Source organism: Hypomesus transpacificus, chromosome 20 (assembly GCF_021917145.1).
Source record: "Hypomesus transpacificus isolate Combined female chromosome 20, fHypTra1, whole genome shotgun sequence".
NCBI lineage: Eukaryota > Metazoa > Chordata > Actinopteri > Osmeriformes > Osmeridae > Hypomesus > Hypomesus transpacificus.
The window spans coordinates 1,158,535-1,230,623 of NC_061079.1; the positions used below are offsets into that span (position 1 = coordinate 1,158,535).

Consider the following 72,089-nt stretch of genomic DNA (forward strand, 5'->3'; position numbering starts at 1 on the left):
TACCCACCCCCACACACTGTCTCCAGCCTCTCCCAGTCGGCCTCACCCTCCCCTAAAACCCCCCCGCCAGCCTCACCCTCTGGACTTTACACCCCGAAAGAGGCTTTCATCTTCTGGCTACCTCAGCTGTGGAAGACCACCAGCCTGGGAAGACTGTGTTTGGAGCCAGAACCCATGCAGCTGATGCATGCTCAGCAGCATGGCGAGCTTAGGTCAGGAACGGTTCTGTTGTTTTTCAGGAAGTGTGGGTGATGAATAGTTCATGTTTTTTCAGAAGCACTGTAAGAAGCTAGGATACGAGTCTTGTCGACCACTGGGACATAGCTTTAGTTGGTGTGGAGACAGATTGGGTTTGGAATTTAACCTCAGAAAGAGTTTTTGTGGATGTATCTATACATGTACGGAATCCCCTTGTGCTCACTCACGTATAAAAACACACGTAACCCACACCTGATTTATTGAGCTTTAGAAGCGATGTCCTCTCAGTTTCTCACTTCATAAGTTGGTGTTTTATTTCTGGTTGAAAGCAGTATTGAATCTTGAATCATGTTCAACGTCCATGTAGAGTCTTTCAATTGCCATACTAATGTAATGAATGGCATTGGTGAGCTGTAGCTTGACTGACAGAACGTGGAGGCGTTCGAACTGAGAGAGGAACTGAGGAAACGAGAGGACAAGTTCCAACCTCTTCTACTAGAACAGTCTTGGAAACTCGCTGGTGCCAAATAAAAGCTGCTTCTGGGTTCTTGCCTCTCAGATCTACTTCTAATTAGATGTCCTCATCATTTCACCTGGCTTCCTTTAGGAAAAATCAGGCTTTGAAAATACCCTTTAAAGGTTTACACCCGATCTGGGCACAGATATACACCCAGTCAGAGTCACACTCATCATTCCATCTCTTCTCTCTGAGTTTGCGGCTCTCTCTCTCCTCTCTCGCTCTCTGTATCTGAGCTCCTTCTCATGCTATCTCTATCTCTCCCTCTCTCTATGGTCTCTCTCTCTCCTCTCTCGCTCTCTGTATCTGAGTTCCTTCTCATGCTATCTCTATCTCTCCTTCTCTCTATGGTCTCTCTCTCTCGCCTTCATATTACTAGTCCGGTCCTCTGCTTAATATTTCATCCTCTGATATAATATTTCCTGCCGTTAAAGCTAGGAATGAAATGGTAAAGGCTGAAAGGCCGGCGTGTGCGTGAGTGCTGGTGAATCCCCTCTCCTCCTGTGAGCTGAGACACACAGACAGCAGGGTGATTGGCTCATATGACCGGCAAGGGCAAGAACTGTCATTAGCCCAAAGTCTCGAAAGAAAACTCTGGGGTGATTTCAATTATCCTGCCCTGCAGCAGAGCCTGACGGCATGGGATGACGAATTAAAATAAAGAACTTTTCTTTTGTTTTACAGGCAGGCAGGATGGCAGTCAAAGGGATAATGTCTGAGACTGAAGCCTTGTGTCCACTCTTGATCTCGTTCACTGAGAGCAAAAGGAGAGCAAGAGGGGAGAGAATGACAATTAAGGGTTTGAAATCGAGAGTGGAGAGGAGGCGGAGGGGAGGAGGAGAAAGGGAAGAGAGGTGGGAATGAGAGAGAGAGAGGTGGGAATGAGAGAGAGAGGTGGGAATGAGAGAGAGAGGAGGAGGAGAGAGAGGGGAAGGGGGAGAGATGAGAGAGGAGAGATAGGAGAGGTGAGGATGAGAGAGAGAAGAGATAGGAGAGAGAGAGAGGTGGGGAGGAGAGGGGTGGGGAGGAGAGAGAGAGACAGAGAGTAAATGGTTGAGGACAGGGGAGGAGGACTAAGTGCTGCCATCGACAGCTTCTTATAGTTTCTTTTGAACTTGAAATTTGGAGTCACATTTGGACTACGAGAGAGGCAATTAACTTGTCGTTAACGTAATTACAGTAGACTGGAATAGTTACCACTCCAAAACGACTACATTATACTGAGCTACATTTAAATGGCCGACTTAATCTGAAGAAGAATGTCATGGTTGGAAAAATCCTAATATCATTTGTACAGTATATGGGTTTGCATAGACTTTCTCCAGAAAGTAAGATAGTGGAGTAAAACTGAGTTGTTTCACCTTCTGATCAGGTGTACATCACCTGGAGAAAGAGTCAGAAATCCATTAACACTTGAGCATCACATTAACCACACAGCTAGTTTGGAAGATACTAAATTATGTTTTAATTTTTTTTTTCCCAGTTTAGTTCACATCATTGTGAGTTATTCTCCACAGACTTCAAGTAGTGAAGTGGTTGTCTCACCACGCTAGTCTTAGTTTGAACAACGGACAGCTGTCAAAGTTGTGTGCAGGGAAATCCTTGTTAGAGGGTTTGTAGAGGTTTGGTGGTCGTAGGAATCTTCTTTATTTTGTGTGTTTTTTTTTCCCACAAACTCCCGTCAGGTTTTTAAAATATGTTATTTTGCATATGTCAAATAAGAATTCATACCATCTCTTTAGTTTTCCTTCTCTGAACCTTTTATTTGCATTTTCCACAGATGTTTCCTTTTACAGATGATGAAAAATCCCTTTCCTGTGCTTGGCTCTCAGCTTGTCAAACAGACACACACCTGTTTATCACAAAAGCCACATCTCAACATCTTACTGGGCGACAGCTGTCACCACGCTGGTGATCTCTCTCTCTGTGTCTCTCTCTCTGTGTGTCTCTCTCTCTCTCTCTCTCTCTGTGTCTCTCTCTCTCTGTGTCTCTCTCTCTCTCTCTGTGTGTCTCTCTCTCTCTCTCTCTCTCTCTCTGTGTCTCTCTCTCTGTGTGTCTCTCTCTCTCTCTCTCTCTCTCTGTGTCTCTCTCTCTCTCTCTCTCTCTCTCTCTCTCTCTCTCTCTCTCTCTCTGTCTCTCTCTCTCTGTCTCTCTCTCTCTCTCTCTCTCTCTCTCTCTCTCTCTGTGTCTCTCTGTCTCTCTCTCTCTCTGTCTCCCTGTCACCACGCTGGCAGAGTTGAAGTGTGAGAAGCACCAGGGTTAGGCGCGCGGGGGGAGGGGGGGGGGGGGTTAGACACCTGAGGAACTCCAGTTAGCTCACTGCTGGGAGAGTGATGGGAGCTTCCATCATCTCATCTCACCCAGCCTTTCAGCAGTCCTAAGAGCACACCCCTGCTGCTCTGTGTGGGCCACCTCTCTCTCTGCTCTCTCTCTGCTCTCTCTCTCTCTGTGTCTTTCTCTCTCTGTCTCTCTCTCTGTCTCTCTCTGCTCTCTCTCTCTCTCTGTCTCTCTCTCTCTCTCCCTGTCTTTCTCTCTCTCTCTCTCTGTCTTTCTCTCTCTGTCTCTCTCTCTGTCTTTCTCTCTCTGCTTGCTCTCTCTCTCTGTCTTTCTCTCTCTGTCACTCTCTCTGTCTGTCTCTCTCTGTCTGTCTTTCTTTCTCTCTCTGTCTCTCTCTCTGCTCTCTCTCTCTCTCTGTCTTTCTATCTCTCTGCTCGCTATCTTTCTGTCTCTTTCTGTCTTTCTCTCTCTCTGCTCTCTTTCTCTCTCTGTCTTTCTCTCTCTCTGCTCTCTCTCTCTCTGTCTCTCTCTCTCTCCCTCTCTCTCTGTTTCTCCTTCCCTTCTTTCCCTTTCTTTCTCATCCCCCTCTCCCTCCGCCCACCTCACATCGATGGAGCACCCTTCGTCTCCGTCCAGTTCTGTTCTATTTGCTTTTATTGACATGAAATGCCATGTTGCTAAAATATTGTTATTAAATGGAACAATAAGGAGAGACGAAAAAAAAAGAAATCAATAACAACACCCTCTCCCTCCCTCCCCACTACAAATGTACCTCCGCCCCCTTCATTTGTGTGAGTGTGGTGAAGAATAACCACCTTCATTATGCCACAGCCCGCGGTCTGGGTTGGGTTTTGGGATCGTAAGTCATCATTGGGGAAAAAGGTTGTTAGTGTTCCTCTCGTCTGGCCTTGCCGATACTAGGTGAGCCAGGGAACCCACAACCAGGGATGGGCGCCGCCCAGGAAGCGCAAACAAACCGCCCCCTCGTGTCTCGGCCAATCAGTGAGTCGCAAGGAGCGAAGCCCACCGCGGCAGACGTTTATGGCCTTTTTTTAGCCGACTCACCTTCGATGACCATTTGTAGGGCGCCGCGTTGGAACACCATGCTAGGTCACCTCGGAAACGCCTTCTTCAGAGACACGCGGCTGCGTTCAAATGCGTTTACTCTCTAATCACGGTAATTCCTTGGTAACAACGCTGCGCCAATATGTTTCTGTGTGTTCCTTTCTTTCTCACGATTTAAACGGAGCGTTATCCAACCTTTTGCACGTGGGCGCAAAATATTGAACCACGGAGAAAAGGCAATCTCTGAAGGATGTTTGTTGAAGAACAGTTGATTGCTTCGAGTCCTTCAGAGAGACATGTCTCAGAGCCGTTTTCTTCCTGCGTATGTGGAGACTTCTGGTCTGAAAAGCTGAATGTTTGCAATTGTCTCCCACAGGCAAGTCCACAGTAGAGAACGCTTTCTATAAGATGTTCACCGTGACGAGCAGACTGACCTTCGCCGTGTCCAGGGAGGATGATGGGGTTCCGGTGGTGTGTATCGTGGATCATCCGGCCGTGAAAGATTTCCAGGCCCAGAAGTACCTGGAGGTGCAGTGTAAGTACCGTCGTCTCATGAAGAGAAAACACTTTCAAAACAAATTCATTAGCTTGAAAAGAAAGCAATTTCTGTTCCTGGAGGATATTTCCCCCATTCACTTAGAAGAACCTGTACTGGTTTTAGCTAAATTCGTAGAGGTTCGAACATCTTAATACAGACATAACTTTAGACATCTTAGTAGATCCAAGCTGACTCTTTCTAGACTCTATGCCTCGGGTAAAACAACAGTGATCCCGTTGTGGCTTGCTGCCCAGGTGAAGGATCGATGTTTGATAGCTGAGCGCATGGGCTGGTGTAAGAGACTTCCCTGCGCAACAGAAAACATTGCGGGGATATTAAAGAAGCCAGTAATATTGATGGGGCAAGCAAGGCAAGCAGTTCCACCTCAGCGCTCTGCTGGTTCTCCCTCAGGGGCACGAGTTCAGCTGCCCCGAGGCCTGATGAACAGTCCCTGGTCGGAAGGCTGGCGAGACTTGGCAAGATAATAAAGCTAATAATTCTGTTATCATAACGGTAATGGCTGTCTCTCGTACCAAATGCCTTTCCCTCCCTCCCATACGAGGAGAGGAGGGGCTTTGAATTGTCGGAAGCCGTTGCTTTCATCAAAAGCCACACACACACTAAAGCACAACATGTACAAAACACTCACAACATGCAACACACACACGCTAACCACCGTTGTCCTTGACACCGTGGATGAGAAGACCGGAGAAGAGCACCACTGATGTTGTGGAGCTCTGCAGTTGAAGCCAAGCCCAACAGCCGGGCAAAACTGTTTGTGCCTGTCCGACTGCGACGAGGTTAAGCTGTAGGGTTGAAAAAGCTTTGATGAATCTTGTGTTTAGTATTGTTCCAGTTTTGTAGCTTAAGCATCGACGTTGGCTCTGTCGGGGGAGAGAGCTACCTAACGTAGTTCTTCTGATGTGCTAGTTTTTGGAACAGTTCCCGTATTTGCATCATCATGCATCATCAGGTGTTCCGTACTACCGAAGGGGAGAGATTAATATCTCTCAAAGGAGCTCTAAAGGACACTAAAGGACAAGTCTTTTAATCTGGCGCGCCAGTGAATTTAGCAAGGTCAGGCTAGTTAATCATGTTATTGAACACCCTGTTCCAGGACCAATACCAAGGCTATCTTGACTACCGTAGCCGTTGCTGCCTAGGCTCAATGCTGCGAACATTCTGTACAGGAGCAATAAAAGCAGTAGTGAGTATCATAATGTTGATAACTATCGTATTAGCATAACACGCGGTGCTACATAATGGGTGGTACATTTCCCTTTGGTCCCTATCAACCCAACCTCTGTTGCCCAGGCCTTTACTGTTATTTTCCTTAATGAAAGGAAAATAACCCGGAGCTCACTCTTTACTCTCTCTCTCTCTCTCTCTCTCGTCCTCCTTCTTCCACCTCTGTTCTCTCCGTCCCCGTGCTCTCATTAGCAGGGTCTACAACACAGAGGTTCCTCTTTCTTGTGCGTGCGGCGGATCCTCCGTGTGTGAGCCGGGGCAGACGAGGAGAGCACGGGGGGGCCTTATTAGTGTTTACTCGCTAGACGGAACCGTCAAAGGCAAAGACCCGAAAATGATTTACGGTCTTTTATGCTTGGACGTTTCCCTAACCGACCTGAACGCCTTCATGGCTGCCTTACATAAAGCGTCTTACAGACGGATCCACATCAAGACGAGGCTTGTTAGCCAGCAAAGTTTGTTTTTCTTATATTTCCTTGAACTTATATGCATAAATGCAACAAGGATTGCTGTTTATTTTATTTATTTCATTCTGGAAATGTGTTAATTTAGCTCAGGTAACCTGCGAAAGAATCCCTTTAACAGTGTCATCTTAAAACAACGAAAATAACGTCAAATAAACATTTCTCTAGAGCCCCCTTTAACATTCCCACCACCGTGAGACCGGTCTGTCAAATCATGCTGAAGTTCTAAGAAAATAAACCTGGCCACAAACCACACCACAATCCCTCTGACAAAGACAAGATGTCACAAGCATGCTCATTTCACGCCGAATGTTGTAAACGTCTGTGAGAAATCCACTCACCGGCTTGGCTGGTGTAGCGTTTCCTTCAGGGCCTGGCAGAGAGGAGTGCTGTTCTCCCAGGCTGTCCATCACGCCAGGACACCGCCAGCGCTTCAGCCTGTCTGCTCTGTCCAGACTTCCTGTGGTGTCCGGTCATTTTAATGGATGAGCCAAAGGTTGATGCTGACATACTGTAAAGGTCAGGGCTGGTGCTTGACCAGAGCGATGGATTCTTGACAAACTCCCTGCTCCTGTTGGGAATGTGGCTAACTGGATGAAGGGATTGTAGCGTGATCCACTTCTAGCGAGCGCTGGATCGCTGTGGGTGAAGCGAACAGCTCTGGCTGCATTTTCTTTTGTATGTTTCGACAGTTAAAATTTCATTTGAACCTTTTTGTGTGCGTAAAATGATTGCTGACTTGGTAATTTAACCTAAGTTTGTAAACTATCTAACTACTGACTTCCAGTCAACTGTGCAAACGTTAAGCCGAAGTGTGTTATAAGTTTTATGGGAAGTGATTTTGAAGCTCACCCAAGCTGTAGGTAAGAAATTACCCCTCACATGAATCTTCTACTCCGATTGACCTTCCGACTGTTCTCATATTTATTTAACTTACAACTTCAATCCTCCAAATGCTGCATAGCTAAGGAGCACCTCTGTGATTAATGTAGTATCAGAAGATTTTGGACTAGTTTTGAGGTTGTAGACAAGGTCCTCGATGAAATTTATGATATATTTATTTTCTTGTGGTATCAGAAGTTCAACTTGATTTAAAAGTCTGTCAATACCACCCAGGGGGGGTGAATTCAAAACCAGGTTGGGACTTAAATAACCACATAGAAACACTCTTATTTTTGTGTTAATTTAACTTAACTAAAGAGCACAAGAATACTGCCTTGAGCCAAAACAGTTTTGATTGTAGTTTGAGTTTGTGTGTGTGGGCAAACATCAATTATTTGTTGTTTTGTCGTAAACAACCTTATATCAGAAGTTGGATTGATTCCCAGTCCTTCTCTATCTCCACAGACAAGCCGGAGGTGAAGATTGTGGTGGAGTTTCCAACAGGACTCACCAGGGAAGGAGAGAATCTGGAGTTGACATGCCAGGCCAAAGGAAAACCACAGTAAGACTCTCTCACACACACACTCTCCCACACCACACACACGCACGACACTCTCACACACAACACAGACATGCACACACACCACACTAACATTCACACACAACACACACACTCTCACACACACAACACACACATACTTTCCACTTTTGAGACACCTGTTTTAGGCAATTATCCACCCACCGTAGAAAGTAAAACCAGGAACCCCAGTCCCTCACGTGTGCACATGCACACGCAGTCACAGGTCCACTCATGTGTGTGTGTGTGTGTGTGTGTGGGTGACTATTTATAACTACAGTTCCTTTTTACATTTATTTTTCATCCTGCGACCGAAGGGGGAACTTGTCTTGGCACGTTTCTGCAGCGTGTCATTAGCATGTTCAGAGTGCAGCTCGGTGATGCTATGGAATGCTGATGCTGTGGCGTGAAACCTCACTAAGTAGGAAGATCAGGCCTGGATCTTTAGATAGGGACGACCGTGATGGTGGTTAGGACTTTACCAGTGAACAAAATCCCTGTGATTTTACTTTCAAGCGTCTTCTCTTCATAAGGCATGTTTTATTTGAACAAAAACTTAAAACCTTTCCCCACTGATAGACCCTAGCGCCTTGCAGAAGTATTCACACGCTTTTAAATCATTCACTTAGTAGTTAGGAGCGGAAATGGATTCAGATGAATTCTTGTGGAGACGCGTTGAAATGCAAAGTAATGATTGACTGGAGGAGAGACAGACAGCTAAGAAAGATCTAAGAGTCGGCTCACTCTGAAGGGGCACACTCTGATTTCATTGTAGATGTAGTTATGGATTTTAATACTTGACAATGTGAATGGGATATTTATGCACTACCCTACCCCTTTTCTTGAAATTATTATAATAGTATTATACCATTATTATAATTTTTTGTTAAAAAGAATCTTCCAAATGGAGCATTGTGAGTAGACGGGTAGGACAAATCTATTTAACACATGACCGTAAGGTTGAAAAAGGTGAACTGTTTGAAAGAGAAGTACTTTTTGAAAAGCACTGTATTCAATTGCCATTCTCCAACAGCACCTTCAAAAACCGCCCCCCCCCCGAACCCTCACACACACACACATTCCTTCTCGCCACAAACTACACACACACCAGCTTGCCAAGCACCCTCACGTGTTCACACACACATCAACCCTTCACAGATCCCTCTCACACAACCCTCCTTTCTCCCTTTCCTCCTGTTTCTACACTCAGTAGGGAGACAAGCTTTCACCCTTATTCATTTAATAAAGATGAAAATACAATCAATACAGTGAGCAGAGAATTGGAAGTCATTTTCATTAGAGCTTGTGTGAGTTCTGTAGTCATTACTGGCAGACAGTGAGGCACTGGTGCAGTGTGTGGACATTTGTATTCCATCCACTCCTCCCTCCTCTCCCCTTCTTCTCCTCTCTCCCCCTTATCTCTCTCTCCCTTTCTCTTCCCCCCCCCCCCCCTCTCGCACTCACTCACTCACCTCCCCCTTATCTCCCTGTCTCTCTGTCTCTTTGTGTTTCTCTCTCTCTCTCCCTCTCGTGTGCTTTCCCCTCATCTCATCTTCAAGTAACCATTTTTTTTCTGGGTCATTTCTCTCCCTCCATCTTGGGAGCGTGCTCGTGTGTGCTTAACCTCAGATCGGACTCAGATGTTTGTCCCTGTGTGGGCCTCTCCAACCTCCCCGTTGGTTTTGTTATTTTGTTTGTCTTTTTTTCCACCCCTCCACAAAGGCGGAAGATCAACTGTTACCCAGCTCAAACTGCTCTTTTGTTTTTTAAGGCTTCATCGCTTTTCCCCCCCGACCCTCTGTTTCATTCCCTTCCCCCCGCGTGGCTACAGCCCTCTTTCCCCCAAGTCTTTTCAAACGGAGGGGAAACACGTTAAAGCACCAGCACACAAACCCAACAAGGGAAGCTCTGCCGTTGGCCCGGGGGAAACGGCGTCGGCGCTAGCGCGGCCATTGAAAGCCAGGCGAGCAGAACCGAGTTAAGAGGCGCTTTGTTTTGGTTTATTTTCTTTTTTCCCTCCACTTCCTCTCAGTGGCTCCTTAAGAGCTCACGCTCGCAGACACGGGATCTACGGGGAAGGACGAGACAAAGGCTGTTAGAGAAGGAAAGGTCAGAGGGCCAGCGGCAGTGAAAAGAAGCACGCACACACACACACAGATACTCACACACACACAGATACACGTACAGATACGCCAAGGTTTGGTTTCCATCCCTGAGCATCATTTCAGAAGCACAGAGAGACAGAACGTGGCAGAGAGCGTTGGGCTCCACGTGTGACCCCCCTGTCCTCCCGTCCTCTCCCCCAGACCCCAGAAGGTGACCTGGGTCAAGGTGGAGGATGACGTGCCCACCCACGCCGTCATCACGGGAACAGACCTGTTCATTGAAAACCTCAACAAGTCCTACAACGGCACCTATCGCTGTGTGGCGTCCAACTCTGTGGGAGAGTCCTACGACGACTACGTCCTCTATGTCTACGGTACGTACCTGCTGTACACCTCTCTCTCTGTCCCCCTCTCTCTCCCCCTCTCTCTCTCCCCCCCCCCCCCCCTCTCTCTCTCTCTCTCTCCCCCTCTCGCTTTCTGTCTCTCTCTCCCCCTCTCTCTCTCCCCCCCTCCCTCTCCCCCTTTCTCTTTCTCTCTCTCTCTCTCTCTCTCTCTCTCTCTCTGTCCCCCTCTCTCTCCCCCCCTTCTCTCTCTCTCTCCCCCTCTCTCTCTCTATTCCTCTTGCTCTCCCTCTCTCTCTCTCCCTCTCCCTCTCCTTCCCCCTCTCCCTCTCTCCCCCCCTTCTCTCTCTCTCTCCCCCTCTCTCTCTCTATTCCTCTTGCTCTCCCTCTCTCTCTCTCCCTCTCCCTCTCTTCCCCCCTCTCTCTCTCTCCCCCTCTTTCCCTCCCTGTTTCCCCTTTTTCGGGGGTCTCCCCCCCACCTCTTTTCTATCTCCCTTTTAATGGATTTGCCTTTTTGCTTCCAGTGCCTATTCTCCCTCTCTCTCTCTCTAGTTCTCTCTCTAGTTCTCTCTCTAGTTCTCTCTCTCTCTCTCTCTAGTTCTCTCTCTAGTTCTCTCTCTAGTTCTCTCTCTCTCTCTCTCTAGTTCTCTCTCTAGTTCTCTCTCTAGTTCTCTCTCTCTCTCTCTCTAGTTCTCTCTCTAGTTCTCTCTCTAGTTCTCTCTCTCTCTCTCTCTAGTTCTCTCTCTAGTTCTCTCTCTAGTTCTCTCTCTCTCTCTCTCTAGTTCTCTCTCTAGTTCTCTCTCTAGTTCTCTCTCTCTCTCTCTCTCTCTCTCTAGTTCTCTCTCTAGTTCTCTCTCTAGTTCTCTCTCTCTCTCTCTCTAGTTCTCTCTCTAGTTCTCTCTCTAGTTCTCTCTCTCTCTCTCTCTAGTTCTCTCTCTAGTTCTCTCTCTAGTTCTCTCTCTCTCTCTCTCTCTCTCTAGTTCTCTCTCTAGTTCTCTCTCTAGTTCTCTCTCTCTCTCTCTCTAGTTCTCTCTCTCTCTCTCTCTAGTTCTCTCTCTAGTTCTCTCTCTAGTTCTCTCTCTAGTTCTCTCTCTCTCTCTCTCTAGTTCTCTCCCCACTAATCCCCTTCCCCCCCAGGGTTATCTGGACATGGTTCGATACCATTGATTTCAATGACATTTCCTCCCCTGCAGGGCATTACTGTTTAATCTAGACATTTTCCTCTCCGGAATTATCCTCGCTCATATCGCTTACTGAGCCTAAGCTTGTAGGAGAATTATTTGTTGCCATATTCAGAGGGGCCTTAATGTACTGAGAGGGGCTCTTTCATATGAAAATAAGGACTGTAAGCCTTGTGGTCGCCGACGTTGCTTTGTGGATGTTATTTATCAGCGGAGGGTGAAACGCTGGTGCTCATGTCAGCCCAATGAACGGCAGGTTAAAGGAGTGACAATGTGTTTTTGCGAGGGCGTAGATTCTTGTTTTTCTTCAAACACTTTCCAATGACATCAAAATAAAACAACTTATAATTTCTTGGGATGATCTTAAGTTTGAACTAAGAGATGGCAGGTGTTGAGGGCTTTGGTTACACAGAATTCAAATGAACAAATTGACAAAAGCCACAGTTTACTCTGTAGAGGCGTTCTATTGAATGCTTCAATATCAGCCTCTTCTTCTACCTCTCCCTCCTCTCCCTCCTTCTCCTCTTCTCCCTCCTCCTCCTTCTCCCTCCCCCCTCCTCCTCCTCCTCCTTTCCCTCCCCGTCCTCCTCCTCCTCCTTTCCCTCCCCCTCCTTCTCCTCTTCTCCCTCCTCCTCCTTCTCCCTCCCCCTCCTCCTCCTCCTCCTCCTCCCCCTCCTCCTCCTCCTCCTCCTTTCCCTCCCCCTCCCCCTCCCCCTCCTCCTCCCCCTCCTCCTCCTCCTCCTCCTCCTCCTCCTCCTCCTCCTCCTCCTCCTCCTCCCCCTCCTCCTCCTCCTCCTCCTCCTCCTCCTCCTCCTCCTCCTTTCCCTCCCCCTCCTCCTCCTCCTCCCCCTCCTCCCCCTCCTCCTCCTCCTCCTCCCCCTCCTTCTCCTCCTCCTCCTCCTCCTCCTCCTCCTCCTCCTCCTCCTTCCTTTCTTCTACACACAGCGTGACAGATGTGTTATGTTCAGCACGTGAGCACAGTTCCCTCCAGTACTCCCCCCATGTCTTTGAAGGCTCCCCTACGCTCTCTGTTGTAACTGTAATCCAGCAGCAAATCATGTCCCACATTAGACTTGCTAATGCCGCCGTCGAGTCTGGACAGCAGGCCAGAGCGGCCCACGCCTAATCTAGTGTCTTTTACCTCTGGGACACACACACACACAGAGAGGCACACACTGACGAAGAAACACACACTTTACCTAAGCATGAGCTTTTAGCAGACCCCCCCCCCCCCCCCTCCTATTCCCTACACACACACACACACACACACACACACACACACACACAGGCTTTCAGCTCCGAAGACAGGCAGTGGTGACATCTACGTGTTCTGCACTGTTATAATTATTCTCCTTCAAATTAACGCTCTGACATCTTATTACAAACGCAGAAGCTTTGACATATCCGGGAACATCCGTTAGAGCTACACACCATCTCACACACACTCACACATTCATAAATAGTGCCTGTGTCATTCTTAAAATGTGTGCCACTTTCTCGTACAAAGGTACTGCAGATGAAATGACAAGAACTGTCAAGTGACAAAAGTTACAGCTTCAAATGGGATTTTTAGCTTTCCAACCTAACTCGTATATTTCGATGTACTACAGCATCTGCTCGTAATATTGCTCCTGTGTACTCGGAGATCATGTAATAAAAGCAGACTCCTGGATCGTCCCTGTAAACGGTGTTCACTCGGAGTGTTATCTTTGCTGATGGGGGAACCTCACTGCGAAGGTACAGTGGTTAAACCAGGAGGAAATTACAATAGAAAATCCATTTAGGTTATTATCATTTGACCAAGCAGACCAGCAGCTCAGATATCCTCCAGGTTGGAGGAGTCTTAAAGAAAAAGAAAACCCACGTACTCCAGATTTCATTCTCCTCTCCTCCTCCTCCATCATTTATATTGAGCCCACCCACAATTTCCCATCTAAACCCATTACGGGCCAACATATAGTACCTCGGGGCTGTGCCTGAACAAAAGAGTCCTGAGGACCCCCCTCGGTGGACAGCAGAACAGCTGTAGAAGGCAGGTTCCATGCCTCCTAATACGTTTGTTTCCTGAGTATTGTGAGGCTAAGTGATGGAGGGAGCAGCCAGGCCGGCTGACACTAACCTGGTTAAGAGAGGACGGATGGGGTTCGCCTCTCCCCGCTCTCCCCGCTCTCCCAGCCAGGATGAGGAAACGTCAGGGCCTTCCAACCCTGCAGTCGTAGGAGATTTACCACACAGTGCTTTAACCCGTTTACAACCCGGCTGCTAACCTAATAACGGAGGCCTCCCTCACTCCTTCACCGGTCTCTGCGCTTATTGCGGCGCGCTTGTTTGGGCTGGCCTGTCGCGGCAGCTTCTCCCGCCGCTCAGTAACACACCTCCTCCACGCTCCACGCCGTGTCTTTAAGGAGGCAGACTTGATATCTTGTCCCGTCTGTTCCCTCTGCATGCCTTGTTGATTCCACCAGAAGACGGGCCTCATCGGCGTGACGACACGGTCGACGTGACGACACAGCGGTGTAGGGGGGGGGGGGGGGGGGTGTTACCTCTGTGCGATGATTGGATGCCCGCGTAGCTTCGACGACCCGGAAATGAAAACACAGCGTACACACACACTGGTTGAATGAAGCGTTCGCTCTGAGAAGTGAGGTGTGTGTGGGGGCTGTGTTTGTCCCTTAGACATATGTTTACTATCCGGGCGGTGTGGTGTCCTGTTGCAGCCTGAAGCGCCCCCCCTCCCCTCCTCCCATCACGGAGGGACAGGAGCTCTCCACAGTAGCTCCAGGAAACCTGTCCTAGATCTGCAGCCACAGCTGGTTAGACATCCCTGCACCATGCTTGTGAAAATGACAAACACACAGGAACAGGAACAGGGTTTGGGGTACTGCTGAGAACTCACACACAGGAACAGGAGCAGGGTTTGGGGTACTGCTGAGAACACACACACAGGAACAGGAGCAGGGTTTGGGGTACTGCTGAGAACACACACAGGAACAGGAGCAGGGTTTGGGGTACTGCTGAGAACACACACACAGGAACAGGAGCAGGGTTTGGGGTACTGCTGAGAACACACAGGTGGTGGTGTGGTGGAGCCTCTCTCTCTGTTGATGGTTAAATAACGAGGTCGTCGTGAGCGAGCAGCGAGGGCTGGACTAAGGAGCTGCAAGTGGCCCCTGTTCCCACAGTCCTCCAGCCCTGTCTGTCCTGTCTGTCTGTCCTGCCTGTCTGTCTGTCTGTCCTGTCTGCCTGTCCTGCCTGTCTGTCTGTCTGTCTGTCTGTCTGTCTGTCTGTCCTGCCTGTCTGTCTGTCTGTCTGTCTGTCTGTCTGTCCTGTCTGCCTGTCTGTTTGTTTGTCTGTCTGTCTGTCTGTCTGTCTGTCTGTCTGTCTGTCTGTCTGTCTGTCTGTCTGCCTGTCCTGTCTGCCTGTCTGTCTGTCTGTCTGTCCTGCTTGTCTGTCTGTCCTGTCTGCCTGTCTGTCTGTCTGTTTGTTTGTCTGTCTGCCTGTCTGCCTGCCCTGTCTGTCCTGCCTGTCTGTCTGCCTGCCCTGTCTGTCCTGTCTGTCTGCCCTGCCTGTCTGGCTGTCCTGTCTGTCTGTCAACATTTGTAGCAATTTTTGTTTCCGACGGCGTCCTTGTCTGCGTGCGGGGGACGTGTCGCGGTCAGCAGGTGCTTTGTGTTGGCGACCGGCGGTCGTCATTAGCGTTGCCGTAGAGATCTCTGTTGCTTTACCCCCACCTTCCCTCCCCCCTCTCCTCTGTCTAATTGGGAAACGAGAGCACATCAGTCTGGCTTGTGGCGCCGTGCAGCTGGCAGATTTGAGGGAGGGGGGGGGGTTTTGAACCACAGTAAATGGCAGGCGTCGTCCCATCGCTGGGCCTGCAACAGGAGGGGGAGCGAAGACGCCCCCCCCCCCCCCCGCCATGTTGTTCATTAGCTTTAATTGGAGTCGACCCCCCCTACCCCTCTTTTTGGCAGTGGGGAGATGTGTACTTTAGTTTTTTTATCATGGCAAATCTGAGTCCACCATCACGGCCTCTGCTTCTCTCTCTGGAATTATTCTTGCAAGCACAAGGAAGGAAGGATTGTCTGATAAACAGGCTTACCTTTGTTTCTGTCTCCGGGCTTGTATTGACGTTCCGCCTGTCGCTGTCGGCTTGCGTGTTTGAACGATGTGTGTGTTTTCATATACCCAACCCCTCCAATTAGATCCAGCCCCTGAGCTGTCGCTTAGGAAGTCTGGCGTTCAGATCCACGCTTGTTTGGATTCTACGTCGAGCACAAGAAGTCCAGAGAAATCAAACGTTATATTACGACGATCATAGGGATTCAATTTAACCGATCACATTTAACACCTCATCCCTTCTGCTTGCACACACACACACACAGGCATGGAACACCTACGTGCAGACAGTGGTGTGTGTGTGTGTGGGTGTACTTGGTAAAACAGGGCCCACCACACACAGAGGCCCAAGAAAATGAGAAGGAGAGACGCGGAAGGGAGACAAACTCACGTTTGAAAGTCAATAACCTCCAGCGAGCTCAGACGCAGCGAGGAAGCGCCCTGCCTTCCTGCTTTTTCAGACGAACGTCTGTAAACTCCCGGCTCGTTGGGTGGTAGATTGAGGAACCCAAACCATGGATGGAACTTTCTATCACTGCCAAGTTTTTAATGAGCTATTGACACCGATGATCCCAAACATCTGCTGGGTCCTCACAGTTTATTACGGGATAAAACCAATTAAGTAGCGAAGGGTTCGTCTGCTCTCCAACATGTGTGAAACTCATCACAGCTAGCTGGCCAACTCCCTGCCAGCTCCCTCCAGCTCCCTCCCTCCAGCTCCCTCCCTCCAGCTCTCTCCCTCCCTCCAGCTCCCTCCCTCCAGCTCCCTCCCTCCCTCCAGCTCCCTCCCTCCCTCCAGCTCCCTCCCTCCCTCCAGCTCCCTCCCTCCAGCTCCCTCCCTCCCTCCAGCTCCCTCCCTCCAGCTCCCTCCCTCCCTCCCTCCAGCTCCCTCCAGCTCTCTCCCTCCCTCCAGCTCCCTCCCTCCAGCTCCCTCCCTCCCTCCAGCTCCCTCCAGCTCTCTCCCTCCCTCCAGCTCCCTCCCTCCAGCTCCCTCCCTCCCTCCAGCTCCCTCCCTCCAGCTCCCTCCCTCCCTCCAGCTCCGTCCCTCCCTCCCTCTCTCCAGCTTCCTCCCTCCCTCCAACTCTCTCCCTCCTTCCCCAGCCTCTCACGCTAGCTTTACTCCCCAACTTCTGAGTTTACAAGACTAGATTATGTTCTCGGTCGAGAGCGAAACATTTATATCTTCCATCCGAGAGCGTTTGAATACAGATTTGAACCACAAGGCTGTCCTCTGAGTGTCTGTCTGTCTCTCAGCTCTGTGGTTTCTGAGTTACATAGCACACTTTCTATTCAACGAGGTGTTCAAATGTGAAAATGAGAAGGGGGGGATCCTCAATTAGGAGCGTGGTATTCGTGTCTGGAATATAGAGTGGCCCCTTAACATCTAAACTTCCAATTACAGCCACAACAAAACATTTTGAAAGGACATCTTGCAAGACTTGGTTAGACCATTGCCAGACTTTCAAAAGTTTTCAAACCAAACAGACTGACCCGTGGATTGGAACCAGTGTTCCTCCTCTTAGTACCCTTCACCCCTGGCGAAGGTAATCAACGTTCGCGAAAACCCCAGCAGTGAGAGCTTGTACCCTGTCGACACACGGCGTGTAAATCACCCAGACTTTAGGACAGGTAACAACTTAGCTGTGACAACCTACCATCCATAAAGCTGCTTTATGGACACGCCAAACATACAAATCCTCTCCCATCGCCCGCCGTCCTGTCCTGTCCTCCAGCACCCCCCTTGAGGAGACAGACGGGGCTGAATACCCCCTCTCCTCTGCAGGGGGGGCTTGACCAGCGGACTGGGAAGGCCCATGGAAACATCACAACACAGCCAAAGGCTTTTGTGTTTAGAAACGAGGGGCCCTTGAATATGTGATTCATATGCCAAGATAACTTTAGTTGGATCCGGATCTTTCCTCTTCACCCAGGATTCAGGCTCTGCTGACACACTAGTAACACGTCGTACTTGGGAGAAAAAAAGCTTGCTACAAATGTTGATTTTTATCGCTGCCAGTGGCAACCCTCCTACCCAACAAGCCGCACAATATCTCATCACCAGTCTGTAAAGAAATATCTCTGGCTTCCCAGTACTGATGTACTGTGATATAAAAACACTGGTAGACATTGTTTTCTCTGACCACAGGTACAGTATTAGCATCCTAGTGTGGTTTTGACAGGAATATGTCGACAGCTCTGGTTACTATCTGCATTGTCCTCTCTCTTTGTCTCTCCCTCCTCTATCTCTCTTTTTCTCTTTCTCTCCCTCTCCTCCTCCCTCCCTTTCACTCCTCTCTCCTTATCCCCCTCACAAGCTCTCTTTTACACACACACACACACACACACACACACACACACACACATCACTCTCTCCCTGCTCTCAGTTCTCACTCCACTGTTTGGTGACATCTCCTGGGCAACAGGAACAGCAGGGCTATTTTCCGATTGTCAGTTGCTTCCCTCCAGGTTGTTATCAATGAGGCCCACAATGCTGAAGGAGAAAATGTCACTTTTGAAATCCCCACAGTGATGGGGGGGGGGGGTAAAAACCCACTAATGAAGTGAAAAGGAAAATGCAGTGGAGGGTGAAAAATCGCCTCTAGCTTAACAACACACACCACATCCCCTCCTTCAACACCTTGCATCGTGAAGTGTGTTTGTGTTTGTTTATGTTTGGGCCCCTCAGACAGGAAATGGACAACGCATTTTTTCATCACCTGTCATGGCATTGTTTTGTTTATCAATTTTTGTTTTTGTTTGGATTCGTGATGGGCCGTTAATGATATCTTGGTAACAATGCGTTAGTAAGGGAGATCACATTCCACACACCTACACACACACACACACACACACTCTCACACACACTCTCACACACACACACACACTTACACGCACACACACCTACACACACACACACACTCTCACACACACACACACACTCTCACACACACACACAAGCATAAACAGCCAGCCTTCTAGTAATCAGCCGTTACACAGACGTTAAACATGACACTGCACAAACACGCATGTATATGTGCTGAGGCTTCGTAATGCAGAACACACTTATTAGCACACTTATTGACACTTATTAGCACATATTAGAGAAATGGCAAAGAATGCAAAGCTACGTTGGACTCATCTGAGCCAAACATGAGCAGAGCGTTTGATACCAGAGATCCCACGGCTCATCACAGTCTCAGAAGTTGTTGTGTTGTTGTTCTTTATGATTTCCATGCTGTGTACTCATCATCATGCCTGTCTGCCATGTCACTTGTTTTTCCCCCGATCCAGACGCCCTCACCACTACCCCTTTACCCACCACCACCACCACCCCCTCCACCACCACCTACCTCCCCGAAGCCACTGAAGGTACGCCATGCCTACACCCACCTCCGTGGGTGTGTCTCTACATCCATCAATGCCTACACCCACCTCATGCCAACACCTTCAGAGACCACCGTGTTTGTGTCTGTGTGTGTGCGTGTGTGCATGTGTGTGTGTGTCTAGGCTGTGGGGAGGTTATGTCGGCCTGCCTACATTTACACTCGTTGGTTCATTCCTCAAACTGCTACGAACCAAAACCTCCCACACAGACCCAACACTCCTGCTGTGGATGAACAAGAGACAGACAGAATGCAGACAGACAGAATGCAGACAGACAGAATGCAGACAGACAGAATGCAGACAGACAGAATGCAGACAGACAGAATGCAGACAGACATAATGCAGACAGACAGAATGCAGACAGACATAATGCAGACAAACATAATGCAGATAGACAGAATGCAGACAGACATAATGCAGACAGACAGAATGCAGACAGACAGAATGCAGACAGACAGAATGAAGACAGACATCCCTGATAACACTCCTGGCCTCCATAATAACAGCTTCTCACTAGACTCCAGCGCCCCCTTCAACCCCCCCCCACACACAGCAGAAAACAGTCCACCAGGCACGGTGAACACAAAACAATACTACAGTGGAACAGTAACGCCCTATATGATAGGCATTTACAACAACGAATTATCCAATATGACGGTGATATTCAACTTAGCGTCGGTAAACCTTACCGTGGTTGGCGTAGTGTAAAACGATTTTGCCGTAGCCGCATGCACAAATAGAATTTTAAAAAGCAATAAGTTTAATAAAAACGAGTGTCAAAAATAATTGTTGCTGGCCATAATCAGTGCTATAATTTCTAATTCTCTGTATCGTGTCTAAACAAAACCCAGTATTTGATGGCCTTTGACGAATAACAGCCGTGGGCTGTGAATGCAATCAAAGCTTGTGACAGACAGCTCTGCTCAGAAATTAAGCGGATCCCCCAAGACTAAGCAATCATGTGCATTAAGCCTGATTATACCATCTGAACAGAGAACAAACACCTAATGATGGAGTTAGACAAGAAACATGTTCTCTGCTCTGCAGGGACGAGGTTCTGTCTTCTTGTGGGTCGACCTGTCCTCTATGATTCAGCCATGTGCTGGACGGTGGAACACACACATGCTTCCATGACGACGACAACAGAGTCGTTTCTTTCATCAAATGCAACCTGTTCATGGAGGTCTGATGAATTGTTTTGTATTGTTTTGATTGGGCATTAAGGGGTATATTTAATGGTCTTATTGCTGGGTGCCTATGTTTACATTAGGATCTCGCAGTATTCAAATGAATTTCTGCTGACTTGTAGTTTGACGTTGCATAAAATATAGACTTTTACAGTCGGTATCACACAAAACATCACTGTCACCCTCAATATTCACTTTATATCCTTCACCATTCACGATATCAACATGTCAACACTGGTTACAAGACTTGTCTATGGCAGAACACAAACTAGTAAGCTTGCTTGTCATAAACAGAAACATTAAGAAACTGTTCCTTGACAGCTTGATGCTAGCAAGACAGAGGTCACGGCTTGCGTTTGTTGGTATAGTTAGACAGAATTATCCAGAGCACCATAGTATATTCACTGCACGTGTAATATTATATGAAAATATCACTAATTGGATATTTCATGCACTTCAAAACAATTTAATTTGCATTTAAATTCAACTTGTATGAATCTGTCACTGCAGGTGGTGAACGATCACCACCTTGGTTGTCGTTGGGAAAGCCGGCTCTACAAACACTGCCCTCCTGAATAAATATGTATTCATGTTTTATTGGAGAAGTGTAGAGAGTGCATTGGTATTTGCAGTGTAAATCCCCTCATCTCAGATGGTCTCTCCCAGAGGTCCCGTCAGTTGGACTCAGCGGGGCGTTCCATTATTTTAGAGTGTTTAGATTGCGGGGGTGGCACGCTCTCATGGCGATATTGCTCCGTCGCCTACAGATTTCATTCATCCACACTTGGGATGTGTATAGATCAGAAAGGCGGCAGAAAATGAATTCTTCAGAATACGTGAAGGGGTAGAGGCCACTTAAAAGTTGAATACATTTTGATGAACTGAAATGGGGAAAACTGCACTTTAAAAAAATCTATTAAAGCCGAACGAAGGGCTCAAAGTGCTCAGCAGCGTGAGGGGGTGACATTTAGAGATGTCTAAATTGCCATTTACGCTTCACAATAAATGGCTAAATGGATAGGCCTTGCTCACTACCTTCCTCACAGTGGGCAGATGTCATTAATTTATATTTGTAACCCCCCTACTTTCTAATGTCTCCAAACACAGCTCAGAAATGGATGTTTATTGAAGTTTTTTTAAGACACGTTTTATCCCTAACGCTTAGGCACGTGTTTTAAGAAGCTTGCACTCTGAGTTCCCCACCTCTCTCCCTTTCTGTTTTATCTCTCCCTTTCTCTTTTGTCTTTTCTCTTTTCTCTCTCCCTTTCTCTTCACTCTCTTTATATCTCTCTTTCTCTCTCCCTTTTCTTCTCTCTCTACTTCTCTCCCTCTCTTTCTTCTCTCTCTCTACCTCTCTTACTCTCTACCTCTCTCTCTCTCTCTTTACTCTCTATCTCTCTCTTTCTCTCTCCTTTCTCTTCTCTCTCTAGTTCTCTCTCTCCTCTTTATCCAGTTGTGTGTCACTGCATAGCATTGTGGGCTCCTCTCCTGCTCTCAGTTGCCTTGTTGTCCTGTCGGTAATCAGCTGTGGATTATTGGGGAGCTGTGGGCTTCTCCATCCCCCTTTCAGGCTGATCACATGACTAATGACTCACCAGAAAGGCCTCACCAGATTTGCACTCTACCAACCTAACCGTGAACAAAACAAGTCCTTGTTAAGAAGTGTTCCGAGATACACAACAGAAAAAGCTATTAATGAAACGTGGCTACGCTAATAAAACAATTGTGAATTAGGGTCCCCAGCTGCCAACCCATTTAATTGATGAAAGTGTATAAACAGAGAAAGCAACCAATTCATTTCACCCCCACCAAAATGCAAAAAACAAAAGGCAGGCGAAATATATAAATAAATAAAGAAAATCTTTTCGTCAGGGTTTAAATTGCATAAACACCATCTGGGAAACTGGATTTTAGAATTGAACGAATGAATTGCCCCTGAGTAAGCACTTGCACGCGAGATATAGCGGCCCAGGCCTCGTCTGCACTGATTTCACTGGTAGCATAAAGTGGAGGATAGATGGGGATGGCTATCTGAGGAGGAGCAGGCTGATTCACTAAAGGTCAATTGCATTACCACAAGGGAAAACAACTACTGCAGATGTGTGATACACAGCCGGGAGAGAGCTTCCTGGGGAACTGATTGAACTTGGCGTCATGCAAACAGTGAAACGCCGGCCATACGTCTTCTTTATGTTGAGGTATATGGTTATTGAGGGACTATGATTGCTCTCCATGATGGCTCCAAGGAGATGGAGCTCATAAAGCAGGGAGGGCGGTAATCTGCTAGACAGAAGGGCCTCAATCACAACCCACACACACCAAACAACACACACACACACAAACAACACACACAGACAACCCACACACACACACACACACACACACACAAACAACACACACACACACACACACACACAAACAACACACACACACACACACACACACAAACAACACACACACACACACAAACAACACACACAAGCATCCTCCGAAATGCATTATCTTGCATATCACCTTTTTCCCCCGTCATACAAAGCTGCCACTGTCAAGTGCCTAAGCTTTCATTGTTTGGAATTCCCTCCTCGACTCTTAAAGTCGAACAGCGGCTCTAAACATCCTGATCAGCGCTCTCAGCTCTCTGGTCCTAGACACAATCACACTTTCTCGCCTCTCGTGTCTCCTATTCTGGTTTTGCGGCCACAGTGGCACCTACTAGCTTTCCTGGGACCCTGCTGCTGGCAGCCACCAGGGGATTATGGGACATGTAGTCATTAGCCATGAAGCTATGTACCCGTTGTCATGTCTGCTGATGTCAGCAAGGACACAGCCGGAATTGCTGGAGAGGGGGGACTGGGGGAGAGGGGAGACTGGGGGAGAGGGGGGGGAGGGGGGAGAGGGGGACTAGGGGAGAGGGGAGAGGGGGGGAGGGGGACTAGGGAGAGGGGGAGAGAGGGGGGAGAGGGGGACTAGGGGAGAGGGGGGGAGAGGGGGGACTAGGGAGAGGGGAGAGGGGGACTTAGGGGGAGGAGGGGGGGGAGAGGGGAGAGGGGGACTAGGGGAGGAGGGGAGAGGGGGGACTAGGGGAGAGGGGGGGGAGAGGGGGACTAGGGGAGAGGGGGGGGAGAGGGGGGACTAGGGGAGAGGGGGGGAGAGTGGGGGACAGGTGACTGGAAGGGTAAGGGAGGGGGCCTCTGGGAACCCTCGCCTAGCTCCTCTGCGGGACGTACTGGGGCAGGCATCTGCCTGCTGGAGGGGAAATGGGGTTAGCGGGCACCCAGGGGCCTCCTGGTGACTGAGGCTCTGACACCCCCCCACTGGATGGTCCTCCTCGACTCTGAAGAACAACGTGTTACCGGGGCTGTGATAGCCTGGTTGGAATCCGTCCCGGGTCGTTCCCTGTAATATCCTCTTTGTTCTTCTCTCCCCTTCACATCCTGACAGTCTGCTGTCTCTGTCACACTAAACCAACTGAAGAGAGAGAGGGGGTGAAAGAAGCAGCCTACTTGACCTGTTTGACGATGCATGCGTTTGATTCTGTACGTCAGCTCATTTTGAAGATCCCGTCCTTGAACTGTTGGCCTCTGGTGTTAGTCCTGAGGACCCGTCTGGTCCTGTTAGATAACAGCTCTGGAGCATCTCTGAGGGGATCACAATCAAGCAGATGAGAGGGAGAGCTGGCAGCAGCGCTGCAGGTTTAGTTGTTGTAAAACGCATGGCGCTAAATCCCTCCCTCCTCTCTCCCCCCCCCCCCCTCTTCCTTCACCACTAACTCCCTCCTCTCCTTCCCTCCCCCCTCCCTTCCCCCCTCCTTTATCCCTCCCCCCCCTCTCTCCCTCCCTCTCTCCCCTGTCTCCCCCCCTCTCTCTCTCCCCTCCCTCCCCCCCCTCTCTCCCTCCCTCTCTCTCTCCCCTCCCTCCCTCCCTCCCCCTCCTAAATCAGTTTAGAGATGGGCTGAGGTAGTGACAGCAAAGATTATGCAAAAGAAACCTGGTCTTGAGTGGAGGCCTGTGGCACTGCTTAACACGGACCATGAGGAGCCTCGCTGGAGCCTCGCTCCCCCCCTCCCAAAGACACTTGATCTGGGCTTGCCTTTAGAGAGAGCCCCCTGGATCCTGGAGCTTTGGCTTCTTCCGGGAGGGAGGGAGGGAGGGAGAGAGGTGTTTGGAGCTTGGTGCAGCCATCAGATTCCTGCCAACGAAAGTGTCAGAACGTAAAAGCCTTGTGCAGGGACGTCTATAGAAGAGGGATGATGTTGACTCGCTTGATACGGCTGTTCAATCAATCAAAACACAGACTACTCAAATATTTATCAGAGGTTTCTAGTATTTATCATTAAATCAAAAGCAATGCGTTTGGACGGATGAAAGCATAATTTACTCCGAAGACAGAATACAAATTGCTCACCTAAATAATACTGTATGACTGAATGATGCAACACTCATATGTTTGACTTGAAAAGTCCAGTCATTTTCTTCCTCTGTTAAAACTTTCAAAACCAAGGTTGGTATGATTGCTTTCGACAAAGGTTAGTCTCTTGTTGTAATTAACTGACATCCCCAATGTCGTACCACATCGATTTCAAAAACGCATTACCACACAAAATATGCCCTTTGTAAATAAACTGTAAACCAGTTCCCTCCTTCCCACAGTGACACCCGCCCATCCCGGCCTTCAGCTGGGTTCAGCATTTGTGTCTTTATTGATGAGCTGTCTTCTCTAAATACTGTCTGCACCACACGATATCGGTTCCACCGTAAGCAGCGACAATGCCTCCCTCAGTTTGACGTTCAATGTGTGTGTTTGTGTGTGTGTGCGCGTGTGTGCGTGTGTGTTTTATCTTGCACTGCCTTAGTTTTCCTTTGATTTCCCTCCAGCCTTGTGTCTTGGTGTACTGGTCTCTGGATGCTTGCTTATGGATATCGTTTGTTTTCTCCTCCCCACCCCACCCCACCCCCTTTCTCCTCCCTCCTTTTTATGCATGCTGCTCCTCCTGTCCTCCCCCTCCTCTCCTCGTGTGCTCAGACGCTGTGCCCAGCTCTGAACCTGCGGCTCACGGTTGGTATCTCTCTCTACTCTCTCCTCCTCCTCTTCCTGTCCAGCACGTCCCCTCGCAGCATGTCACATGGTCACCGGGGCGGTGTGGGGGCGGTGTGGGGGGGCGTGTGGTCTGTTCTGACGTCCCGCCCCACCGCCGCCACCAAACGCCCTCTGTACGTCTCTGTAAACCGTGACGTAAAGAGGGCCTTGAACTGATAACTGCCCGTCGCCTGTCTGCCCGTCCGTCAAGTGATTGAATGTCTTCTGGTCACATCGCAAACCCAGCCTTCAGCCCTGGCCTCAGGCCTCCAGCTCTGGCCTCAGGTCTCCATCCCTTGCCTCCGGCCTCCAGCCTTCAGCCCTGGCCTCAGGACTAGGGCCTCAGATCAGAACACGCTCCAGGATAAACAGCGAGGGTCTCACGCTGTCGCTGTCCGCTTGTGGCACCGACCAGAAAGAGTCCTGAGATTTCCCTCCCCTGGGTTGTATAGTTTAACACACCACCCTGATCAGGCATTTAAATCAAAATATCCACGAGAATCAGATTCTATCTCAGTGACAAAACGGGTGAGCAGTATAACTATATAAAATAGTGATAAATACTGATCTTCTATTCATATCACTTATTTGGCTGGCTTTGTAGGATGAATGATCAGAAACATTTTAGCACAATTGTTTTCTACATCATTGCCGTTGGATATTAACTCTCATTTCAACAACCTACCACCATTGCTAGCTCTCCATGCTATGATATTAATGGTATCATAACAGCCAGCATGTCGACCTAACAGCCAGTTTGTGTGACTAATACTTGTGTGAAGATATTTCACACATCGTTCTGTAAGTGCCATTTCCTTTGTCGTTTCACTGCTGCACTGAAGACCGTTCAGTAAAACGTACAGTTACTGTATGTCCATTCCTTATGACATATCACTTAGAACCGCTGTGAAGCTTTGAACAATGTTTCACAATTTCAAAGAACAGGAACTGTAGTGGAAAAGGGGAAACATGGTTGAAATCTGATAAATTGATTTGCCCGGAGGATGGTAGGTGTTTTATTAATACATACATGTATTGCTAATGGAGGGCAACAAATATATAAAGAGAAGCCATTGCTTTACATACACATTCTAACACAGTATGATCCCTAACAAAGCTGCATTGTGAAACGTGATTTTATTCTAAATGTCAGACGGTTGTATTTCATGCCAAAATCAATGTTTTGACCTGAAAAAACGCAGATGTGTTTCTCATAAGGTTAAACTGCTTCTGGAAAACAGCTTGTGGTATGTTTCCTTCTCTTCAGGAAGATGATGTATCGATTGTTGTATGAAAGGGTGGCTTTGCTATTATTTAGAGATTTTAACAGGAAGAAATGATCCTATTGTGCGATCCAAAACAGCTTTGCACGCAGGTCACTGAGAAGTCAGTCATAGGACTATTTCACATTCGAGGTTCTTCAGATAAATGAGTTTTTCTTTCCTGTTCTGGTCGTCAGATCTCCACCCTTTACAGACAGCACTCCTCCTTACCTCCAGGCGTAACCTAGCAACAGGCTGTTGAAGAGCAAGGTGAAGGAGGGGGGTGGAGGAGGGGCCGTGCGGGCTTCCTCAGGGTAGGAGGAGGAGGCCACACACAGGCTCCTCCCCCTGAGAGCACCAGGCTCCTCCCCCCTGAGAGCACCAGGCTCCTCCCCCTGAGATCACTAAGCTCCTCCCCATGAGAGCACCAGGCTCCTCCCCCTGAGAGCATCAGGCTCGTCCCCCTGAGAGCATCAGGCTCCTCCCCCTAAGAGCACCAGGCTCCTCCCCCTGAGAGCACCAGGCTCCTCCCCCTAAGAGCACCAGGCTCCTCCCCCTGAGAGCACCAGGCTCCTCCCCCTGAGAGCACCAGGCTCCTCCCCCCTGAGAGCACCAGGCTGTGGGTATATTTGCAGCAGTGGCGTCAGCCCCGTCGTCAGTGTAGAGTCAGTTCTGCCAAGTGAGGCAGTGCGTTCTGCTGCAGAGAAGAGATGAGCCAACACTGCCAGCTTGTGATAGAGGCTCATGTCTGTGTGTGTCTGTGTCTGTCTGTGTCTGTGTGTGTGTGGAATCAGGGTATGTGCACTTGTGTGGAGTCGGGGTGTGCGTGTGTGTGGTCGGTGTGTGTGAGGGGTGGGAGGGTGGATATGAATCATGCCACGGGGCAGGGAGATGCATGGCTCCTGGGGTCAGATAGATCAAATCCTTATCAGCATGTCAACGCCCCAGCCAGGCTGAAGCTATATTGCTAGGCAACCGGCATCCCACTATTTAAGGCGTTTGGTTTCCCTGACCCAGCATGTATTTAGTGTCAGACGCTGTCATCTGCTGTCCCCAGACCTTTGCCAAGCAGATTTATCAATATCTTGTCACCATTTTGTCATTTTACAGGAAATGATGCAAACGTTTTTCTGCCTCCTGGGTTCTGGGCTCTCTCTCTCTCTCTGTGTCTCTCGCTGTCTCTCTCTCTCTTATACTTGGTGAAATTGTATCTTAACACAACATTCATTCGGTCTGCTGCCTCTGGTTTGCACCCACTCTACCTTGCTCTTTCTCTCATTTTCTCTCTCCCTCTCTTGCTCTCCCTCTCCCTTTATCCCCCTCTCTCTCTCTCTCTCTCTCTCTCATCCTTTCTCTCTCTCTCTCTTTTCTGTCTCCCTCGTTTTTGCAGATTCATTCAGGCATGGTGCCTATGTTCATTTCCAAAGAGGATGATTGAACACACTTCACTTCGTTCTGTCATTCCTTCATCCCTTTGTTCAGCGTGGCAAAGCCTACATCTCGCTCGGGCAACGGACAGACATGAAGCCAACTTATCAGAGCCAAGTTTGATTGTGTGCCCTAAGTAACTGGATTTCACACACACACAAAGACATCTGCAAGAAACTAGTCGCGAAGCTTAGCAAGTGCTTGCGTGACTGCACATGTTCAGATGGAAAGGCGGCGAGGTGATGATATCTTGACCTCATGGTTGAAACCCTTTAATTGAATTCAAGGGTGCCCTCGCCTAATTTAAGGAACCCAGCCTGCTTATTTTCATGTGGAACGTTTTGCGCTAGAATCTTCTTTCTGGCTAGTCATGCTACCTTGTTCCTCTTGATAGGATTAACTTCAGGCCAAGAGATACCTTATCTTTGTCCTTTGTCATCCAATCTGGCTCAAGGCCTTCTGTTTCTACAAATGCTGCATACTTAAATCCACGTCCTAAAAGCAACTGTCAAGTTCCACCAGACGAGACAAAACTAAAACGCATTAAAAAAAAAAAAAAACACCAATCCCTTGAAAGAAGTGACATTTGGCGGCGTGGCAAATTAAGCGACAGCTTATTTACGTCTATCCCTCCTTCCCCCGCAAACCCCGAGCCTCTGTCCGACACCAAGCTCAGCTCGCCGTCGATGCGTCCCTGCTTTACATGCGGCCATCTGCGGCACTAACTGCCTCGCTCCTCTCATCCTCTCCAAAGCTGTCGCTATGGTGATGCACCCTGTTCGTCAGGGCGGGGAAAAGCCAGACCACTTATTTAACGTCTTGTTTTCCTAGACGCGGCTCTGAAAAAAAAAAAAAAAAACGAAACGATTGGACGTTTCTCTCTGAAATGGTCTGGAAGAAGGAGAGGAACAACGAGACAAGAACTGAGATGAGGCTTGAGGGGAGAGAGAGAGGGGAGAGAGAGAGGGAGAGGAGAGAGAGGGAGGGGAGAGGGAGAGGAGAGAGAGGGAGGGAGGGGAGAGAGAGGGAGGGGATGGGGGTATGAGTGGGGGTAAAGATGGTCTTGCCCTTGTTAACAGCTCTGGCCTGGACGAGAGGGAGGATGAGCGAGGAAGGGGGGGGGGGTGTTGGTCAGGCTCTAATGTGTCTGATGAGTCCTTCGCCCAGTGATGGACAGCCCTGATAGGGGGACTGATGAAGATCACTACACTAACCTCTCAAAGACGGGCGCTTTGCATATATCTGGATGCCGCCGTCCCAGCGGTCCATGAATGCAAAGCATCCAAGACCCTGGCTTACAGGACTCAGTGTTGTCGCATCTGAAGGTAACCTGTTGACACCGGCGCACAGGCATCGGGATTACACTCTTAAAAAGGGATTAGCCAAATCTGCCAAGGTTCTGTGATGCATGTTGTGGTGAGCTCTGACGATATCTCAACAACGGCGCCTTTGAAAAAAAGCGTGAAAGGAAGAGGAGCACGTGTTTGCTCCGTGGATGACCCAAGCCAGGGGTGTCAAACCCTGGTCCTCAAGGACCGCTGTCCTGCATGTTCTAGATGTTTCCCTGATCCAGCTCACCTGATTCGAATGAATGGTCCTTATAACAACCCATTTAATTGAATCAGGTGTGCTGGAGCAGGGAAACATCTAAAACGTGCAGGACAGCGGCCCTCGAGGACCAGGGTTTGACACCCCTGATCTGAGCGATCAACTTCTGTTCCTTCCTGGTGGAAAGGGTAGGGCTGGGAGCAGGCCGGGGCCCAGTGACGGCGCTGGCTGTGGGGGCTAATCTGCTGTCTGGAGACGTGGTCACGTTGCAAAGGACACACCTGCCAGCAGCCATGTCAGTGCCCGTGCTGAAGGAGGAGGAGAACTGAACAGGAGGAGGAGAACTGAACAGGAGGAGGAGAACTGAACAGGAGGAGGAGAACTGAACAGGAGAGGGAGAACTGAACAGGAGGAGGAGAACTGAACAGGAGGAGGAGAACTGAACAGGAGGAGGAGAACTGAACAGGAGAGGGAGAACTGAACAGGAGGAGGAGAACTGAACAGGAGGAGGAGAACTGAACAGGAGAGGGAGAACTGAACAGGAGGAGGAGAACTGAACAGGAGGAGGAGAACTGAACAGGAGGAGGAGAACTGAACAGGAGAGGGAGAACTGAACAGGAGGAGGAGAACTGAACAGGAGGAGGAGAACTGAACAGGAGGAGGAGAACTGAACAGGAGGAGGAGAACTGAACAGGAGAGGGAGAACTGAACAGGAGGAGGAGAACTGAACAGGAGGAGGAGAACTGAACAGGAGGAGGAGAACTGAACAGGAGGAGGAGAACTGAACAGGAGGAGGAGAACTGAACAGGAGGAGGAGAACTGAGCCGAGAGCAGGCTAGCGGCCAGGCAGAGTCCCACAGGATAATGGCCACTCTGCTCCTAGCAAGACAAGGCCAGACTTAACTTCACTTCCTTCTCTCTCCTCCTCAACACACGGAACGAGATGTCACATACAGATGCAATTCTCTCCCACCCACCCCCCCATACAAAATCAGAGCAGGTCATTAAATGATAAGAACACAAGTTGTAGCTCACCTCAAGGAAGTTGGCGTCGCGTGATGCATCATACTGTATCCGTACAGTGTACTCTCTGATTACTGCCTTCAGTTACATTTACATTTTACATTTATAAGTAAGTAGTCCTTCAGCGGGGGGGGGGGGGGGGGGGGGGGGTGGCGAAAGTGACTGAACTGTGTGTATGTAAAGTCTGTGCTTGCGTGTTTGGATGTCATTTGACTGGAGTGTGGGTTTGCCGCGACAGTAGGTGTGTGTGTGACTGTCATGTGTGTGTGTGTGCATGTTGTTAGGCTGGTATGTCTCCATGGCTACAGACCTACCTGTAACCCTCTCAGGTGAGGTACACATGCTGCAGTAATTAGTCTCACGCTCTCAACCCATTAAGGCAGGTAACCATAAAAAGAAGCTATTTTTCTACCATCCGCCTCTTTTCCCTCTTCTAAATCCTCCTCAGCTGATTGTTAAGTGGGCCGTCGGGGCTGTCTGGGGCAGGCGTGGCGGCGAAGCAGAGATCAGCTGTGACAGTTGCTGGCGACAAAGCCCAGTGGCGCGAAGCACTCCCAGTCCGGCAGAGAAAATCTAATTGGAAATGAGTTCCATCTCAAACAAACAGTCTCTCACCTCCCCTCCCCATCGCTCATCCGTCCCCCGTCCCCCCGTCGTCTCCCCCTCTCTCCCTGAACCCACAGACGAAACCAAATGTCCCCCTTTGGGCCTCTTGCAGAGACATCTGTTCGCTGATTCTCTCCCTGTCTTTGGATCCGGGTTGGGGATGTTGGCTGAGGGACTGTGAGAGCGATGGAACTGCAGGTTCTGCTGCTCGGCTAGGTACTGTTTAGGGGAACAAGATTCCCGGCGTTTACAGAGCTCTGGTGGTATTCACCACCTGAATACTTATTAAAACATTTTTCTTTCTCTAATAGAGCACATATTCTTAGCGAAACTCCTTCGTTTTGGGCACAAAATAACAAGACATTCTGCAGGAATAGTGAGTCTTTCGAGGTAGCGGTAAAATAACAAGGCATAAAGAGCAGATTTGCTAAAAAGCTGCTGGATGCTTTGATAGTTTATTTTTGGTGGTGGGAACACACGTCACCCGAACGTACCTGTGAGGAGAGGTTGGGATTAAAGCTCACCTCTCCTCAGCACACTGCGCTCACCACAAAACGCTCCCATTACCACCGCGGGGGCCGCGGAGAGTTGCCACGGCGATAAGGCAGATCAGGCGGTTGAGGGCGAGGCCTCCCTCGTGCTCAGAGGGAGCAGACTCACTCACAGGACCCGCGCACAGGGCCAGCGCACAGGGCCGGTCAAGACATACTGACGCCTCATGCACCGTGCTCTCTCACCATCTTTTAGGTGCGTTTTCTAAGATATATATACTATTTTATTGTTTAAATTTTTCTGCTACATGGGACAGTTTTGAAGTGAAGTGTGACAGGAAAGGCAGGGAGAGAGAGAGAGAGAGAGAGAGGGAGGGAGGGAGGGAGGGAGGGAGGGAGGGAGGGAGGGAGGGAGGGAGGGAGGGAGGGAGAGAGAGAGAGGGAGGGAGGGAGGGAGGGAGGGAGGGAGGGAGGGAGGGAGAGAGAGAGAGAGAGAGAGAGAGAGAGAGAGAGAGAGAGAGAGAAGCCATGCAGCAAAGGGCCCAGGCTAGATTTGAACCCATGCCTCTGGGGTAAGGCTTCAGCCTTCACCCTCCTTGGTGTGTGTGTCTCAGGTCCAACCGCAGGATGGACCACCTCACCGTGGAACCAACAGCAGCTTCTAGGACTGCTGCCCTGGAGGAGGTCGACCGGTTGTTAGTGGCGACCAGGGACAGGAGTTATCCCTTATCCGTGTCCTCTTGGGGAACGAGTCCCAGCTCCCCACACAGGCCGCGTAGCGTAGCGTAGCGTAGCAATCCCAGGAAGGGATATCTCATCCTGGATTAGCCGCAGACAAACCTGGGTCCTCCTGGTCCTGTCACAGCAGGAAAGCCCCTGTTCCCACTGGTGCTTCTGTTGTTTACAGAGATTTACATAATGCCCCTTTTGTCACGTTGCAGACTCCTCACAACACTAAGACTCTCTACAAGTACTTTCTATCTCTGTGGGGACACAGTGTGTGTGCGTCTGTGTGTGTGTGTGTGTGTGTGGGGAGGTGAGGAGAGGAGACATCGGGCCTTACCTCCACAAACCCAGCTCTGCAGAACCTTCCTAAATGTGCCGCAGGAGAGTATTGTCCTTTTTATTTTTTTATTTTTTTTGCCAACATCAAAGCAGCAGGACTTTAATCACCTACTTAGTTTCATCTGACTCGAGCAGTCCTCCGGCACCCACTGTCAGGATAAAAATCTATCGGGTCTAACCAGGCTGCAAAGCTAGCTCCCTCTCTCTCTCTCTCTCCGCTCGGCCCAGTCTAACCAGGCTGCAAAGCTAGCTCCCTCTCTCCGCTCGGCCCAGTCTAACCAGGCTGCAAAGCTAGCTCCCTCTCTCCGCTCGGCCCAGTCTAACCAGGCTGCAAAGCTAGCTCCCTCTCTCTCTCTCTCTCCGCTCGGCCCAGTCTAACCAGGCTGCAAAGCTAGCTCCCTCTCTCTCTCTCCGCTCGGCCCAGTCTAACCAGGCTGCAAAGCTAGCTCCCTCTCTCTCTCTCCGCTCGGCCCAGTCTAACCAGGCTGCAAAGCTAGCTCCCTCTCTCTCCGCTCGGCCCAGTCTAACCAGGCTGCAAAGCTAGCTCCCTCTCTCTCTCCGCTCGATCCAGTCTAACCAGGCTGCAAAGCTAGCTCCCTCTCTCTCTCTCCGCTCGGCCCAGTCTAACCAGGCTGCAAAGCTAGCTCCCTCTCTCTCTCCGCTCGATCCAGTCTAACCAGGCTTCAAAGCTAGCTCCCTACATTTACATTTAGTCATTTAGCAGACGCTCTTATCCAGAGCGACTTACAGTAACTACAGGGACATTCCCCCCGAGGCAAGTAGGGTGAAGCCCAAGGACACAACGTAATTTTTGGCTCGGCCGGGGATCGAACTGGCATATTCAGATTACCAGCCCGATTCCCTCACCGTTCAGCCACCTGACTCCCCAGCTCCCTCTCTTTCTCCGCTCGATCCAGTCGCAGGCCAACTCCTGCCCGCCACCCGAAAACACCCAGGCCAGGGAGGGAAGGGGGCGGGGCAGGGACAAGCTGCCTTCTGACGGGCTGGTGACAGGGAGGGAGGGGGCGGGGCAGGGACGAGCTGCCTTCTGACAGGCTGGTGACAGGGAGGGAGGGGGCGGGGCAGGGACGAGCTGCCTTCTGACGGGCTGGTGACAGGGAGGGAGGGGGCGGGGCAGGGACGAGCTGCCTTCGGACGGGCTGGTGACAGGGTGGGAGGGGGCGGGGCAGGGACGCCTGGAGAGGATGGAGGGTGGACTGAGGACTGAGTGAAGTGACCACGGCCCGGGGTGGGATTTCTGTTCCTCAGCATCAGCATCATGGTTCCTGATTGGACGCTGTGACAGAGCTTAATAGTTTGGGGGCCAATGGGGACGTCCCTTGTAGTAATATCAAGTTAACATTAGTATTATTGACATTATTCACCCAATCTTCAACCAATCAACGTTTAACACGTCATGCACTAAGGCTTTAGAAGTTTGACTGGCTAGGGAACCAAGATATTGTCCTTTGCAGCCATTAGTTGGCGTAACCATGGTAGCCGGATTCAATTTTATTAACTTAACTATTTTGACTGAAGGGGCCCTTCTCCGCCAGATCAAGTCTGTGAAAATTAACAGATGATATGTGATTGTTTTTGCTGTTGTTTTATTTAATTTGGTTTTTATTTGCCTCATTGGAATTCCGCATTTTGTAAGTAATTACTTGGGTAATATGTTTAACTGAAAACCTTTTCAAACAGCCCCAGAGGTTTTACGCCATGAAGATAAAGTGGAAATGAAGCTGAATAGAGTCGGATTGTTGTTGTCAATACGCCACGCTTCAGTGTAATCTGTAATTACTATCGTTGTTTGTCTTTTGTTTCACCAGACACTCCTCTGGAATGGCAACTGAAATTACAGTTGCGATTGAAAAGAAGTGTATATTCACGATGAAATGCGGATCCGCTAACCTTGATGCCTCGACTTTCTGAGGAGACGGAAACACTATGGTGTCTTCATCTGCCAAAATACATATTTAGTCCCAAAAAACGTGTTTCAAATCAAGCTTTCAGAAGACTTGCAGTCATCCTTGAGTTCTTAATGGGAGTAGGCCTGACTCATGAATGCAAAACCTAAATTACCAGGGTAGTAGTACTACAGTACAGTATGGAAATGTTAGTAATGTCTATATACAATCATTGAAAAACTGAAAGAGGATAGCACTTCACTCAGACAGCAGCTAGTCAGAGCAGATGCCATTGTAGGTTTGTTGTCGCCTGAAATCTTGGCACAGCTTGTATGAAGTCAGACTCCTCTCATTTACAAGCAGAGTGGAGCATAACCCTTAACGCAAAAGATTAAACCAACATCGTTCATTAGGTTTTATTACAATTATTGTTTTACGACCATAGTTGTTTACGGGAGAGAGCAGCACACTGGGGGGGGTGGGGGGGGGCGTCACCAAATGGTCCAAACAGATAGTGTCGTTAACCCAGGAGTCTGACATCCACCTGCACTGTACCAGGTTCTTTGATATCCTCTCCCTCCCCTCAGGCTGCAGAGACACACCATCACCACGCTTAATTACCAGATTAGAAGATCCAATTAGAAGCTCTCCTGTCTTTCGGATCAGCCCGTCACAGATGTGTCCTTTTGAAAAATAAGATGTTTGCCAGTCCCCCTCGGGGTTGGCATTTCTCATCAAATCGATCGCTCTCGACGAACGTGTGTGTTGCGTTGCGTGTGTCGTCGTGTATTCCCCCGGACCATCTTGTCTCCTTCGCTGCTCTTCAGGGTTTTGATTTATATTTGAGGGGGAGCATCAAGAGGAATGGGTCCTCTTCGCTGGTGAGCTGAATGCATCTCGCTGTTTTTCCATACCAACTAGATTGGCTTGTTAGCTTCGTCCCTCGTCGTGTTCCTCCCAGCTTTCCCTCTGATCACGCACCGGCACACTCTCTTATGTTAGTGCTTAGATCAACGTCAAACCTGCCTTTGTGCTTTCTACCTCATTCTGGAGGGACTGACATCTGCAGCGTACTGTGTTGAATGCCTAAACTACCACTCTGCTCGTCATATCTCCAAAAGTTTGTTCTGGACAAAAGCACTCAAGCTTTTAGACTGGGAGCATAGCTGTTTGGGGAATATGCTGAATGCTCTGAAAGTGGCTTGATGGATGGAAGCACACACACACACACACACACACACACACACACACACACACTCCCAAGCACGCACATGCTAGTCTTGCAGTTGAAGTCCCCTCACTCTCCTTCTCAAGCCGCCCCCCCCCCCCCCCTTCTCAAGCCCCCCCCCCCCCCCTTCTCACGCCCCCCCAGGCCTGGGTGAAGTCTTGTTTGGTCCTAAACTAGAGGTTTTACAAACAAGTTGAAATTTCAAAACAACCCAGAAGTGTGAGCAGTGGACAGACTGAGAGAAAATCCCAACATCATTTAAACAGACTGTGTAAGTACGGAGGGCAATACTGCAGAGCCAATGCCAATTTAATTGTCCATCAGAGGATAGTATCAGTTTTCGTGGCCGGCTTCATTTCAGAAAGTTATTAGAATTTGACGATGAGCGCCCCGATCTAGGGCAACAAAAAACAACAAGCCTGGCCTCATCGGAGGATGCCAAGTAATTGACTCTGAGAAGAGGATCAAGTGTGTCTACAGGCTGTACTCTGGAGCGGAGGAAGAGGGGAGGAGGGAGGCAGCGGAAATTAGAATGGGGGAGTCGGGGGAGAGAAAAAAGAGGAGAAGGAGAGAAAAAGAGAGAGAGAGAACTAACATATTTCCACTCTCCACACCTGAGCGGCAAACAAGCAGGGGAGGACTGAAAACACTCAGCCCCTCTCTCCTCCGGCGACGTTTAACAAAACAATCAGGGAGCTGAAGAAGGAGAGGAGGGAAGAAGGGGAAAGGGGGCTGGAGGAAGAGAGTCTTCAGTCTGCGGCGTCTGCCGTTCGTCATTCAGGTCATTTTGGCTTAAATTGGACCTTTGAGATGGATCGGAGGCTGTACTCTGAGACTGACTACAATAAAACGAGGGATGACAATGCATTTTCAACAGCATCCGAGGTGATTGTTCTGGTTCCATTCTTCCCCGCTGTCAGGATAGATGGACAGTTCAAAAGACAGAAAGAGGGTGGGAAATTACCTCAAGATGTCCTGCTGAATGCAGCATGAAGAGACAAATGTCAATAGAACGCTCTCCTTTGTAGTTGTCCCAGTGGCCTTCCAGGAAGAAGGAACATGATGAAACCCACCAGACAATCAGACTGGCATGTAACATCACAGGAACACAAGATGTGCCTCCACTCCTGTGCTGGGGGGAGTTGGAGGAAGGGTGTAGGGGTGGATCTGTCCAGGTCGAGACCTCCCGTGGCCGGCCTGGAGCGAGCTCGTCTCTGTGGTGTCTGGGGGGACTTCCTGGAGACACCTGGTGGCTGGCTGGATCACGGGGGTGTTGGAGAGGAAGTCACACACGACAAGTGTTCACACTGCAGAACACCCACTGGTGCAGTTGTCTCCTGCTTCAATCAGAGTTGTGTTCGCAGCAAGGTTTCAGCCCAGGGTTCTGCAACCACTGGGTTTGTTTGGGCTCATTATTTTTGTGGTTCAGCTTAGTTTTTTGTCTTGTATTTTCTCCTTCTGATGTGGTCTATAAACACAAAGTGTTGTAATGTGGAACTTTTACTTTCATAGGTGTGTGGCGATAATAGTAATTCCATTTGGCTGCGTGTGGGTTTTCAAACAGGCAGTGTTTCCAGGCCATTCGATAGTGTGCTACCGTACTTTTGGTGAAATGAGGGGTCTCAAACGTTACACCTGAAAATACTTCCTTGTTAGGATTTCTATTGATTTGCTTCGAAAACAATTCGTAAAAAACGTTTTTTTTCAATTTTTCAGGCAAGGTCGCTGAATTATTTTGTTGTTGGTTTTCCTGTTTTGCGATTTCAGGTCAACAGTCTGCTGACACATTAACTTGAGGTGTTATATTTCCCCCCTGACACCTGGCCTTGTCTCTCGGGGGCCGAATGTGAGCCTGGAATGCCCAGTGTGCACTATTAACACCATAGCGTCTCATGAGTGACTCTCGCTCTGTGGATGGTGTTCCTACGAGCGCCCAGACCAGCCCGTTGATTACCCAGCGTCTGGTGCATCGAGGTGTCACCTCCCTGTCTCTGGAGCAATCTGGCCGCCCAGCAGGCAGCCTGGCAGAGGAGGGGGGAGCCTGAGGGTGGAGGAGGGGAGGAGTCTGAGGGTGGAAAGGGAGGAGTCTGAGGGTGGAGGAGGGGAGGAGTCTGAGGGGGGAGAAAGGGAGGAGTCTGAGGGTGGAGGAGGGGAGGAGTCTGAGGGGGGAGGAGTCTGAGGGGGGAGGAAGGGAGGAGTCTGAGAGGGGAGGAGGGGAGGAGTCTGAGAGGGGAGGAGTCTGAGGGTGGAGGAAGGGAGGAGTCTGAGGGTGGAGGAGGGGAGGAGTCTGAGGGTGGAGGAGGGGAGGAGTCTGAGGGGGGAGAAGGGGAGGAGTCTGAGGGTGGAGGAGGGGAGGAGTCTGAGGGCGGAGGAGGGGAGGAGTCTGAGGGGGGAGGAGGGTAGAGGGTGGGAGGAGCCTGAGGGTGGAGGAGGGGTGGAGCCTGAGGGGGCGAAGCCTGAGGGCGGAGCCAGCATTTCATCCAAATGCTGATTACATTTGGATGAAAAATAATAATAATCATCACAATACCCTTATTTTTAGACGCCTTGATTACGGAAAAATATGTTTTTGTGAAGAAGAAGGTGCGTGAAGAGAGACTGGCTCTGGTAATCTTGCTAACAGGGCACATCAACGTCCAATCTGTGTAGACGCCACTGGGCCGTTCATAAAACACTTTCCGTATTGAGTGGAAAACGACTTAGATATCCGTTCAGCAGCAACCAGAAGAGCCGCCACTTTCTGACAGTCATAGAGATTAGGTCCAAACTGTTTTACATGGATGGCGGTTGGGTGTGGTGACTCACATATGAGCACTGTGCGATGCTCCTAATTAAGTCTCTCATTGCTGTCAATTTGGAGAGAAGGAAATTTCAGGGAGTTTTCATTACCATGCCAATTTGCTCTGAATTATTGAATATTCCCGGGGCCGAATGTACTAGACGAGATTAGTTGTTGGTCGTACGCGCTAGAAGCATCTCATTTCCCCAAACCATCTGGCCCCTCTCGATTTACACGATGCAACAATGTTGGTTCTGAGTGGACTTACTGGAATGACTGTTTCCCCCAGTCTTGATTGCGATTGAGTACAGAGATTAAGAAACTGTTAGAGTACAGAGCTTGCTGTGTTTTTACCTGCTTTTACCTTTCTGCTAGCCATCGTGAGACCAAGCTTCCTTCCCTGGAGGTGGTGAGGGAGGGGAGGGGTGGAGGGGGTGAGGGAGGGGAGGGGTGGAGGGGTGAGGGAGGGGAGGGGAGGGGTGGAGGGGGTGAGGGAGGGGAGGGGTGAGGGAGGGGAGGGGTGGAGGGGGTGAGGGAGGGGAGGGGTGGAGGGGTGAGGGAGGGGAGGGGAGGGGAGGGGAGGGGAGGGGAGGGGTGGAGGGGATGCGGAGAGGGATGAGGGCCTGTGAGGAGGGAGTAAAATAGACAGGCAGGTTTTCAAAGCCCAGTCCATTTGTCAGCTTTGGTTAATTAGTGTCAAGTGCATGTTGTCCCAGAGAATGACCCGAAGTGTCAAACTGCCGTGGACTTGAAGCTTCTCCTTAGTCCAGTCTCTCTCCTCCTCCTCCATCCTTCCTTATTTCTATCAGGACTAACCTCCCTCTCTCTGTCTCTCTCTCTGTCTCTCTCTCTGTCTCTCCCTCCCTCCCTCCACCCTGGGTTGTCCCGTCCCTAGTACAAAGTAAACTGAAACAGGGAAGGTTGAGGCGTTGTCCCCACAGTGCCCCTCTGTGTGTTCCCTGCCTGGCTAGGCAGCCTAGTGTAGCCCAGGGCCACATTAACATCTTAATAAGAAAGTGTGTAAAAGCACGTCTTCAACTCTCTCCCTGACAGGAGCGGATTAGGTGTCCGATGAAAATTCTGCTGACTTTAATTGAATCTTCCCAGCGCAGAAAAAAAAAATCTAAATAACCTACAAGGTTCATTAAGGTATGTTTGGTTGAGTTTGGCAGGTAGCACCACACACACACACACACACACGTACAGTAGGTTTACCTGGGAGTTGTTTGTTAGGTAGGGAAGGAAGGATTTTCAAACAGCTTGGTTTCTTTCACTTTGCTATCCTCTAAATACGTTTTGGCTTGCCGTTTTTGTCTTCTGGGCTCCCTCAGGAAATACCTCAAGCTCGGATTCAGCCTGGAGAGTAGGCTGGAGATGGAGATGAGGGTGGGAGATTGCAGCGTGCAGCTGTGGGGGATGGGACTGATGGATTTCACGTGAATAGATTGGAAAGAAGATATAGGTTGTTTAGTTTCCTCTCGCCAGCCTCTTGCATCCCCTGAAGTGTTGCTATCTGTGTGAGATGCCTGTTTGAAGGAGGTGCACTTGCAGACATACCATGGACTTGAAATGAAAAAGCTTCAATCCTAACATGGCAGTTTTTGATAAAGCACAGTGTCTGTTAAAATGAAGCATTGGCCGTTTCTGACAAAACATTTATATATATATTTTTTATATATATATATCTCATAAATCACCTATTATCACACCTGAAACGTCTCCCCTCTCAGGTAGATACCTGGGTCTTGTTGAAGTCACTCCATCTAATGCACATCCCACTTCCTCAGGTCTATCATTTCCTAGCCAAGTGTGTGCTATTGATGACAAATTTGGCTCCTCCTATGCGCCGTGAAGAACCAATCAAATCCACAAACCGCAATTACTACGGGTTGTCATGGATCCCTACACTTGATCAATAACCTTCACATATCATTAGGGTGTGAAGCCCTGAAGCAAGTCTTGGTCTTCAGCCTCAAGCAGGGATAAATCTTTCTTAAAAATTGCTTGCAATCCCCACTTTCTAGTCGAGCAGGGCGAAATGTATTTCTTTGGTTCTGACAGGACACTGTACAGGGGCCAGATTTATTTGGCCAGTACTGCTTGCTCCGTGAGATTGGAGTTGAGAAGTGACTCGATCGCTTCATAAGTCATGTTTAAATGTTCTGCTGTGGATTGTGTTCCATTTCCTTTAAAGAGCAGACTCTTGGCAATTATGCATGACTTATCTTCTTATGTAAATGGATCAAATGAAAATACTATGTTTTTTTTCTAAACTGGATCTCCATTTATGTGTCCAGTCTTTGAATGTTTTGTGTGATTAAAAAAAGAAAAACAAATGCTGAAATTAATTGGACTAATAAATGTTGAACCACGTAGGTTTGGAACATCCAACATTTTTCCAGGCCGTCATAGATAACTCCATAACTTAATAGCTGTAAACACCAACCCACACATGCAAACATATATATATATATATTATTTTTTTTATTACCAACTCGTAAACCCTCTGCACATCATGACTAAAGGTCATCCATGCATGTGCTATATGAGTGTGTTTCGATAGTGTGTGTTTCTCTAAGTTGTGTGTTTCTCTGCTCTCAGACTCCAGAGCCGGGGAGGGAGTGCCTAGAACGGTCGACCACGCGGTCATCGGAGGCGTGGTCGCTGTGGTCGTGTTCGCCATGCTGTGTCTACTCATCATCCTGGGGCGGTACTTCGCCAGACACAAAGGTACGTGGTCGCTCTGTTCCGGTCGCTCTGTTCCAGTCGCTCTGCCCCGGTCGCTCTGCCCCGGTCGCTCTGTTCCGGTCGTTCTGTTCCAGTTGCTCTGCCCCGGTCGCTCTGCCCGGGTCGCTCTGCCCGGGTCGCTCTGCCTCGGTCGCTCTGCCCTGGTCGCTCTGCCCCGGTCGCTCTGCCACAGTCGCCCTTCAATTCAGATTTACGCAATGCTTCTCCTAAATTAGCATTTTTAGGGTCTGTTTTTCTCTATTGCTGACATTGTATGTTGTTATAAATAAATATAAACTCATTCCTGCCTTTTTACATTTGATCTGGGCTATCGCCTTCATCAGTCTGTGAGGATGTGAATAATCCCTGTCGGAAATGAAGTTTCAAGTGGTTTGCTTGTTCCTGCTAGCTTGTTGAACTTGACAAGGTTAATTTGAAGGCCTGAGCTGAACTGAATCTCCAGAATCCAGTTTTTGGAGTTGTTTTATGGAAATCAAGGAATTGATTTTTACGTGTAAATCTTGAACACCATTGAAGGAATGCCAAGAAAGGGCTTTGTATTAGTCAAATTAATAACTGACCCAAGATAATTAAACTCTTGATGTATAATTCAGTTCCAGTTATCAAGTAAGAATGGGTGGACGGGGGGGCAATGGATTTACATAATTACATGTTTGATATGACAACATTTTAATCATCTGGATGACATACAACGGTTTACAGTTAACCTCTTTGGTCGTCATGGTTCACATATTTGCTAGTTGATTAATAATAAATAACTGAACTGGCACAATAAACGGCTGTGTATTTGCACATGATGCAGATATGCGTGCCGGGGTATCTAAGGAATGAGACGAACTGTGTTGACCCCTGGCAGTGTGTGACCCCTGGCAGTGTGTTGACCCCTGGCAGTGTCTGACCCCTCGCTGACCCCTCCCCTCCAGGTACCTACTTCACCCACGAGGCCAAAGGGGCGGATGACGCGGCGGATGCAGACACAGCTATCATCAACGCAGAGGGAGGCCACAACAACTCTGACGAGAAGAAGGAGTACTACATCTAAACATCCACAAGGGGGGCTGGGGGATGGGGGGTGGGGGATGGGGGCTGGGGGATGGGGGCTAGGGGGTAAGGGATAGGAGGGGCTGGTTGGGAAGACAGGTAAGGGAGGGTTTTGGTTTTCAGTCAAGGGAGGGTTGGGGGGAGGGGCATGGTTGGAGGGAGGGGGGGGGGGGGGGGGGGGGTTAAGGTTGGGTGTTGCTAGATGTTGCCAGAAATCACTGTAGAGAGCTTCACCATTTGACACCTCCCAAAACTGCTGGTACGAATTTTATTTAGTTCAACCGTTTGCAGAAAATTCTGTGCCTTGTTCTGAATTTATTTTCAATTAATTCCTCTTATTTAGATTATTTGTATTTTTCATCATTTCCTGTTGCTCCCTCCCTCCCCTCCCTCCCTCCCTCCCTCCCTCCCCTCGTCTGCACTCTCTTCATTATCAGTGTGCTGTTGGCTTTCCTATGAGGGGGAAATGACACAGGCCCTGTGTCCATGCCTCCCTCAGTGTCTGCACACGCGTCATGTTGTGCATACCAAAAGCTTGCAAGAACCCGATCTCCTCTATACTGTGAGCCGGCCTGGTCTCAGGCAGAGCCCCTCCCCCCCCCTCACTCCTTTTATAACCACAGAACACACTTCTAACGCTTTACGTATCATATTTAACGTATATCACATAAGACGTGTACATTTCAAAAAAGATATGAAGCCATTAATCATGTCCCCCCTCAAAAAGAAACATTGTTGGAAAGAATATGACAGAGGACAATTGGTCTCGAAAATTGTCCTTGTTTTCATTTCATCGGGCAGATTCAGCATTGCTGTGGATGAGTGGTGTTCTTTTCCCTGTGTCTTCAATTTGTTTTTCAAAGTAGATATGCCAGCGCATTTGAAACATTGCTTCTCTTAGAAATAAGTAAAGTAGACAGCACATTATTTCACTCACACTGTGCTGGACTTGGAGGCGTTTTCAATTCATTATTTTCACCTTTTCTTCTGTTCAATGTTGTTTTTATTCGGTTGTGCTGAATGGGATGACTGTTCTCCCTCTTAGGCATTTATTATCTTGTGATGATGACATTATGTGTGTTTATTTCCCCTCTCTCATCCAGAAGTATTTTTACAAACATGAAAATTGCAACAACAAAAAGAGAAATGGTTTCAAGAGCTGTGGTGTGTGCTAACCTTTCGTCATTCATTCAAGTTGCCTCGGTAAACCAAGTTGTAAACATCCTTTGAAATCCTACAAACAGTTATCAACCCCCTTCAACTTTTCCGACGCTTGAGTGACAAAGCAGCCTGACTAAGACATTTGAAATTATACTACCTTTAAACACTAGGGTGTCATGCTCTGCTACTATCACTGGACATTTAGGGGTTAAAACGAAAAGCATACATTGTCATATAAATGTGATATTACACTTTTTAAGCTAAACACCCTGCATCAAATAAGGACCAATGTATCGCTTCCATGGCATCGACAAAATTATTTGATATGTTATGATTTTAAAACACAAGTTCTCAAACCAATTCAGATGTATCGTTAACAACATATATGTTACCTCGAGTTGACTTAAACCTTTATACTTTGCATAGAGTGTCAACATTATTATTATATTGAGTATGTAAAAAACATGGTACCATGGTTTAGCAACATATTGCACTAACACCTTTTGTGATTAAATTATTTCACTAGTTGATTCATTAAGTACTTGATTTTAAGTATCAAGCTCCAAGTCAAATCTTATGTAACTGTATCCCTTTTACAACTAATGTTACAAAGAGTTTCAGTTGGCCACATATCAAACGGATAACCAACATATACTCTAAGAGAGCACTGATCACCAAACAAAAATACATGAGAGAAAATGAAATCAAATTATAAATCTAAGTTAAAAAACACAATAAATAAACCAACTAACCTTTCAAACAGCCATGGTTTTGTGTTATGGCTTTACCTGTAATCCTTGGCTCATGTAGGATAATATTAGCCGAATAAATATTCTTGTGCTTTTATTGAAGTGAAGTAGGTCAAAACTGTCTTAGCTAAAGCATTGGACAATGTTAGTTTGTTGTTTAGCAATGCAAGCATATACCAGGCCCCTTAAGCCACACAGACTAAGAACCAAGTAGATCTGAGGATCTCCATTTCTTCTCTTTGATCACAGTCCTCGCTTCTTTTATTTATTGACTGATTTACTTTCCACTGGACAAGTCAGCTAAACTAGAATTTAAGGTCAGCTACACAGGTGCTTACAGTAGTTATCAATGTCAAATTGAGGCACTGTAATGTCCAACACGTGTTATACAAAAACAATTCAATAAAAACACGCCAGGAAAATTTTTTTTTAACAACTTTGTGAAGTGTATCGGTGGATTCTCTTGTGATCATTTTTTTTCTTCCAATTTCACCCGTTCGTTGTTTGTTTTTGCACTCCATGTGATTACTACAGTCTGAGTTCGACAGATTGAGAACTGGCTTACATGTGTGTTCATAACATGGTTCTGGAACATGATATTAAATTCCAGAATGTAATATTATTCTGAGGGACAGGGCCACATATCTTCCATCATCCCCCCCCCTACATGGTTGTGCTATTATGCAGCAGTTTTCAGTTGCCGAAACAGCAAACGGCTCACTGCATGCACGTGAGTGAGCATTTAAACCCCTTGTTTGGTTTCATAACTTTTCTTTCTCTACAAAGGATCTGCTTGAGTTTATAAAGACATTTGAAGGCCGCTAGATGTGAATTGAGGGAATGTTTCAGTAAGATCTTTAGGTGTTTTCTTGAACCTTTATATGGTGCTGTGCCACACAGCGTTGTTAATGTTGCTGACATACTTTATATCGGACCTGATGACTGCATCAACATGACAAAGAGGATGTAGGAAGGACATTACTTGGTTTTTGTTCAAAACGTGCTATTTAGGATGTGTAAAGGAACTACCACTGACTTAACACTGTATGACACTGATGTTTGTTTCTGTCTGTAGGCGAGGGGGACGATTTAGATCAAATTCATTTGACAATACTTGCGTCTCCTGAAAAACAACTTTGACAAGGATGACAGCTATGGTCTGAGAGATTGAGATTGTGTGTTGTATGTAACAGTGCACATTTTTTAGCTAGGGTCAAATATGTGATAGCTTCCATTTAAACCAGACTTCAAAGTTCTTGCCACGAAATTGACAGAACATTGTTTTCTGGTAACATTGTTTTGAGTGGTTTAAGACGGGGTTTATCTGTTTTTATATGATTTTAAAAGGTCAACCAAATGAATGGGTCACTGCAAACGTTATTGGCATGGATAATATTCAGCATTGGACATGTACAACTTTATATGAAACTAAATATGGTTCTTGCATCTAATGCCGGTAACATGAAGAGTACAATTGAATGAATTGATTCTTAGGCAAATATTTGTTATTTTGACAATGTTTAAAGTTGTGTGGAATAAGTTGGCTTTGAGTTTGGTTTTATTCTAGTTATGTGTCAAGATATTCTTTCTCCCCCAGTCTCAAGGTACAGAGTTAGGTAGCCTGGCAGTGTTACTGTTTAGCTATTTGTTTTAGTTTTTTTTATTTCATTCACATTTGACATTCCTTTGTTAATGCTCCATCTCAGATTCATGCTTTGCTGAATGGTGTGATTGCATCTCAGGTAGAATGCAAAGTTTAGGCCCCACATATTGACATCAAAACAAGTAGAACAATTATTTAGACCCAAGCCACAACTGTGGATTTTTGCATCTGAGCTGTACATGTCTTATGTATTTTTCTTAATATTTGGTGCACTGTAAAAGATGTGTTAAGTATTACTTTGTATAGATATAGTTCACGAGGAATGAGTACTTCGTTGGTAGAACGATGCAGGAACAAACCAACGTGTTGTGGATGTGCAACTCTTAGTTTCAACACTACACCATTCAAACGTTTCGTTTTCTCCCAGTAAGTTTAATTGTTTATCACTCATTGTTTTTTAGGTTTATTATTTTTTGTCTTTCTGCTGTACTTGGGCAATGTTAATGTGTATTACTGAAGAAAAAAATATCTACATTCCCATACACATTTTGTATTGGTTCATAAATAGACATTTTTACAAAAAATGAAGAGTTCTTGTCTTAATAAAAAAGAAAAGATATTAATGTTCAAATTAATTAGCGTGAGTGTTGTTTTTACGTAGTTGTGTTTCAAACGTAAATCCTTAACTGCACTGTCCCTCCACAACCCTTTCCTTGGTAGGTTTACAATTCCTAAGGTGTTATTTCAACCGCAATGTGGCTGAACTGAATCAGATTGTGGTATTTGGCAGTGAGTCTGTTTACAGTGTGTTGCAGACAAGAATACTCAACCAACTAAAAATGTGATAACTAGTGAGTAAGTATCAGGGGTGTACTAAAATTTTTACATTACTAAAGGACAAACACAACTGACTACTGTATACAAATATATATATATATATATATTATTGATGGATTGCATCGATATACAACATAGCATACAACCTACATTTAGGTAAAAGGCAAGGCAACCTGATTCTCAGCTCAGCTGGGCTGGAAGGTGGCATGCATGTCCCCCCCTCTCTCACCCTGTTTAGAAAACCTCATGTTAAAACGTCGAGATCAGACACACGCAAACACTCGTGATGCGTCCGCGTTCTCAAACATTCTCCTGTGCTGCCGGTGAGTGGCGTTTGTCACTTTGAATCACACCAGTGGAACTCACTGTCCACCCGGGCAAACACACACACACACTCCGTGACTACTCAGGCATGGCCAGTCCTGTATTCTTGACACAAGAACGGACAATCTCGCCACATAACGACGTTGTTTGCTCAGTCTTTCAGTGACATACACAAGGTGCACCAAGGCTTGAACTAGGAGCTAAAGGCTACAGCCAAGAATCCAATGTTCCCTATCGCTTCCTGCTTGTGTGGACTATCCTACTTGCTTGAATGTATGCAGGTCTCTGATCAGTTTACATTCATTTCATTTCTCAACTCGTTCTACTTCGAGGCTGTCGTTTTTCTGACAACCTTCGTTTTTTTTCTTACTTTGTTATTTTAACCATGGCTCAAGTTCGATGTTCAATCACCAGTTTCAAGGTGAGAGTATCTCTCTCAACAGGATCCAGCTCGCCAATGCCAGAACCCCATCCACCAGGTGCATCTCGCTTCGCTTGTCACTCAAAGCTCTCAGCTGCAATCTCTCACACCAGGCCCTTGTCTGCAGATGTTGACTGGGACGGCTGTGGCGATGGCGGTTGTTGCTGTGACACGCTAGCTTTTGATTGCCGGAGCAAGGACACTGTACCAAGATTGTCATGTTGCCAAAGCTCAAAGGCACCTTGCTGCCCTGTAGGAATCCTGTCTGCTAGCAAGCTGCCAGTGCCTAGCACAGATGTCATGTGGTATCATCTTCTGTCCAGTGAGAGACCAGCACAGTGGCTGGGGAGAAGAAGAAGAAGAAAAAAAAGAAAAAGGGATGTGCTCAACTCAAATCCTCCTGTCAGGATTCTAGAACACATGCAACGTGTTGCTAGGAGATATTCCAATCAATTTGTGTTCTTTCACGTGGCAGGATAGTATGTGCTGCCATCCACACCTTTCTGCATCAGCTACTTATTACCACCCTATTTGCACAAGGGCTTATATTAATTGCTTTTCAAGTAAGGTTTTTTCCCTGTATTCCCCACAATCTTTTCATCTTAGTGCTCTTTTGCAAGATTCTAATGGTTTGCTAAGGTGATATCTGCTGTTCAAACACCAATTTAGTATTGCTGGCAATCATTTATATTAAAAAAATTATACTAAAAATAATGAGACCCTTAAGCAATATTATTGCATAATCCAATCAAATACATTTGACATGTTTTTGTCAAGCAGTGTCACTGAGGGCTTCACATACGCCTACAGACTTGCACCCAAACCAACCTAAGACCCCGGAGGAAGACAAGGAAACCCTCCCAGGAATACGAGAGACTAAATGTTAGGAACGTTGGGAGGAGCAGTTCAGTAAGGGCTCCCCTCCTCCAGAGACGGCCTGTCACACAGAGAGGAGCGTCTGGGCACAGCCATGCAAGGCTGGGCATCATCATGCAGTAACAACAGAGATGAACGTAAAACATGAATGAATGGTGAAACACAGAATATTCAAAGTTTTAGATTAGTAAAACATTTTTGTGTTGCATGTTGTTAACTTCAGAATCACCCCTCTCGACTCCCTTTTTGAATAGCAAATACGATGAGGAGGTTGTGAATGTTAATAGTTTCAACATGCCCCTCAATATGGACCTATCAGTGGGTGGAGAGAATGTTTATGACCAAAACTTGATTCAGCTGGAGGGGAGAAGGAGCTGTGGAATGAACTACTGAACTCCACGGGTGTGTGTGTGCGCACAGATATTTACATTTAGTCATTTAGCAGATGCTCTTATCCAGAGTGACTTACAGTAAATACAAGGACATTGCCCCCGAGGCAAGTAGGGTGAAGTGCCTTGCCCAAGGACACAACATAATCTTGGAGGGGGGGAATCGATCCAGCAATCTTCTGATTACTAGCCCGACTCCCTCCCCGCTCAGCCATCTGACTCCATAAGAGATATAAGAGGGGATGCACAATATAACATTATTGTATGCATTTCCCTTAGACCATTTCTGACTTTTTATCCTTTTTTCCCTCATAATTTGAAAATCACTCAGTAATATGAATACGATGCCACAGTAAAAACTGAAAATGTAATCAAATTATTCTGTCATGGCCTGTGTGTTGGCAATATTATTCAATGCACAAAACAAACAAACTCATTAAGTAGAGAGAGGACTGTGAGCACTGTCATTTCAGTTGCATAGTTTATTTGAGTCACTATTATTTGGGGCAATTTTTGTAGACACAATGAACACCGAAATGTGTTTGTTTGGCTCCATCAGAAAATTGTTTTGTTCTATGGTTAAACTGTTATTTTTGTTTTCTTTTAAAGTTTTGCTTTTATTTTTAATAACTTTGTTTAGAAATACATGGGAGGATAAAAGCAAGGCATTTGTTGACACTTTCCTATGAAGTTTCTGTTCCATTAGCATCTCAGAGTGAAAAACCCCTTTGTCCAGCTGTGCCGTAAAGGATTCATGTTCACAATGGTGACTCTGCCTTGGTGTTTCTGTTGAGATCTTAAGAGTTTCAAAGCCCGATCTTTACATATCTGTGATCCGGGCACACAGGACCAAACTAATGATGTGTCACACGGGACTGCAAAGAGGTTCGGTAGAAATGTTCAAATAGTAACAAGGTGGTCATGTGATGTTTGGATGTGTTAATTTGACCGCGTATTTATTTTTATTGCATGCAATGGTCTATCATTTCAGAAGCTGCATTTGTTATGATGCCAGGCTTGAAAGTGGCAGTGTCATCTATGCTTATGGAAAGTACTGTAAACAGTGGACTGAATGGATGAGTGGTACTGAATAAGTAATAATTTAGTTAGTGTGTGTGTTGGGAGGGGGGGGGGGGGGGGTCTTCAACTTCTGATTTGTTGAGGTGTCAAATGATAATAGCCTAAACGTTGGAAAACAATGGAAGTTATGTTGCTAGAAAAATGCAATCTACAACCTGGATAATATGAGTATAGTCGAAAACTCATTGGAAATTAATTTGCTATTAGGTCTGGCCGATCACCACAGAGCTAATAATTGCATCCTGGAATAATGGCCGTTGGGGTTTAGCACCGACATTACAGAAACTTATTTTCTGTTATTAAAGAATGTCACACAGTAGCAAGAAACAGTTTTGTTGTTTATTTGCCGTTTGAAGGAAAATTCAAGGCTTCCTCCCTCACTCAGTCACATCCTGCCCTCATTCACTCACATCCTGCCCTCATTCACTCACATTTGCCCCCACTCAGTCACATCCTGCCCTCACTCAGTCACATCCTGCCCTCATTCACTCACATCCTCCCCTCATTCACTCACATCCTGCCCTCATTCACTCACATCCTGCCCTCATTCACTCACATCCTGCCCTCACTCAGTCACATCCTGTATATTTGATTCCTGATATGTCTCTGTCATTGTCTGAACCTTGTCCAAACCTAGCTTCACTACCCTGGTGTTGGGTGGTTCTAGACCTTTTCAACTGGGGGGGGGGGGGGGGGGGGGGGTAAGCTGGGCCACAGTTGTACTGTTAGAGGGGCCAGTTACATTAAACATTATTCTTGTCGTATCGTTGTCCTTCCCGCATTGCAGGCATGTCTATAATTATTCAGACTCTACATTTAGGGGGGCCACAAAGCCTCCCATCCCCCCCAGAACCGCTGTGATTCATTGGCAGCTGTAAATGCTGTGATCTAACCACTGGCCACTCTGTCAACCTGTGCTTCATATCCATTTAAAAAAAACAGCAGCATCTCTCCATTTGACTGTGTGTTTTGTAAGGTCAAATGACGACCGTGTCCTCGTAATGAATCTTTTGTGTTTTGGGGGTCATTTGCGTCACTCTGGGAGGGGGTTTGTGGTTTGGTTGCAGATCAATTAATCTTTTCACCTGTTTGCCAAAAAATATTCTTGCTCTAAACTGTAAGCATTTGAGATGTCAAATGTAGCTGTTGTGTATTCTTCTGTAGCCTAAGGCTTACACTTGGGATTGGAATTTACAGAGACCAACATAATTGAAAAGCGTTGTTGTCTGGTAGATTTCCATACATATATGTAGCTATATATGTATTGAATGGTTGATCTACAGGAGTTATTGTCATTATTACATGCGCCTCTCGTGGTTAATTGCTTTAATAATCAGTCCCACCACTACTAGCTCAACAGCGCAAATACACTAATCATTAGCAAATTGGTTTGGTAGCTATTTACTGGAGCTGGCTAATACAACTGGAACATTCTAGGCTTTGGAGAATTGGATTATCTGCTCCAGAAGAAGAGCACATCCTAGCAGCAGGCATACCATTTTCCTCACGAAGCCGACTGTGCTCCGTCTAGCTCCTAGATGCAGACCTGACCTCCGGACCAGTAAGTTCGTTTTACAGCTAAGCTAACTTCTAGACTACCGATATGTGGGAATCGCGGGAGCTAACAGGTCGAAGGGCGTATCAAAAATACAGGGTGTTGATATAGCTAGCTACTCCTTGCCACCCTGGCCTTTGCGTGTGGCGTGTCTGCAGCCGTCTTGCCGTTTTAGTTATAGCCTAGCTAGAGCCATCTCATAGAAATGAGCTGCCAAACTAATGTTCTACCATAGGTAATTGCGCATAGTGACATTTGTGACTGTGGCCAGTTAGTTAGCCACCGTTAGCTTCACTTTTCTCCACATAAACGTACAATATGCCTATAAACGTACAATATGCCTAAATCGGCAAACGGAACGTTCGTGCGGATACAATTAACGCAATCAGGACCAAGACGAACATTTTTTACACGGACTTTGTCTATGTAGTGCAATAATTCGTTTTTTTTAGGTGTCAATCATAAATAAATACATAATTTTAATACATATGAAAAAGAATATAGGTTAGTCCTTGCCTTTCGGCAAACACACCCAATAACATAATAGCAGTTTGACAGTGTGAAAACAACACAAGTGTAGGCCTACCAACAGTTTAATAGTGTAAAAATGTTTAGGATTATTTCTTGCTTATTTTTCAGTAGCAAGCAAATTAGTTGCCACACTAGGTCGAACGTTTAAATAATTTGTATTGTGACAAAATAGAAAAGTTTCCAACAGTTGTTCACCCCAAGCATTCTTTGCCATTTGTTAGATATTAATCAATTGTAGCTAATTAACATTAACGTCAAGTCAAAAGCTGCCAGATCATGTAGCCTAATTTACTCTCCATGGAAACAAACTTTTCCAATTACCAGGGAACAAAAGGAAGTAGGCTACATTTCTCTCTGCAGGTGAATCAGGAGAGGCTTAGCTTAACTCCTTTCCTCTTGTTCAACATCAGCACCGTTGAAATTAGATTTCTTGAGAAACAATAAGAATGGAGCTAAAGTTCAGAGAATCAGTGTTTGTTTCAATTGTTCAAGTATTTTATTGTCAGATGCACAGAACAGTACAGGATGAGACTGGGCACTGAAATTCTTTGGGGAAGACAACGCAAAGCAACCTGGCATAACATATAAGTAGCTACTCAGAACATAGGTTACACCTATGATAAGCTAACATATAATATGATAAACCTCCTAAATATACAAAATAATAAACAACACAGTATACTAAACCTATAATACACATAGTATCCTATACTAACCTTAAAACCTATACTAACCTAGAGAAAAGTAAGGTACAATTACTGCAATGTTGCTGATTGTGCAACCAGTAGCTGTAGTGAGCTGTAGTGTGTAAAGTGACCAGTGTGAGTGTTGACAGTATTTTCAGTTTGATGTTTCCTATTAAAATGAAAATAAAATCGCCACACTTTTGGCAACACTACTATACTTGAGGGATGAAATGAAGTGTCACATAACCAAGTATAAATCTTGCAGTACGAGTTATCCACATTCCCCCTTTGAATTGACCTTTAACCCAACATGCCAATACTAATGTACGTCTGCCGCAAGCCCTCCAGTGAACCAGTAGCTGCTGATCTGGACGGCCAACGAGGTTGACCCGTGAATTAAAGATGTTACCCAAGATGCCCTGGGGCCCACCCAAGCAAAAGAAAAACTGCACTTGCCCCAAAGGAGCTTACAGGACAATTTCAAATCTCCTCTTGTCGGAGAGATAAAGATAATGAGCTGACACATGGAGGAGGGGGAGGGAGCAAGATTCATGTTAGAGACCGGCGGAGATGGGAGACAGGAAGAGAGATTGGGCGTTAACCTTGTTGAACATGCAGTCCCTTTGTGGTCAGTGCACATTCTCTTAACGGTTGCAGTGAAAGAACAAGTACTTGATACCATTTTGTCATATTTGTTTAGTATCAAATGTGTCTGTGTGCAACACATAGTGTTTTGGATTTCGCTTTCAGTCGTTAACTGTAAAATCAGAATTCCACTGCAGGCTTTGTTTTGAATGGAAATAACCCCATAAATGTGTCTTCACTCTTTATTCCCAACATAAAACAATTCAGAAACATTAATGGGTTTGACAGTCCTAAAGACAAAGAATATATATATTTTTTTTTACATTTCTAGTTACAATCAAACACTGGCAAACACAGGTGGTGTGTTTGTCCTTGTTGATACACTATACACTACATTCCCTCAAATCCTAGAGAGAATTTACTCAGACTCTAGAGCTCCTTCTAGTGGCCATCCTTGGAACTGCAGAAATAATGTGTCCAGTTGGCTCCACAGTCCACACACAAGCGTTCGTCTCCTGCGCACATTTATGCAATTTCATTCAGTTTCTTCAATTGTTAACATTCTTGAGAGTTAACAAAAACATAATTACATATTTGACCTTTGTAATTTGAAGCCTCTATCTGCACTGTCTTATTTGTCGCCTTGGATTAAAGAGTCTGCTAGATGAATTGATGAATTCTAATGTCAGGTATGGCAAAAATATTTGACTTAAATTCTTGGCAGCTGTGTGACCTGATGACGATGTAGCCAACTATGATTAGGTTTGATCCGGTCTGTTACAGAATTGTTATTACCATACCGTAATCATAAATCAAACTGTTTGGGTCGACTCACTAACTGTACATAGTGTCTGCAAGAGGCGTGAGACTCAAAGCAGTAATAACAGCAGACGAAGCAGGATTTCGAACCGAGGCTGTAGTGTGAACAAAGCACATTGCAGGAACAGCAGCTCATCGCAGAGCAACACGTCTCCTGACTCGACACCTCCATTGAGCCAAAAGGTCACGATCAAGTACACCGTTTCTTTTCAGTACTGTGAGAGATGAGCCGTTTTGTTCCACCAGCACCTACGCATTTTGACATTTAGCACAACAAAGACGAGTCTTAAACGTCAAAAGCAATGGATTCTACAGTTGGCCACGTCGTCCGGAAAAAGGTGACCCCCCCCCCCCCCTATCGCGGTCTGCTCTTGTTCATGAGGTTGTTTGGACTCATTTGTCTTTTGATGAATGGAACCATATCCTACACAGCAACGATACATTAAGAGGGATGCAAAATCAATAAGAAAATGAAGGCCTATTAATTCCAGTCCAGATGTGGAACAACCCAAAATAATGTTGTTTTTCGCAGCGTGTGTAAGATAGCCTGGACCTTTTGTGTCATTGCCAGTGTAACCTAATAGCCTGGGAGGGTTCCAGAGTTGGGTTAGACAACTGTGGGTAATACAGTTTACGTGTCAACATACAACTTTGTCCCTGACTGTCGTCCACCACCCCTGCCCCTCCCTCCTTCATCTCTCCCCAGACCACGACCACTGAGCTCAGCCATGTTCTCCACCCCGGGGCCTCTGACAGGCTCCACAAAGGCACCAGACACAAACAGCCATGTTGCTGGACGTTTGGTTAAGTGGCTGGCACTTAGATGAAATGAAAGAGCCTTGAAAGGAGTCCAGCTCTCTGAACTTAACTGCCCGAACCCAGCAGCTTCCCCTCGTGTCTACAGACGCTCCACGTCTTTCACTTTTTAAGCGTGCGGCCGTTTGTTTTGTGGTGGCATTGTTTTGGAGTTTCCGCTTTATTTCCCCTCGCAACCCCCCCACGCCCAAACAGAAACTGGGCTCCAAGACTTGACTCAATAGAGGGGAAGTGACTTCAAAGGGTCAGTGTGATCGTTATCATTCAATTAGGAATCAGGCCCAGGGACTAGACAACACACCAGCACATGGATTGACTTGTCCTCGAACACCTGGATGGCGTAGTGAAGACGAAGATAAAGGCTGCTTAGCCACATTGCAATTTTTCTTGAGAAACAAAGAGTCAGACTGTCAGTTCTCATTTACAGTGTCATCCGCAGGCGTGATCCGTTTTCATTTCTGTTCAGAGAGCTTTAATAATCCATTGCCACTTGCATGAACATGTATACGCACACTACACACACACATTGCATCAGTGTATCTGTCAGTAGACGAAAGTGTGGAAAATGAAAGGATTGCCTTTTTGTCAAAAGAAAGTTTGTTTCCTGGTACACGATGAACAGAAACCAATGTAGCCTTGACTCAACTCAGATCTAAGATCCTCCTCATCGTCATGACTACACTCCACGCCCATCAAACATCTCCACGGATACCAGGATCAAGCCCAGCTTGGATGATCACCCCATAGTTTTAACTCGGTCAAAGAGATTCACTTGTCAAATGCACAGAATAACACAGATCATTCTGTCCAGTGAAATTTGTTGACAATGAAAAGGCAACATACATGTAGAAGATATCGTGGGAAAAAAGCAAAGTCAAAGCAAAGTTAAAATGTCAAAAACAGCTAAAGCAATAAAGGCAGCAACAGCAATAATATCAGCAATAGAACCACCTTAAGTACACTAGCAACAGTAACTGGGAAGTTCCATAACATCAATAACAATAGAACCAATAACACGACAGTGAACCTGGACCAAGCCCTGGTTAGATGTCCATTTCTAGGTTTTAATGTGGTTACACTTTGAACACAGTACACACTCTGAACTACGTATGTGTAGAGAATACCTCAGATGTTATTAACCTGAGCTGGCCTTTACTTTGCTGTACTGAACTGGAACTTCCTTTTGCCAAGTAAAGATATATAAATATCAGTTATCTATAGTTTAAATCAAGTGGCAATTAAATAAAACCTAGGTCTGTATTCTTCAGCTAAAATGATTTATTTCTAGTCACAAGGTCTTCTGGTTGCTAAAGAGCGAAGGCCATTGTGACCTTGAAAGATAAGTACTCTCAAGCAGAAAAGAAATCAATCATACCATCAATGTAATTTTAGCTGTTTGGCCATCAACACAGATCAAAAGGGTTCTCTTGATTAGAAAGCTGGTTCTCTTAACCTTGAATCAGATCAGTCTGTGGAAGGAAGGTCAACACGAAAGACAAAAACACGGTTTGGAACACGTATTCAGTATATCCTGTAACAAGCGACTGAATCACAAAACAATCCATTCTCCAAGGGAGAGAAGACAAAGAGTACGATATTGAGTTTAAATTCCAGATAGTTTAACAGCACAATGGAGATTTACTTTAGAAATCTACTAAGGGTAATTAGAAAGAAATATTCTGTGTAATTTTCTTTTGAGGTCTGGAAGTTTTCTTTTTTTTCTAGGCTTGATTCCAGGACTAAAGTTTTTTTTTATGCTGCGTGAGGGATAGAGTGGGCAGAGTGCTGAGGAATTGTTGAATATTTGTATTTAAGCTTTCCATAATGGGGATCCGAGAACTTGTCGGATTTAAAGGCCTTACACTGTAAAAGCATTAAGACTGCCAAACAGAGTGGTGAGAGGTGGATCGAGGAGGAGGAGGAGGATAACACTACTTCAGGTAGAGAACACACACACGCACACACAAACATCTGTTGCAGGATTCTACATCCCACTGGTGTCCTTAATGTCTGTATCATCAACAAAATAGACCCCTAATTGTAGTCATTACTCAAGCGCCGAGACGTCTAACAAATCAATAATGGTAAAGAATTGCTCCTGTCCCAGTCATTAGGAAGGTACTGAACATTCATATGCAAACATTTACAAGGGTTACGTGAAAACACAGAACAACCGCAAAATTACTGGAGTGACGTGAGGTCATTATTTAAACAAGTCCTCTTAAGGACACCGATGTGCAATCGCCGAGTGACACAGTTGCAAGACAAATAGTCTTTCAAATACAAGAGTTAAAATGTTGAAGAGTTAGTTTGCCAGGATAATTTTTGTGTCCTTGATAGATGATCTGGTTCCAAAATGTTAATCTTCATCACCATCTCGCATTATTCTGTGAATTCCTACCATTCTATTACTTTTGTAAATAATGACCAAGTATGTAAACATGGATTTGTCATTGGCTGGCTCTATAACTGTGCACGACTACGGGCAGAGAGGAGAAGTAATAAAGTACAAATACTTAGTAAAGTTGTCATTGTATGAGTATCTGTACTTCTACTTGAGTGAACGAGTACTAATGCCATCTCGGACTGCAGATAATTCAGTAACTGTGACTGCTATCACATCTAAGGATTAGTCGTGGGTAATTTAGACACCAGAACAGTGACTAGTTTGTAAGTCTATCGTTCTAAAACCATCTAAAGGGATTTTCGGACAACGTGAAATGATCATTACCAGTTGTTCTGACATGAAATCCTCCTAAAACCAGGTTGGAACATATATTTGCGTGTGTTTAGAAAGATGCCCGCTTGTGTGTGACAAAACAAACGTTGCAGAAGGTTGGAGATTGATGGAAGATGGTCCCCAGCTTCATGCACCAGTGGGATGTTTTAATGGGATAACTTGTATTACAAGCCAAGCACTTACAGACCCTCCCCGACTCACAACACAACACCCTCATGCAGAGACTTTATGGTCCATGTAAACAAAACAAATGAGTTAGTCAACAAACAAGACACAAATGTCAAGTACATTGAATTGTATGCATTCCAACTCCACATCTAGTATATTGACTTGTGGTTTGCTGCACTTCCATTCGAAATCCCTCAAATCAATTACATATATTTCCGCCGCATACAAACCAATTGCAAAGCCCTTTCACACATCAACTCACAATGTAAATACCCAGCCACAAACATGCATCTGTAAATAAAATATATGAATTAATGACCTCATAGGGCTTCCGTAGAAATACGAGCCATTTGTTAAATTAAATGTATTTTAAGCGTTTTATCAACATGCAAAAAGACCGCAATGAAGCACACTTTCTCACTATTCTACTCAGACTCCCCAATTATTTCACGGTCAGTTGCAGTCTGGGAAAGGCAAAGTGTTTGACCGGACGACTGTTGTTTATTGGAAACCTTGACAGACTGGAACAAGGGCTGAGTGTTTCCCCTGGGCTCTGTGGCAGGTGGGCTTTGACAAAGTGTCGAGCTGTCAGAGTTCCCTCCCTGTCACTAATCACCTCAAGCAGCCAAGATAGTCTGGATAGGTAGGTTAGACATCCAAGCAGACCTTGATAGCGGGAAAGAACAACACACAAGTGATTTGTCTCGACGCGTCATGGATACGACTATTCTTTTCTGTGTCGCGATGTCTGTTTTAAAGTGCGGCTATTTTCTTCTGAGTCGAATGCACTTGATCTTAATTACTAGTCTGTGTCATATTTTTGTCAGGCCATTTTCTCAAGATTGTACCTTTTTACATGTGTAAGATGCCCGGCATATCCGTTCCGTCTGGGTAAGGTAATTTACTTTCTGCTGATTCCCTTGGCTCTTTGCCTGTCACACATTGTAGAACAGAGGCACATTCACCAGGAGCCGAGCAGTCCTTAAGTTTCTTACATAAAGCCACTAACTGCAAATTTTCTGTGATAATACTTTTTGACAGACTCCTTCCAAAGCTGGAGAGAGCTATGTTTACGTTTGCCCTTTTGAAGAACTCTCTGCTTTGATGTGCAGGGGGGGGGGGGCAAGATACAACAGCACATAGTGAAGCGTAATTGCTTTGTGTCTTCTAGGGTACAGTATTTATCCCACACAATGACTTCAGTCTCGCTGTCTCTCTCCCCCCGCCTCCCCTTCGCCTCCCAGTCTAATGGACGATGCAGCATAATGGTGTCGCAGTGGAGACACAGATAAGCCTCTGGGGAAAGCATTCCCTCAGAGATCAGTTTGCAGACGGCAGCAAGATCTGTCTGAACAGATTGTGGTGGTCATGCTTGTTGCTACCAGAGCCTTGGTTGAAGTGTAACAACCAACCACAATTCCTGGCGCCAAACGGCAATGGAAAGGCACATTTCCTTTTCTATACATGAATGCGTAAGTGTACTGGGGCGAGTGTTAACGTGGGTGACATAAGGATGACCCCTCCCACCCTGGACACACTCTGTTCCAGTCACTCCCCTCCGGTGGGAGGCTGCGGTCCATCAGGAGTCCATCTGTCACTTTATTGCACACAATCACCAGTCATCTTATTTTATATTGTATAGTATTGTATTGTTTAGAATTATTTCGATTGTTTTTGAAATTGTATTTTAAGATTCTTATGTTTATTGTATGCACCTTCCTGCAACAGTAAATTCCTCGTTTGTGTTAACTTACTTGGCTAATAAAGCTGATTCTGATAATAGGTCATTTTAGACAATTAGTGGTAGCAAGGATTTTATAATATATATATATATATAATAAATAATAATTAACGCTGAATTCAACAGCTATTTAGGGTTAGTCTCCTGCTTCTGAGAGAACAGAATCAATCTTTGTTCTGAGTTCATGACCTGCGTAAAACATGTGACCCACATCTGAAGAGGTGTAAAGAGACGATAAAAATAAAAACGCGTATCTCCTGGCAACCTCTTCTAAGACTGTCGCTTGTTCGTTGACCAGGCAAAGAGACTGTCAAAACAATGTGCTCGACAGTGTAAAACACCAGTGGACCAGTAGCTTTCAGCTATTAGACTCCACTTCCTGGTGATGGGTTCCTAGCCTCAGCTGAAATGTCAAGCCAGCATCTCTTTCTCCTCTCTACTTCATCAAACTTGTTAGGAAGGTTGTCTGTGCTGGTGAGATCTCAAGGATTTCCCGCTCTGCATCAAACTCATCATCCATACGCCAACACACACATTCAGAAGAGGTAACAGCTTAATAACATACAAATGGATTGTGTAGCCGTTTAGTTGGTTGTAAGACGTACGTATGTTTTTGGTTTGGAAGTGCAGCATAGACAGGCCTACTCATGTTGCTGGAGATTCACTTGGACTGCTTTTACTGCTGTGTTTTCCAGCACAAGTCCTTGAATTCAGAGCATTTCACCCCTTCTCAAGTATTTGGAGTAAGTCAATACATTGAATGTGTGTTTGTTTCATCACCTTGTGAGAGAGAAAATCAAAGAGAAACAGTGAAAGGACCAGCCAGTATGAGGATGTTCAATATGACTGGATGTTTTGAAGTTGTTTGAGAATGATGAATAAAAACTTTCGTCCTTGGATCAAGCTGGAAGCCTATAAAATCTCTTCAAAAAGTTACACGAATACATAGAGAGATCATCAAAACATGAAACTAAGCAATCGGCTATAGTTTAAAAGTATATGCAATAGCACAGGCTTCGGTGTATGTCTTGCCAGCGAGTGTTTCCATAAATGAACATCAAATCAGCTCTCAGCAGTCAGTGCTATACCACCTCACTTAAGATGGCTTGCCTTAATTATGTAAACTCTGCTTTTTTTTTTTTTACAAGGCTTTACAGCATTATTCTAAACAGACTGAGATGAACACGGTTTCACATCCCTGAACACATGGCGTCCTCACACATTCGACCACATTACATCTCATTCAGCATCTGGCCTGAGCGCAGATAATGAAGGTCATTAGCCGGCTTTAAGTTTCAGTGGGCAATTAGCTTGTCCCCTTCTTCGTATCAATTATCCACACGGGTGATTGATGACTTTTTAAAGTTAATAAAGCAGCAGTCTTTCTTGTTGCGTTTTGACTAATTACTGCCGCAGCAGAGAGGTGGTATGAGGCTCAGGCAGTGTTTATTAAGGTCAGCTATTTCAAGATGTCCAGGAGGGAGTTTCTGGCAAGAGAACACATCTTCGGACAGCTACACTCATTTGACCTCTCCTGGGTCCAGCCGCTCACCGGCATCTATGGCTTTCTCTGCTGTTTCATCATTCGTCGAGCCACCGGAGGCAGGAGGAGGCATCGCTGAGTGAGTTTGTGGAAGAGAGCTGTCACTTTGACCGCGTGTCACAGTGGTTGGCTCACTGGAACTTCTTTGTGGACTTGGGGCTGTAAATTTTCAGGGGCAGCGACTGTAAGGAGACTAGCTTGGAGACTCCCAGGGGACCGTAAGGTGATGTCCAGCGTTATTCCTGTCACAGAGCAAAGGCTGAACACATCAACTGACTGCTGGCTTCTCTTGCACCTGCCAGTAATTTATGTTTTATTCAGTTTTTCACAGGTCTTGTTTCGTATCTGAATATAAATATATTTTAACAGTATATTGTAGGTGGTGGGTTTTCTGACTTGATTTTCGCCACATTACGACATGTTTCTATGAATCATACATGTTATTTATTTTTGTTGTTGTCGTCTGCCTGGCCAGTTGTGAAAGTTCAAGGCTATTGTGAGTGTGTCTCAACTCCAGACGAAACCAAAGTGCACCAGCAATAAGCCACAGTGCTGAACTATGCTTCACTTTGAGAGGTGATTTGGTCATCTTGCAACAAAGGACTGAGGTTGAACTTGACTAATTTCTCTTTCATTATAGACCATTTTATCAATTCCTTTCTTTCTTTTGGTATTAAACAGTCTTATTTTGGTTATATCTGTAATCACTCTCCAATCTGCCTTGAGGAGAAAGAGAAATCTAATTTGATAAGAAGTTAATGAAGCCTCAAAGCCATTATCCTGGATAACCTATTTGGGAGACTGGTAGCGCAGTGATGAAAATTCTAACATAGATGGTTGATTTCTCCATTTTGATCAGAGAGAGAAACTCCTTGGCTGATGGTTATTTTTTTGCTCTTGCCAATTTACTTTTCATCTCCAAGTTGCCAGGCATCATTACGCTGAGAAGCTGCCATACTTGTTAGTTAACGATACCGAGCCACAGTCTCTAATCCAAGGCTAATAACGAGGGTAGATGCACTGGAGTGCATGGAGACACTGGAGCAGAATGTGGCACTTGTTGGCTTTCTGCACTCCTGCAACTTCACTCTCACTAAAATGCTCCCTGAGATTCTGTTAACGAGACAACTTCTGATTTCACACCAAGTGATGACCAGAAAATACAGAAATAGTGGTAAGTTTATTTTTCTGTTATCATTAATACTGTACAAACACTGGAAACATCACCAGTTTACCAACACATAGAAACATGTAGGCTTAAGCCTCGGCTTTGAGCAAGTTGGCGACACAGCCTGAACATTAAACAACAAGATTAATTCCCAACAATCCAGGATTTGATTACAAAACTATTTATGGACAATCTTTCACGGGATCCTGGCTGGATTTGCTTTAAACACCAAAGAGAAACTAATAAAGCATGACCCTACTCCTAAACCTAGTCTGGGTTATGTGCAAACATTCAGTCACAGGGAGAAGCACTACTTCATCTCTCAATAATGCAGTTTCATTTTCCATTGTTAAATTAATAGGGTCTATGATTAAAAGTGACAAGATTAATTAAACAGACATAAATTAAAACATTAGGAATCCATCAAATAAAAACCACAGTGTATAATTAACTAAAGGGCTTATACCGCATTCCATCCCAGCTCTCTCCGTTGGTTTGCATGCTGTACAGTCAGTGCATCATAAATTTTATACAAATACTAAAAACGTCTATAGAATCGGCTTTACCCATTTGCTCTGTCCTGGATTAATGTGCTAGAGAACCAATAAGGATGATCCCGGAAGCACTTAGGAGTTATTTTTAAGGTATTTATTACGGAGCCTTTGAGCTTATTTGAATACTTGATTAATACAATTAAGTATGTCTGCTCCAGTCAATTTGTATTGGCTTCTCAGGGTTAATATGTATGTGCTTGCTGCCATTGTTTATTGATGACAAAACATAAATAATTGGATGTTATGTCTCATACATAGTACATCCTTCTCACCAGTCAATCACCTGCAGAGACCATCAACTAACCCAACTGTTCTGGGGACAAACCAAACCAGTGAGCTGTGTCATATCAATCTTGCACGGGACTGACCACAGACACAGTTTGGCTGCGCTCTCAACCCTTCCGAATTTGCCTTGCATCTGTTTTAATGAACTGCTACATTGGGGGGGGGTTGCTTCTCCAAACCACCTGCTCCAGCCATCTCTCCAGTGGCCCAGTCCCCCCCCCCCCCCCCCCCCCCTCTAAAAACACATTCAGTCAAATCTGTCAGCTTGCCAGGCACACCACTCTGTGCAAAGAGTGAAATATTGACATAGTGTCTGGTGGCCATCTTATTATCTCTGGCTTGGGTTGGCGTAGTAACAGCCGTGCTGGGCGGAGGCAGTAGCAGGCTACCCAGTGCTCATGTTTGTGAAGCTAACAAATCTGGAAGCCCTGTTGGTTGGATGGTGCGACTACTGCTGTCACTGTCAATCACATTAGTCTGGCTGGCTCAGATAGGATGCTGGGGGGAGAAGGCCAAGCAGGAAGTGGGAAACGATCGGATCTGGACTGAGGTTGGCTCGGAACCCCACGAGCAGAAGTCTCCCTCTGGTTCTGTAGCAAAGAACTCTTGTTTACAAGGATTAGACACAACAAGGTTTTCATGGTCAAGTTGTCCTTTTTTATGTTTTCCTCATGAAAAAGGCAGTCAAAAACTAGCTCAATTATATTTTGACATTCAATAAAAAATGAAAAATTAAGTCTTAACATGGTGTGCCGATGAATGTCTGTTCCAAGGATGGAGACGCTGCTATTCAAATTGCTATTCATCCTGTTAGGCAGTCAGTATGACAAAGCAATTTTTTTTATCAGGATTTTTTGGTGGATGGCTGAACACTTATTCCGAGCTGACAACTTCAAAAGGGATCAAAGTGTTTTCAGTTTGAAACAGCTAGAAAATAGTGTTAAGTCCCTGGTTGCTGAGCTCATAATTGAACTGAAACTAAAGAGTCAGTGAAGTGAAGGGAGCCTTCATAAACTGTAATACTGTTGGCTGCCAATGCTGTCTCTACCTTTCCATTTGAACAAAGGTATTTTTTTTTTTTTGTGCTCTAGCATGTAGTATTTCCAGCTTTATAGCATTTCAGAAATGAGATGTTAGATGTCACTCATGGGAAAAAAAGATGGATATGTTAAATCATAGCGAAAATGTGTTGATATGATACTGGGAATTAACAGGTGTGGTACAACTGCATGGAACATCTGCCACACTAAACATGTTTGTGTGATGGCAATGATGACAGGTTCATCATAACTGTGAGAATCGGTGACGCAACAATATTTTTACATTTTCAGTATTTCTACTCAGCACAAACAGCAGTACCCTTCTGCGTACAGAACCAGAATACCGACTATAAACTACCAAAACATTGTTCACAGTAAACTGACAATATTTATTTTGCGCATGAAGCAGGTCTGAACTGATGGCGAGAACGAAACATTCCAGCACTTTAAAGGTGATATTTTGGGGGGTATTTCTGAGGCGGTGACTGCAGTTGCAACCAAATTGCTGCAGGGCGTCTGTTTTTGTCACTTATATCTGGAGGAGGAATTGCAATCACACAGATAAACCCATTCGAATGGATAGGAGCCGGAGAAGCAGTGAAAAAGAAAAACGTAGAAATTGTTAACATCACACATCCTTCCCCTCAACCTCTTGTTTAGTGTCGGAGGAAGTGGACAGTAGCGTATGAATGATTGAATTCTGCTATTAACACATCCTGCCAGGCTTGATTTGGACTAGTGACGGAAGGTACTGAATAACAGATGAAATGTGAATGCTGGTTTCAGACTAGCAAAGGTGAAGGAGGAAAAAAATTCCACAACATGACATGTCCAATCCTCTGCTCACCCCCACCCCCTCTCCCCACACATATTCTGAGTAATGGATAGTTTGTCCTCAACTCAATATCGCTAAGTGGATTCATCTGCAATAAACCTAACCTACGAGGTCTTATTTAATGTATTGGACTTTACAGGCAAGGCCTGACTGAGTGAAATTCACTGACATCTTTGAGAGAAGCAAAGATACATTAAAAGAACGTTCATCATGACAGTCAATCACAAAAAAAACTAAAACAAAAGTAAATGGTAGGTTTGTTCATTACAAAATTACATGTTGTATAACTCGAGGGATGCCAGCAAACAAATCATAAGCTGGGCTTAAACTTATTAACACAAGCTGCCATTTAGCTTGTATACTGGCCTGTGGGGGTTATGCAAGCTAACTAGTGGGCAGGCCTGTAAAATAAAAGTCCTCTACATGAAAACATCTAATATTAGTTGTCATCACTAGTGCGTTGCCATTTACCAACACAGTGGTATTCCTCCAGAACAGATGCCAATAGCATTAACGGAAGTGAGAAGTCGAATGTGACAATGACACCTGAATCAATAAACCACACACACGTCCTTCACATTCTGTACTGCTGAATTCTGTTGCCACCCACCTGCATCGTTCAAACAGCATCAAACATATTCTGACGTTTTCTGTGGCCAACCAACTCCACCAAGTCTGCGTCGTCTGGCCCTACTCAAAAAGCTCGCATATCGCAGAGAACCACCTGTAGTTTAGTAAAAGACACCCACAGCCTTGAAGATTCACCTGCTGCTTAATTGTCTCTGCTGCAGACTGCTCCGTCATAGTCAGGGCCCTCCACCACTCCTGTGTGATCGTCAGCGTTCCAGCACCTGGGACGCTCCCAAGACTCCTCCTGGCCGTCTGTCTTTCATGTGGGGTAATCTCCCCGGCTGCAGCACGACCCTTTATGACTGCTCGAGAGTGGCGGTTGTAGCTCCCGCGGGACTGTGCGGCGTGGTCGACGCCCTCCAAAAAGGTTTTCAGGGCTTTGAATGCGGTCTGTTTGGACGCTCGCTCGCCTTCCTGGTTGCATGCTTGCTGTGGAGTGTCCGTTGAAGACGAGGGCCGGTCCTCTGGGTTTGATGTGTGTAAATAACAATGTAGCACATCTTTGTATATTTAATATTAGACAAAGAAACAGCTGTTAGCTATCGCTTTTTATTATTGGAGTCCTTGCTGGATGAGCATTACCTGGCAAGCTATTGTGTTGCTTCCAGGCTCAGTTCTCTCAGAGGGTTCCACTACCGAAATAGAATAGAGTTATGACTAAGATTGAACCGTCCTTGGAAGCTGATTAAAAGTGTTTTTTTTCCCGCTATGATTAACTAAAAACTGTATCAGTTCATTGTAACAGCAAAATACTATCCAGTCTGGGACAACACGGACCTTTTAATTTAGTAAAAAATGCCCTTTGCAGCACTGAACTGCATTGAAGGCCAATCCATGCCCACAATTGTTACAGACAAAATGGTCTACTTATTCTATCCGAAACCCACAGGGAGAAAAATGGGGAAGGATTAAAGAAGCAGATTATCAAATGAGTGTAGTCTGTCACCTGTAATCTCCCTTCCCTTCTATCAACACATTCCTACAGTGCCCTCCAAAAGTATTGGAACAGTGAGGCCAATTCCTTTATTTTTGCTGTAGACTGAAAACATTTGGGCTTGACATCAAACGATGAATGTGAAACCAGAGATCAACGTTTCAGCTTTTATTTCCAGGTATTTACATCAGGATCTGATGCACAAATTAGAAAATATCACCTTTTTGTTCGAACCCACCCATTTGTCACGTGAGCAAAAGTATTGGAACATATGACTGACAGGTGTGTTTTGTTGCCCAGGTGTGTCCTATTACATACATTATTCAATCAATAAATACCACTGAATGTCTACACTCAGGTTCAGATTGGGTAAGATAGGTTTTGTCTATGCAGACTGTATTCAGAGGTGAAAACAACATGAAAACCGGAGCGCTGTCTTTGGGTGAAAAACAAGCAATTGTGAGTCTTAGAGAAGATGGAAAATCAATCAGAGCCATTGCAGAAACATTGGCCATAGCCAGTACAACCATTTGGAATGTCCTGAAGAAGAAAAAAACTACTGGTGTACTAAGTAACAGACGTCGAACAGGTAGACCAAGGAAAACATCAGCAGTTGATGACAGAAACATTGTGAGAGCTGTAAAGAAAGACCCTAAAACAACTGTTAGTGAGATCAGCAACAACCTCCAGATGGCAGGAGTGAAGGTATCACTATCTACTGTTCGCAGAAGACTTCATGAACAAAAGTACAAGGGCTACACCAGAAGATGCAAACCACTCATTAGCAAGAAGAATAGGAAGGCCAGGCTGGAATTTGCCAAAAAGTACAGAGATGAACCTCAAAAATTCTGGGACAAAGTTTTATGGACTGATGAGACAAAGATTAACTTTTACCAAAGTGATGGAAAGGCTAAAGTTTGGAGAAAGAAAGGAACTGCTCATGATCCCAAACACACAAGCTCATCTGTGAAACACGGTGGAGGTAATGTCATGGCTTGGGCTTGCATGGCTTCTTCTAGGACGGGCTCATTAATCTTCATTGAGGATGTAACACATGATGGCAGCAGCAAAATGAACTCGGAAGTCTACAGAAACATTTTGTCTGCCAATTTAAGGAAAGATGCAACCAAACTGATTGGCAGAGCCTTCATCATGCAGCAAGATAACGACCCAAAACACACTGCCAAAACAACAAAGGAGTTCATCAGGGGCAAGAAATGGAAGGTATTAGACTGGCCAAGTCAATCTCCAGACTTAAACCCTATAGAGCATGCATTTTACCTGCTTAAGAGGAGACTGAAGGGAGGAACCCCACAAAACAAACAACAACTGAAAGAGGCTGCAGTGAAAGCCTGGGAAAGCATCAAAAAGGAAGAATGCAAAAGTTTGGTGACGTCAATGGGTCACAGACTTGCTGCAGTTATTGAAAGCAAAGGATTTGCAACTAAATATTAAGTCTTATTCACTTAAATATGTTTTAAGTATATCTGTTCCAATACTTTTGCTCACATGACAAATGGGTGGATTCAAACAAAATGTGATATTTTCTTAGTTGTGCATCAGATCCTGATGTAAATACCTGGAAATAAAAGCTGAAACGTTGATCTCTGGTCTCACGTTAATTATTTGATGTCAAGCCCAAATGTTTTCAGTCTACAGCAAAAATAAAGGAATTCGCCTCACTGTTCCAATACTTTTGGAGGGCACTGTATGTACTTCATCACAAAGCAGGCAGTGTCATCAGCAAATGAAAGTGACATTTACTCTGCCTTTTATACTTTCTAGGAATGTTCCTCTTCCTGCGGTACTCCAACAAGCTAGTTCTCAGATCGACAGCTCTCACCTGTGTTACTCAAAGTCCAAAAAAGTCAAGGCACCAGAACACTGCTCATCTCAAATAGAATCACAGCTCCTCAAACAAAAATGATTAATGCGTTTTTCACAAGAGAACAGCATATAGAAGAAATGACAGCAATTTCCTACCTGTCCACACAAACTCACATTGTCAAGTTAGAAATAACTTTTATTTAATTTTTTTATAATTTATTATTATTTATAGAAAACATAACTACACTTACTTGATTGCATTTCAATTAAGTATTCATGTTTCACACTTGGCTGATCATTCTTTGCTGTCTGTGACCATCAGCATCTCCCAAGTCTTAATTAAGTCTCATTAGCTGTCCCTACTCATCCTGCAAACAAACTGCATTTCAATGTGTCTCTTTCAGCTGTTTACCAGTCCCTTCTCTTAATTACTCTGTCGCAGCACAGACCACTTAACAAGTCACCTGAGGTCTGAGGTATCGCATTCTGACACTTTCGACTTCAGATTCCAGTTCTGAGCCTGAAGCCCAGAAGCAGATACAGTGTGGTTTTAGAAAAGAGAGTTTAGCATCCCAACCTAACCCTGCCAGAGAGCTGGATTTGCGAGTTCATGACCACACGAGAATCCATATTTCCAAGCTCCAAGTTATCAGTTTGAGCCCAAACCACAGTGGTTCAGACCAGAGCCATATCTCTCTACATAGGCCTGGTTTGGACCAGTCAGTGATCTGTGAGGAACTGCTGCCCCGTTAGCCCACCATACATGGTGATAGACAGATGGCTCATCCAATCACAACGCCAAGTATTTTTTGAAAAGGCCAGCCCTATTTTCAAGGACAACTTCTCAGATGGTTAAGTGTAACAAATAGCTTATATCTTTCTACCCCACCTAGTGTCTACCTACCACGCCTCCATTCTCATATGTGATGTCTGACAGACTGAGAGAAACACTCTTTGTAATGAACATCGAATAGAATCGCCATTGTATGGATGTTCCACGTGAATGTCAAGTGTGAGTAATGATATGCGTAGTCAAAAGGATTCAGTGGTTGTGGAACTAGCAGCAGACAATGCTCTGAAGACACCAAGGGAAGCAGAGCCAGGGCAGGCTGTGTGGGAGGGTCTGAGAGCAGGGGGGAAATCTGTTGCATGGAGAGAAGTTTGGCAAAGGGGATTTAGAGAGGGATGGATATGCTTGGAGGAGCCAGATAGCACAACATCAAATGCAGTTTCAAATGATCTGCTGCCAACTCAGAGAGAGAGAGAGCAAGAGAGAGAGAGGGGGAAGGTAGAGAGAGAGGGAAAGAGAGGGGGGAGGAAGAGAGAGAGAGAGAGAGGGGGGAGGAAGAGAGGGAGAGAGAGTGTAATTGATACAGCCTGCCAGCTCCTGGCAATCTTCATCATCTACTGGCAACACAGGCACATAAACACACGGTGGCCATCTTGGCCTGCAGCGAAAATCGTGGAGCTTTGATTATCCAAGTGGAGGCATCCCAGTGCTCTGAATGGTGTCGTGGGTTAGATGATGTGGACTGCAGTCCCCATGATTGTTCATACATGCCTGGAGAAGGGAGGGGAGGACTGTGCTTCCCTGGTTCCTCCACAGAAAGTCTCTATATTTCTTAGAGTGGATGAGACAGAATAACAGAGCATGTATTTGAGACTATTTTTTTTTTTTTACTGGACAGGAAATGTTTGCAGAGTAATGCGATTTGGTCCCACATGTGTTGGCAACACCCCAATAACACATGAATCCTTCATCTCTTGATTTAGTTTGAAAGCCCTACAAGCCTTATAACAACTTGAGAAGTAGGAAGATGTATAGATATTTTCAAGTTCATCCTAAATGGATGAAATATTGAGTCTGCCATCTGATTCTATTTGTCAATGCAATGGTCCTTCAATAAGCATAAGTCAATGAAAGTTATAATCAATATCTGCTATTCTCTGTAAAGAAAATACAATCATAATCGAGTTCAAGTGAAGTATACTTATCCAGTGTCTGCCCATTGCAATGGCAATTTAATTAATTGTGCTAAAGCATATAAAAAAAGAATCAATCAAGTATATTAAATAAATAATCAAGGTGGTTATGGTTTGTTTTCAACTTAAAAAAAGAATCCTTTATGTAATGAAAAGTTGTCCATGAAAATGCATTTGCAATGTGTTACGCCTAGTTAGCTGAAGTTAAGCAAGAGCTGCTGTAGTAGCTATGAGGGATCGAATACTAATGGACATGTTGTCAGTTTGTTCCGGCCTTGCACTGACATCCTCCAGGCTAGTGAAATATGGACTGCATTTATATAGCGCGTTTTCTACCTTACTTGGCACTCAAAGCGCTTCACAATTGTTGCCTCTAATTCACCCATTCACACATACCGACTGCAGCGAGCTGCCATGCAAGGTGCCGCTCTGCCCATCGGGAGCAACTTGGGGTTCAGAGTCTTGCTCAAGGATACTTTGGCACATGGCCTGAGAGGAGTCGGGTATCAAACCGCCAACCTTGCGATTAACAGACGACTCTCTGTACCTCCTGAGCCACAGCCGCACAATACCTCATGAATGTGTTAAATCTCCTGTGATGGAGAGCTGCTCAACTGCACTCACTGTCTACATGTCTACGGGAGACCCTTTTATCCAATCACAAGTGAAATTGTGGAACTGTGACTGGTGGACCGTACTTAGCAGAGGGCCATGAAACAAACTACAAAGTCGTTATTGAAAATGGTACCTTCCAGTTTCACCGGGAAGATGTACATGGGTAAAATTTTATTTGAGAAATTTAAATTGTAATGCATGGCCTCTTGCCATTCTCTCTGATGCGTAGATACAACACTACCTTGGCAAAAAGTATGAATAAGTAGACTCCTGTCCAGCATCAAAGCAGTGCCATTATTAAATAAACTTGTCGAAGTTCACAGACTGGTCAGGCTTGCACCCATAGCTCTTATATCATATTGTACACACACACATATACTGTCTCTATATACATGTGTATACATTTGAGGGTGATTCAACATACAGTATACAATCTCCTTGACCTGCGAGTGTCTAAGCTTGAAGGCACAGCCTCCCAGAGTGATAGACCTGGTCACATTAGTGTACCGCTGTGCTGCATTGCTTTCAAATAATTAATTATGCCCAGCTGGAAGAGAGGTTGGCCTGTTTAGGCTTTTGCCACAGCAATCAGTCCCTCTCAGTCTTTTTAAAACCCACGCCTGGCCCCTGGCTACTTTATCACTGTAGTGGCCACACTGGGCAACAGAGATGTCTCTTTGTGGGTTTTCAGCCGCCCACTAAGTTAGATTTAACAACCCCAGAGAGGTCTGCAAGATTCTCCCTTCTGGTTTAAGAGCAAGATTGGAACAAGTAGGATAACAAAGCAACAATACCCACGACTGTTAGTCCACTGACTGCATTAAGAAGTTTACAGAGTTACTAATCCTCAATCTATACTTAATCAAAAATCCTCAAAATACTTTACCCATTAGTAAAGAATTTAAGCATAATATCCCATTCTCATTTATGCTGCTACTGAATAAAACTCACTTCAACATGATCCGCAGGCATAGACAAGAATGATCCTCAATCTGTATTTTTCCGTTTTCATTCTTCAACTAATATGTAAATAAGTGAAGAATAATTCATGACGCATCCTCATTTAGGACAACATGCTGCCCTTGATGCTTCTGTCTAATCATCTTTCATGTTCAAGTGGGACACGAAACATCGCAGAAGCAATAGCAGTCTCTGCAAATCTATTTTGTGTGTGTGTGGGTCGCAAAGTCACTTGTCTCTGGTAGTGCAAACACTGGCTGACATTTTCTTCCATCGTAAATACCATGACATTTTAACCGATTGTATGGCAGACTCCAACGAGAACAGAAGGCAAATTAGCGACCAATGCATA

General features: G+C 45.9%; 1 protein-coding gene across 1 annotated transcript; it reads left to right on the forward strand.

The window, feature by feature from the left end:
* The first annotated feature begins 4,407 nt into the window (after positions 1-4,407).
* Positions 4,408-42,300, forward strand: cadm1a (cell adhesion molecule 1a). The gene is made up of 7 exons (XM_047043320.1): positions 4,408-4,592; positions 7,655-7,751; positions 10,073-10,245; positions 18,801-18,878; positions 25,103-25,135; positions 41,095-41,223; positions 42,165-42,300. The coding sequence occupies exons 1-7, from the start codon at positions 4,466-4,468 to the stop codon at positions 42,281-42,283; spliced, it is 756 nt and encodes a 251-aa protein (XP_046899276.1). The 5' UTR covers positions 4,408-4,465; the 3' UTR covers positions 42,284-42,300.
* The last annotated feature ends 29,789 nt before the right edge of the window (positions 42,301-72,089 follow it).

Coding starts and splice junctions, on each gene's coding strand:
- cadm1a (XM_047043320.1), top strand. CDS start 4,466: ATGTTCACCGTGACGAGCAGACTGACCTTCGCCGTGTCCAGGGAGGAT. Junction 4,593..7,654: donor GAAGTACCTGGAGGTGCAGT/GTAAGTACCGTC, acceptor CTATCTCCACAG/ACAAGCCGGAGGTGAAGATT. Junction 7,752..10,072: donor CAGGCCAAAGGAAAACCACA/GTAAGACTCTCT, acceptor CCTCTCCCCCAG/ACCCCAGAAGGTGACCTGGG.